Genomic DNA, 72,089 nt, shown 5'->3' on the forward strand with positions numbered 1-72,089 from the left:
CTTGATTCCACAAGTCCTAGCCAACTCCCAAGGGAAAGACTAACTTTAGTGGTATCCAAATCAATTAGCAACTTCTAATTATCAATCAACAAAGGAATTAGATAACTCAAGCGTCACTAATTACTCCACCTAGACCAAGAGGAACAAAATCTACACTAAAATCCAACCAAGTATTTCATCAAATAATTGGAAGGCACTAAAGGAAGCATAGTAAATTGATAACAAAAATAGAATCTAAAAACAATAGAATATAAGAAATCAACAACAACAATCAAAAGAAACACAATTATTATGAATTACCTCAACTTGAATTGAAAGAAAAGAGAAGGAGCAAGAGTAGATCTACAACAAAGTATAGAAGCAACATAAAGAAAATTACAACAAAAGAATAGAAGAAGATGATTGTAACAACAAGAATTGAGAATCAAAAGTAGAAGAAAGCATGAATCTAAATCTAGATCTACGAACTAAACCTAATCCTAATTTCTAATCCTAGAGAGAAGTGAGAGCTTCTCTCTCTAACTAAATCTAATCGTAATGTGTATAATGTGAAGTGAATGGTGTGAATGATGTGTTCCCCTTCAATCCTTGGTCTTTTAAAGCACTTCTGGCGCCAAAGTTGGTTGCAACTGGGCCCCACATCTTCTCAAAAATTGCTGAGCACGTTTTCTATTTAAAAATCACGTGCGGCCACCGACGCGTACGCGCACAGCACGCGTGCGCGTCCCTGAGGTTTTTCGCGATCCACGCATGCGCGTCTGGTGCGCGTGCGCGTGGACGAAGATTTACAAATCTTTTGGCTTTTTCCTGTCTTCTCCACTTTGTATGCTTTCCTCTTCACTCCTTTAATCCATTCCTAGCCCTTTTCTTCCTGAAATCACTTAACAAACAAATCAAGGCATCTAGTAGAATCGAAGGTGAATCAAAATCAATCAATTAAGGACCTAGAAAGCATGTTTTCACATCTAAGCACAAATAAAGAGACAACCATAAAACCATGCTATTTCATTGAATAAATGTGGGTGAAAGGTGATAAAATTTCCTAAATTAGGCACAAGATAAACCCTACAAAGGGGGTTTATCAACCTCCCCACACTTAAACCAAGCATGTCCTCATGCTTAAACCAAGAGAAAGCAAAGGGTATCAACATTTATTTAATGTGAACTAATCTAAATGCAACCTAAACTAATCTCCAAGACATACATGCACAAGTAGGGCTAAGATCATATAACGATTCATGAATCCTACCAATTCAAGCATAAAAATGAAGTTCAAGTAGACTTGCAAGAAGAAAGCTCATGAAAGCCGGGAATCAAAGAATTGAACATCGAACCCTCACCGGAAGTGTTTGCACTCTAGTCACTCAAGTGTGTAGGGTCGATTCTCTCAATTCTCTTCTAATCATGCTTTCTAAGATTTGTTTTTCTTCTAACAATCAACATTTATTCAATGCATGCATACAAGTATCATGAGGTCTTTTCATAAGTTGTAATGGGGCTAGGGTCAAGGTAGGATGCATATATGGTTAAGTGAGCTTGAAATTTGAATCTTTGATAAGCTTAAACTTCCCACCTAACCTATGACATCCTATACAATTTCAAAGCTAACCTAACTACCCATTTTTATCACTTTTTCACATACTCATGCATTTTCCTTTCATTTCACATCACTTGTGCATTGATTCTTATTGACTTTACTTTGGGGCATTTTTGTCCCCTTTTTATTTCTTTTCTTTTCTCTTTTTTTTTATTTTCCTTTTTCTCATTTTTCTTTCTATATATAAGATCATCAATGCATAAGATTTTACATTCATTACATATGAATATGTACCCAATTCCCAATATTTATAATAGAAATACAAAACTACCCTTTTATTCCAACCAATGTTCTCAAATCTCCCCAAACTTGAATAATAAGCACTCTCACTAGCCTAAGCTAATCAAAGATCCAAACAAGGGACTTTTATTATTTTTCGCTTTAGGCTTGAAATGTGCTAAAATAAAGAACAATTGGGTTAAGCATAGGCTCAAAATTGGTTAACAATGGAGAGTAAAAGGTAGGCTATTTAGGTAAGTGAGATAATGAAATAATGGCCTCAATCATATAAGTGCATGAATACACAAAATAATGGATATAAAGAATCAAACAAATCAAAGATTACAATCATAGAAAGAAAATAATGCACACAAGAAGGAAAAATAAGTGGTTATAAGATGTAACCACACAATTAGGCTCAAATCTCACAAGCTTGTGTTCTTAGCTCAAAACCATGTTCCAAAATAAATTCTTTCAAGCAAGTTCAACCAAAAATTTTTCAAATTGGTAGGGTGCCCTAAAACAATTTTCTTGGAAAAAAAATCATCACCCTAACCAAGTAGTCCTAATAAGAAAGAAATGGTAAAAATATGTACAAATTCTAACTAACATGCAACCTATCATGCAATGCGCTTCCTTTAGTGCCTTCCAAGTGTTTGATGAAATGCTTGGTTGGATTTTAGTGTAGATTTTGTTCCTCTTGGTCTAGGTAGAGTAATTAGTGACGCTTGAGTTATCTATTCCTTTGTTGATTGATAATTAGAAGTTGCTAATTGATTTGGATACCACTAAAGCTAGTCTTTCCCTTGGGAGTTGGCTAGGACTTGTGGAATCAAGTTGACTCATCCACTTGACTTTCCTCCATGATTAGAGGTTAACTAAGTGGTAGCAATGGACAATTTATGATCACAATTGAGGAGGATAACTAGGATAGGACTTCTAATTCTCATAACCTTACCAAGAGCTTTTTTAGTTGTTAGTTTATTTTCATTGCCATTTACATTTCATGTCTCTTATTCCAAAAACCCCAAATATAACTCATAACCAATAACAAGACACTTTATTGTAATTCCTAGGGAGAACGACCCGAGGTTCAATACTTCGGTTTATAAATTTAGGGGTTTGTTACTTGTGACAACCAAATTTTTGTATGAAAAGACTATTGTTGGTTTAGAAACTATATTGCAACGAGAATTTATTTGTGAATTCTAAACCGTCAAAAGTCCAATCATCAAAATAGCGCCGTTGCGGGGAAATTGCAATGGTGTTGTGTTATTGGTTATTGTATATATGTGAATAGTGTGAATATGTTTGCTTTTGTTAGCTCTTGCTAGTTTTAGGATTTAGTTTTCTTTGTTTGTTATTTGATTTTATTGTCCTTTTCTCTTGTTATCATGAATTCTCACTTTGGCTATGAGTGTGATTATAATTATGTTGTAGGAAATGAGAGCTACAATGAGAATGTGTATCAAGGATGGGATAACCAAAGGTGGGAGGAGCCACATGCACATGATCAATCTTCATGGCAACAACCTCCACCAATACACTATGAAGAAGAGCCATTCTTTGATGCATATCAATCTAATGGCTATGGTGAACTCCTTTGTGACTTTCAAGAACCACCACCATATGCCTATGAGTCATACCCTCAACATAACCCTCAACCATACTCACAAGCCACTTTTCACCAACCACCTTCATATGACCCTCATCCATATCCACCATTACAACAACCATATGAGCCATATGAACCACATATAGAGCCACCACCATCCCAACATCACCACTTCCAAGAGCCACCCTCTCTATATTATTACCAAGATGAATTCTACTTTCCACCACAACCTCCCATGGAAGAATACTCATGTCCATTGACCCAAGAGCCACATGATCCTAATCATATTATCCAAGAGGAACAAGAGTCACGGGATCGTCTCAAGAAAACATTGGATCAACTTCAAGCAACCATGGAGCGTGTTGTGCAACAAGTGGAAAGAGGGGAAATTATTGAACCACCACAATTCTACCAAGAAGAACCACCTTCCTACTATGAATCCTTCTCCCAAATTGATGAACCCTTCCATCCACCCCAACCTCCAATGGATGACATCCTTGATGTTCTTGTTCAAGGACAAGAGGAGATGAAAAGGGATGTGCAACAATTTACGGCCACCTTGGATGAGGTGGTAAGCCGGTTAGTATCCCAATGCTTGAACACTCAAGGAACTCCCATGACTACATGTGGAGAATCAAATGAAGAGCATAACATGAAGGAGAGATTGGTGGAGAATGAGGAAAGTTGCTTTGTATTAGAACAATTGGAGGAAGCTATAATTGTTGAAGAAGATGAAGAATTGGTTGAAGACTTGGAAGATGCGGAGCCTCCATGGGAACATAGGGTTGAAGAAAACCCCTCCAAGAAGATTGAATTTGAGGATAAGGAGGAATGTGCACAACCTCCACATATCCCTTATGAAGACTTGGATGCGATAGAGCAAGAATTGAGTTCCCTTGGTGGTGAAGATCAAGCATCAAACCTTAGTAGTGAAGAATCCTTTGAGCATGAAGAACCTTCTCCCAACAAGATGGAAAGCAATGTGGAGGTAAATTTTTCTCATCCTCCCATTTATGACTTGAGTAGGAGAAAAGGTTTAGATAAAATTGTTGAACAAAGGATTATAATTGAGAAGTCTTGTGAAGAGGTGGAAATCCTTAGAAAAAGGAGGATGGGAATTGAATACGCTTTATCAAGACCCTTGGAGTTGTCTTTGCCTAGGTTGCCATCCACTCCTTCATTTGAGTGGGTGAAATTAATCTCTATTAGCTTTATTATCCCACTTGAATATGGTTTGCTTGAAACGGATGGCCAACTTAGGGAGCTTTGTGGGATGAAGTGTAAATGAAAAAGGTTTTGTGGTTGGCGTTGCAAATCAAAGCTCATTATGGTTGATGCATCAAACATGAGATATAAAGGTTGGAGTAGTGCTCAAATAGATGGGTCTAAAAGGATTGTTGGGCACTTCATAGAGAATTCACCTTACTCACCACCCGGATGGACTAATAATGATGATTAAGTTCAAGACGGGTGTGAAAATAAAGTGTAGAATCCCGGATCACAAGACGAGGATCGACTTTGGGAGCCCCAAACTTGTGAAGAACTCCATCAACACTTGGTGCAACAAATAAGGAATCTTGGGGCACAATGGATAACCAAGCATTGGTGGATGTTCCAAGATAGCTTCAAGCACAAGACACCTTGAGGGGAGCTCCCCATAAGTCCAACTTAAGGACAATAAACAAAAGTGCTAGGTGGGAGACACCCCACCATGGTAACATCTTTTCATTTTTCCTTTTTGTACATATTGATAATTAGTTTAAATTCATGTTTTTACTAGTTTGTTGAGTTTATTTGGTAGTATCATATGTTAAATAAGGTTTTAGGGTGTTTTGGTAGCTGTTTGGAGGTTTAGAATGCCTGGATTGGTGCAAAAACATAGAAAAATTTTGAAAAACAGAGCACCAGCCACGCGTACGCGCACCTGGCGCGTATGCGCGCATCAAGCATTTTCGACCATCCACGCGGACGCTCCATGTGCACGTACGCGTGGATGCAAAAATTTCACCCCAGCCAAAAATCCGAAAGTTAGGCCTGCACTGTGCAAAAATTGGGCCTAAGGCACAAACCAACCCGCGCGTACGCGTCCATAGAGCTCATTGCGCAATGCGCGCGCACGCACACTGTGCGCGCGCGCGCCGATGGTGCCACCTGCAATTCTGGGCCATTTACCTGAGAGTTGTGCTAACTCTGGGCCAGCACTATACCTTTGGCCCAACCTCACCCACGCGTGCGCGCACCTGGCGCGTACGCGCCCTTCGGCCAAAATGCACATCGGCGCGTAAGCGTGCATGACGCGTCCGCGCCGGTAAAAAAAAAAGAGTTTTTTTTTCTCATCTTACGTTTTCTTTTGTCCATTGCATTCGCATACTTTTATTCTTTGCATTTTCATTTTGTTTTTATAGCCTGTTTTTACTTTATTTTTTTCGAGTTTCTTATTTTAATAATGATGTTGCATTTTCCTACTCAATTGTTGAGACTTTCTTGCATTATTTTGGTGCCTCTTGACTTGTTTGATATTGTTGGGTGATGAAACTTTTTAATCAATGCTTTATCTTGTATGACTCTTGTGTCTTTGTGCATTGATATGACCTCATATTGTCTTTCATGACCCACTCTTTCTTAGTTGAACTTAATGTTCAACGTGCTCTTCATGGTTTGACTCTACTCTTGCATCAAGTATTAGTTGATATGCCCTTTGCATATATTGCTTTCTCACTTTCATGTGTAGCTAACATGTAGTGAGCACCTTCCTCTCATTTGGCATTAGCCTCCGCCTATGTTCTATTTGCTTTGATATCTTTATTATAGGCTTAATTTTCTTTCTTTTTATCTTCCTTTAGGTTGGCCACCAAGAAAGGAGGAAAAGGAAAAGATTCGAAATGGGGCAACGAACAAGTCATCTGCACAACCTTTCGAAGAAGCTCATCAATTTTAGCAACCCATCCACCTTGCTCTTCTTTGCATGCACCGAGGATGGTGCAATCTTCAAGTGTGGGGAGGTCGTTCGAACTATCTCCATGGGTAACAATTTCCTTTTCAACACCAATTTTTTTATTTTCTTCGTTAGATAGTTGTTGCATTGCATGATAGGTTGCATGTTAGTTAGAATTTGTACATATTTTTACCATTTCTTTCTTATTAGGACTACTTGGTTAGGGTGATGATTTCTTTTCCAAGAAAATTGTTTTAGTGCACCCTACCAATTTGAAAAATTTTTGGTTGAACTTGCTTGAAAGAATTTATTTTGGAACATGGTTTTGAGCTAAGAACACAATCTTGTAAGATTTGAGCCTAATGGTGTGGTTACATCTTATAACCACTTATTTTTTCTTCTTGTGTGCATTATTCTCTTTCTATGATTGTAATCTTTGATTTGTTTGATTCTTTATATCCATTATTTTGTGTATTCATGCACTTATATGATTGAGGCCATTATTTCATTATCTCACTTACCCAAATAGCCTTACCTTTTATCATCTATTGTTAGCCAACTTTGAGCCTATGATTAACCCACTTGTTCTTAATTTAGCACATTACAAGCCCTAAAGCGAAAAATAATAAATGTCCTTTATTTGGAACTTTGATTAGCTTAGGCTAGAGTGCTTATTATTCAAGTTTGGGGAGATTTGGGAACATTGGTTGGAATAAAAGGGTAGTTTTATATTTCTATTGTAAATATTGGGAATTGGGTACATACTCATATGTAATGAATGTAAAACCTTATGCATTGATGATCTTGTATATAGAAAGAAAAATGAGAAAAAGGAAAAGAAAAAAAAACAATATGGAAAAGAAAAGAAAAAAATAGAAAAAAAAAAAGAGAAAAAGAAAAGAAATAAAAAGAGGACAAAATGGCCCAAAGTAAAGTCAATAAGAATCAATGCACAAGTGTTGTGAAATGAAAGGAAAATGCATGAGTATGTGAAAAAGTGATAAAAATGGGTAGTTAGGTTAGCTTTGAAATTGTATAGGATGTCATAGGTTATGTGGGAAGTTTAAGCTTATCAAAGATTCAAATTTCAAGCTCACTTAACCATATATGCATCCTACCTTGACTCTAGCCCCATTACAACCTATGAAAAGACCTCATGATACTTGTATGCATGCATTGAATAAATGTTGATTGTTAGAAGAAGAACAAATCTTAGAAAGCATGATTAGAAGAGAATTGAGAGAATCGACCCTACACACTTGAGCGACTAGAGTGCAAACACTTCCGGTGAGGGTTCGATGCTCAATTCCTTGATTCCCGGCTTTCATGAGCTTTCTTCTTGCAAGTCTACTTGAACTTCATTTTTATGCTTGAATTGGTAGGATTCATGAATCGTTATATGATCTTAGCCCTACTTGTGCATGTATGTCTTGGAGATTAGTTTAGGTTGCATTTAGATTAGTTCACATTAAATAAATGTTGATACCCTTTGCTTTCTCTTGGTTTAAGCATGAGGACATGCTTGGTTTAAGTGTGGGGAGGTTGATAAATCCCCTTTGTAGGGTTTATCTTGTGCCTAATTTAGGAGATTTTATCACCTTTCACCCACATTTATTTAATGAAATAGCATGGTTTCATGGTTGTCTCTTTATTTGTGCTTAGATGTGAAAACATGCTTTCTAGGTCCTTAATTGATTGATTTTGATTCACCTTCGATTCCACTAGATGCCTTGATTTGTTTGTTAAGTGATTTACAAATCTTTGGCTTTTTCATGTTTTCTCCACTTTGTATGCTTTCATCTTCACTCCTTTGATCCATTCCTAGCCCTTTTCTTCCTGAAATCACTTAACAAACAAATCAAGGCATCTAGTGGAATCGAAGTTGAATCAAAATCAATCAATTAAGGACCTAGAAAGCATGTTTTCACATCTAAGCACAAATAAAGAGATAACCATGAAACCATGCTATTTCATTGAATAAATATGGGTGAAAGGTGATAAAATCTCCTAAATTAGGCACAAGATAAACCCTACAAAGGGGGTTTATCAATAGGCTTGAATTGTTAATAATGGATTATGATTATTGATGCTTGTGATGATTTTAATGAATTGTGATATTTTTGTTGATTATTGAGATTGAAGTTGAATAATGACAATATTGAGTAGTGATATTGGGTTTGGATGCTTGTTGATATTAATGAATGTTGAGGATTGTGAATTAAAGTTGAGTTGTGATTTATTGAAAATGTGAAGGTGTGTAAGTAGAAATTTTGAGTGGAAATGGTGAAAATGTGTATGGATAGGTTGTGGAATGAATTGAAAGATATGTGAACATCATTTAGATCCATTGGAACTATTCTGGTTGTAGGATAATTGGTTTTGATTGTGAATTTTGGAAGTTTGAGAACTTAGTGAACTTTTCGTTGAAAATTTATTTTTAATGAATTTTGACGGATCATAACTTGAGCCTTTGTTTTTAAAATTGGTTGGAAATTATTTTAAATTAAAGGTTCTCAAGAGCTTTAAAGTAATATAAAGTTTGAGGAAAATGGAGTTTTGTAGGGGAAGTTATGAACATTTAAAGTTTGATGTTTAAAACTGATTTTCTGTAACTTTATGGAATTTTGAAATCTGGAGAGGCATGCGTACACGGGTACCCCCATACGCAGGCGTGCGTCTCTGCCAGGTCTTCATACGTACGCGGCATATGCATGCATACATGGGATGGGCCAAAACTCATGGATGCGTACGCAGCCCAATGCACGATACGTGGGTGATGGTCTCTGTCCAGCACCCCCACGTACGCGACATGTAAGCGCGTACGCGTAATGGTCCAAAATTGAAGTGTGCATGCGCACACTTGGGCGTGTGTACGCACAGACCCTGTTTTGCTGAAAAATTATTTTTTTTCATTTTTAAGGGTTCTCTTACTTTCTAAACTTCTTTAAATTGGTGTTTAAGAGTACTATATAGTAATTAAGCTCTAAAACTAATAGAGAAGAATTAGTGACTTAAATAGGTGAAATTTTACATGAATTTAGAAGATGGAGCCTTAGGTTTCTGGAGTACTGAGGGGGGATTAGTTGAGTGAGATTGTAGAGTACTGTAATAACGATTGATATGATGAATTGTGGAGTTATGGATTTGATGATGTTGAGATGAGTCTAGGACTCAGAGTGGAATGATGACTTTACTGAGTATTGAAAATGAATTTTGAAAACCACTGATATATTGTTTTATGCTGAGATTGTTGAGACTCTATGAGCTTGGCAAGGACGGTTGGTTGATCCCGCTAGTCTAGGTTGCGGCGGCTGCGTAAAGACGGTTGGTTTATCCCGCTTACGTTGAGATGTGAGGTCTATGGCTGAGCATCCCGCTCGCATCCTTTCGGATCACAAGAGTGTGCCCGACACTATATCCATGGGGGGATCCCACCTATATTCATGACCGAAAGGCGACATTCCTATGGAAATGTGTCGGGTTGGCAGTTGAACTGACAATGTGATATCACAGCCAAATAGGACAGGCCTTCATCATATGCATATTCTATATGTTTCCTTGCTTTGCCAACTTGCATTATTTGCCTAATTGTATAACATGCTTAATTGCTTCTTGAATTACTTGATATACATGATTATACTTGTGTTTTACTTGTATTACTATTACTTGCGTTTTCTACTGGGATTGAGTAGGTTTGGAAGGCAGTGGCAATGGGATCGCATGGAGGTTAGGCTGGTGAAGGCTGTGGGACAGCGGTGAACTGATAGTTTAGAAATCCCCTAAGTTAGATGACATGTTTAAGGATTTATTTATCTGTTTTATAAGCTTGAATATTATGATTGATATGAAGTTCTAGAATTGCCTCTAGCATTCCAGAATCTTATATCTTACATTACTGGGCACTGTTACCATATTGAGAACCTCCGGTTGTCATACCATATTCTGTTGTTGTTTTTCAGATGCAGGTCGTAACCCACCTCGGTGAGTTATGTGATGGTGACAGAGCGGATGATCTTTATCCCATTTTGGAGACCTTTGGATATTTTGTTTAGAACTCTCACTTTTGTAATTATATTTTCCTTAGAGGCTAACTTTGAGAGAGATATGTTGTATTCTATTTTAACTTTCAAAACTCTGTATGTCAGTATATAACTAGTCGGCCTAACTCCGCAAGCTGCGGCTGGTACTTTATGACTTTTATACTCATATATATACATATACCTCGTTATCTTGTATCTATATCTTGTGCCTTTTTTCTTTTAACTTCGTGTGAATGTTTTGTGCTTTTGTAACTCTGTTTTTGAGCTTATTTCTTCATCGGGCTTCTAGAATTATTATCTCTTTCTATATATACATATATATTATCGTATAAGCCTTAGAATTGTCATGACCTTTAATTATCCTTTGTTTTATAGCATGAGATAAAGTTTGGGGTAATTAGGGTGTTACAAGAGAAGAGGTTTTCAAGCTTAATTCTATCAAAGAATCTTTTTCAAGATGCATATAAAATTCAATTCAGATTTAAGCTATTTTCCAATGGACTCAAACCCTTGTGATGAAGAACAAAAACCATATTCTTAAGAAAACATCAGTACATGAATCAAGAATAGAAGAGTAAGAACATTATTCCATGGTAATAAACAGAGCTCTTAACCTTAGCAGAGGAGATTAGTTGCTCATGATCAAAAGAAAACATAGAATTATGAATTGTAAAACTGTCGAAGAAGAAGCTCACGTATGTGGCTCCTCTCCTTATGTATGTTAACCTAAAACCTAAAATTCAAAATTCAAAACAGAATCAAATTAAAATAGAATCAAATCTAACTAATTAATATTCTCATTCTCAAGTCAAGCTTTAGATCCTTCTCCTTATAATCCTCAATCAATGCTAGATAACATGGGATTTTTGCTTAATATTCATTCCCTCATTCAAGCTTATAGACTTAGAGATTAGTGATAAAGAGGCCATGGAAGATGGATACTCCATGCGTTGAACGCATTTCAGGCACGTTGGACGTGTCCTTTGGCATGTTGAATGTGAGGCTAGAGATGGTCACTAGAGGTGTCTTAAAAATGGCACGTTGGACATGGCTTCCTTCATGTTGGACACAAGCTTGGATGCACTTCCCTGGGAGCTCCACCATTGGCACGTTGAATGTGCCCCTCCTTGATTTGGATGCATGGCTAGAGTGAGCCATTGGAGGGAGCTTCAAAATGGTACGTTGGACATGCATTCCTCACGTTGGACGCATGGTTGGAGGCAATTGCCTAGAAGCTTCATTAGTGGCACGTTGGACGTGCCACTCTTTGGATTGAATGTGGGCTTGCTCCTACTAGGGGCACATTGGACGTGCCTTCCTTGGGTTGGACATGAGGGAGCTTCCTTAGAAGCACGTTGGACGTGCCTCTCCTTGGGTTCAATGTGGGCTTGCTTTTCGCTACTGGAGAAGGGGTTTAAGTGGCACATTGAACGTGCCATGGCTCATTTTAAACGTGAGCTTATGTGCAAGTCCCTGGGAGTGCTTTAGATTGGCATGTTAAATGTACCACGAGGCACGTTGGACAGAGCAAGAAATTATCATCTTAGGGGGTCTATGTTTGGTCCAGCAACCTTACTGTTTGATCTAGCACCTATTCTGTTTGCTCACTTCTGCTGCCTCTTCTTTGTCCTTGATCTTTGCTAACGTTTCTCCAATTTCTTCTGTAGCAAATGAATTCAAACTAACTCAAAGTAATACTCATTAAATCATGAAATCATTGCTTATCTACCAAGAATTCTTTGCTTATTGAATGAAGTTCTAAAGGAAAAACAACTAAAGATGCGGTTGCATAAAAATACCAAACTTGAGAATTTACTTGTCCTCAAGCAAACAAAGAATCATGCATTCATATTTGAAGAACTGAACCTCACAAATCAAGGGTAACTTATAGTATTTTCAATGGGTTTGGTTAGCCTTTTCATTTGTACAGAATCTAGAACAAAAATCTTAATTCTTGCAAGACTTCCATCCCGATCATATTATAGAATCCTCTCTTATCAATTCCAACCTTGAAGCAAGCTTAACTCTTTATTTTATTTCAAAATATCTTTTATGAAAATGCTTTGCACCTTGAGCCTAGCGGTGACTTTAAATGTTTTGTCTCAAGCTTTGCTCGATACAGAAACACCACAAGCACTTGATTCGAAACCCTTTGAGTTCATATTATCGTTTTAACATTCTAAATTAGTGGTGCTCAGAGCCTTTAGCTTCTCTTTCTTTGGGGGTGCATTTCGATGCATGCACATCATGTTGTATTTTTCTATGTTTTTTTATATAAGAAATAAATGCATAATGATTCATCATGGAGTATTTTTGTGCTTAAATTTAATATTTTTTTGATTGCTTGAGTTGATAAATTTTGCAGAAAATAATAGAAAAAAAAGTAAAAAGCACAAAATTAGCTCAAAAGAAGGAAAAAAGAGTTTTTGACACACTTTGGCATTGATGGCATGGCGTTTTACACGCCAGGGAGAAGGCGTGAAATGCCTTCGAAAAGGAAGTCATGCGTACGCATGCCTCATGCGTATGCACAATAGCTGAAAAGAGTGGATTCATGCGTATGCATGCTACATGCGTACGCGAAGACATGAGAAATTGAAGATTCATGCGTATGCATGTACCATGTGTATGCGTAAAAGCTGGCAGATTGAGGACTCATGCGTATGCATGACACATGCGTACGCGCAAGTGAAGATTTTCGCATTGTCATACGTACGCATGCCTCATGTGTACGTATGACACCCGTGAACAGTAGGTGTTCCACATGCCACAGGAAAATGGGTGTGTCAAACCCACACGCCTTTGAGGCTTATTGAGTGGCGTTTTGCATGCCAAAGCCCGGCGTTACACGCAGGGCCAAGTTTCCAGAAGACTATTTCAAAGATCCCATTTTGAGTTCTAGGAACCAAGAGAATGGGTATTTAACGCCACATATGGCGTGCCACACGCCAATAAAAAAAGCTGGGCGTTCCATACGCCTAAGGTGGCATTACACGCTAAAGAGGCACGCTCAAGGAAAGCTTAGCATTATGCATGCAAAGCATGGTATTCTACAAGGAAAGCGTGGCGTTTCATGTGAATTACGGCCCAACCTCCACAAGCCTTGTTTGCAACCCTCACACGCCCATTCAGAATGCAATTTGGGATCACTAAAGCCTTGAAAAAACGATACAAAGATGAAGATTTACTACAAAAGATTAGATTTTGATTTGTTTTGTTCTTGAATTTAAGTTTGAATTTAATAATTAGGTTTTGTTTTCTTTAGTATAAAAAGGTCCTAAAAACACTTATTCTGACGATCAGACTCTGTCATTTTTCATACCTTGTTTTTGAAGCATGAGTCACTAACCCCTTGTTTAAGGTTAGGAGCTTTGTTCATCCTTTGATGGATTATTAATCTAAATTTTCTATTTTATATGAGATTTATGATTTGATTTAATTTATGATTGAGTTTTCATTCTTCATTCCTAAAGATTTAGAATTGTTAGAAAACATTCTAGCTCCATCTTGGATTCTAAATATTGTTTTGGAGAAAATTGATATTTGAATTAGCTTGAAAACTCTTTTACACTACTTTTTTATTACACTAGGAATAGGTTCAAAGAGTGTGTGATACTTTGTGAGTTTCAATTGTTAGGACTAGCTTGAATACGTGACATATAATTCAACCTAAGGACTATTTTTGAATATTACTTGAAATTGAATCAAAATTGTGCTTCACCTTTTTTTCTTAAGTTAAAGAGAAATTAAATTGTCAAAGAATTGGAATTTAATTATTTATGATTTGTCATGATTAATCTTTGCATACCTCATATAAGTAGACACAAGGATTATTTTTCTAAGGAATGAACATTTCTAACACAAGGATCGTCTTACTTTTTCAACCAATCTTTGTTTGCTTTTGTTAAATTTTCTTTTTTAATGCTATTTATTATTGAAACACTTATTCTTGATTGTTTGACTAGAATAGTTAATTGATCATTGTTTGCTTGATCCATTAATCCTCGTGGGATCGATCCTCACTCACCTGAGGTATTACTTGCCAATGTTTTGTGGTTTATAAAATCCGTATCAAGTTTTTAGCGTCGTTGTCGGGGATTAATTGTGGTTAACAAACTACCAATCAATTGATTACCTAGATTAGACCTTTTTACTTTTGTTTATTTACTATTTTTTGTTGTTTTATTTCCCCCTAGGAATTCTCTTCACTTAGTGAAGGGAGTTCCAATTTGATTCCTTTGTTGTTTGTGTCTATGCAGAATAACAGGAACAAAGAACCTCTTTAATTTGATCCTGAGATTGAAAGAACCCTTTGGCATCAGAGGAAACAAGCTAGAAATCAAAGAGTTGAAGAAAAAATTAAAGAAGTGGTTGAGAAAAATTCTGAGCAAGGCATGGCAGAGAACAACAATGCCAATGTTTCTTCACCTAGGAGGACTCTTGGCTCTTTCACTATCCACAATCCAGGAAGTTGTGGAAGTAGCATTGTGACACTTATTGTCAATTAAAACAATTTTGAGTTGAAGCCTCAGCTTGTTACATTGGTTCAATAAAATTGTTAGTTTAGTGGGAGCCCGCAAGAAGATCCGAATCTATTTATGTCTAATTCCTTGCAAATTTGTGATACTGTCAAAACCAATGGCATGCCGGCTGAGGTTTACCAACTTTTGCTATTTTCTTTTGCTGTGAGAGACCGGGCTAAGCAGTGGTTAGATAATCAGCATAAGGAGATCATAGCCACATGGGAGGACTTGGTCACTAAGTTCCTAGACAAGTTTTCCCACCTCAGAGGTTGACTAAGCTCAAAACTGATGTTCAAACCTTCAGACAGCATGAAGGAGAGTCCCCCTATGAAGCATGGGAGAGGTACAAAGAGATGCTGAGAAAGTGTCCTCCATAAATGTTTGCTGACTGGGTCCAACTTCAGATATTTTATGATGGGATCACCCCCACCTCATGAGTTTCATTGGATAACTCGGCTGGAGACTTTGCATATGAAGAAGACCACTGATGAAGCATTGGAGTTAATTGAGATGATGGCCAATAATCAATACCTCTACTCCTCTGAAAGATCAACGAGGAAAGGAGTCTTGGAGTTAGATGCTTTGGATACCATCTTGGCTCAAAATAAAGTCTTGTCTTAACAAATGAATGCAATTACTCAACACCTAGGGAGAATACAAGTCTCTGCAGTTAGCTCTCAAGAGAATTCCTATGGTGTAAGTAATGGATTTTCTCAAGGTGAACGCATGGAGTATGGATATCATTCCTCGAAGCAAGTACATTTCATAGACAAGCCCCACAATGATCCCTTCTCCAAGACCTATGATCCTGGATGGAGAAACCACCAAAATTTTGGGTGGAAGAATCATAGTCAGAAGTCCAATAATTTCAATAACAACCATTCACAAAACTTCCAGGGCTTTCCAACGATATATAATAGTATACCATTTTCTTTCATTTTCTTTGGCCTTCACGGCGCCAAACTTGAGATACTTCAAGTTTGGCACCACACTCAAGTTTTCAAGAAGAATGCATGCTGGCTTGCTGAAGCCAAACTTGAGAAACCTCAAGTTTGGCACCAGCAATGAGTTTCCAAGGAGTGCATACGGGTAACTTGACACCAAACTTGAGAAATCTCAAGTTTGGCACCAACCAAGAGAACTTGAGGAATGCTTCACGTATCATAAACTCAAGTTTGGCGCCAGCAAGGACACCCCAAAGAGAAGCTTTTGGTTAGGTTGAAGCCAAAGTTGGATCTTCCAAGTTTGGCGCCAACCTTTACAAATTAGATGGTCCCCCATTTATTCAAGACAAGGCCGCACGCAGAGTTACATTAATCTTGATTAAATTTTATTTTCTTTTAAAATAGGAAAATATATTATTTAGTTTTAGGAAATATAATTTACATTAATTAGGATTAGATATAAATGGGAAAAGAATCAGCCCTTCGGGCTTTTCTCTTCTCTTACCTTATTCCATAATTTACAGTTTACCTGAATCTTAGTTTTTTCTCTGAACCATGAGCAACTAAACCTCCACGGTTAAGGTTAGGAGCTCTGTCTATTGTATGGATTGATAATATTACTTTTCTATTTTAATTCATGTACTAATTTATAATTCAAGAATTGTTTTCGTTCTTTATTTTATGAATCTGGGTGGAACGGAAGTATGACCTTGGTTCTACTTGAGTTCTTGTATAACTTGGAAAAGCTCTTTACTTGAACAACAGCTTGAAAATAATTTCTCCTAAACTTCTAATTATCTGGACTTAACGGGATACGTGACATATAATCCTCTTATATTTGGGTAATTAGGGTTTATGTGGTATATAAACTAGAATTGAACTTCACCTCTAATTAGAATTAAGTGACCAAGGAATTGGCGGTTGATGAAGGTTAGAGGAGACTAAAAATGTCTAAGGAATTAGGGTTTAGTCACATATAGTTTTCCATGAATTGAATCTTGCATGATAAAGATAGTTAGTAAGAAAAGTTAACTCGGAAGATAGATATCTCTGAAACCTTAACTGTTTCTCCAAATATTATTCACAACTTGTTTACTGCTTGCTTCTGATTTTTTAAATTACTGTTTAATGCAATTGAACTCTCAAAATACCATTTTCTGTTTGTCTAACTAAGTAAATCACTTAACCATTGTTGCTTAATCCATCAATCCTCGTGGGATCGACCCTCATTCACCTGAGGTACTACTTGGTATGACCCGGTGCACTTGCCGGTTAGTTTGTAGGTTATAAATTCTGCACCATATTTTTGACGCGGTTGCCGGGGATTGATTGTGATTGACAATTACTCGTTGTTTGATTACTTAGATTAGATAATTTTTTTTTCTTTTAATTTGTTTAGTTTTAGTATTATTAATTTTTGTTTTTCATTTTTTCCTTTATTTTTTTGCTTTGCTTTTCGTTTCCCACCCCCTGTCCCCTGTTTTATTTTTACTTCCTTTTACTTTTGAATTTTCTTCAAAACCTTCGTCCGTTTTTTTTTTATTTTCCTTTTTATTTTTATTTTCTTTTATTTTCATTTTGAAAAAAAATTTTGCATCATATATTTATTTTTCTTTAATTCTTGAAATTAAGTTTGGTGTCACCTAGTTATTTTTATTTTTATTTTTATTTTTTTGTTTATTTTATTTTATTTTTTTAATATAAATTTTGAAATTTTCATTTCCATTTTGCTTACAATTTTTGAAAATTTATTGCTTTAATTATTTAGTTGTTTTATTTTATTTCTTTTACATAAGTTACCTCACTGGAAATTCTCTGCACTCTAAAGTAGAGATTCCCATCTTTTCTTATTTTTTTGTTTGTTTATGAGCAGGAACAGGAACAAGAAATCTCTTATAGATTTTGATCCTGAACCTGAGAGAAGTTTGAGGTAGCGCTTTCAACAAGCTAGACTTTACAAGGCTAGTGAAAATCAGAGTGAAACCCTTGAAAGGGAAGCTGCAGAGTTCACCATGGATCATAATCGTGCTGTGAATGCCAATATGGCAAATCTGAATGAAAATGAACAACCTAGAAGAGTGTTGGACTCATACACTGCTCCCAATGCAGATCTTTATGGCAAAAGCATTGTGGTGTCTCCCATAGCTGCAAACAATTTTGAACTGAAGTCACAGTTAGTCACTCTTGTGCAACAAAATTGCCAGTATCATGGACTTTCTCATGAAGACCTGAATTAGTTTATTTCTAATTTCCTACAGATTTGTGATACTGTGAAGACTAACGGACTGAATCCTGAGGTATACAAACTCATGCTCTTTCCATTTTCTGTGAGGGATAGAGCAAAGCTGTTGCTAGATTCTCAACCCAAGGAGAGTCTAGATACTTGGGATAAGGTAGTCACTGGATTTCTGACTAAATTTTTTCCACCACAAAAGCTGACTAAGCTAAGGGTGGATGTTCAAACCTTCAAACAGAAAGATGGTGAGACCCTTTATGAAGCCTGGGAGAGATTCAAGCTACTGACTAGGCAATGCCCTCCGGACATGTTTTCTAAATAGACTCAGCTGGATATCTTTTATGAGGGCTTATGTGAAATGTCTAAAATGTGTTTAGATAATTCTGCAGGTGGTTCATTGCACATGAAGAAGACACCAGAGGAGACTACTGAGCTTATTGAGTTGGTTGCTAACAACCAATATCTCTACTTATCTAACAGGAATCATGTGAACTTTGGGATCCCTCAGAAGAAAGGTGTCATGAAAGTAGAAGCTTTTGATGCTCTTCTTGCTCAGAACAAAATTTTGTCTCAGCAGATGAATTTACTTACTCAACAATTGAGTGGGATGTAGGTTTCAGCTGTCAACACTCTGACTGCACCTCAAGAGGCCCCTTATGACCTGACTGGTTGTTCTATGCAAGGTGATAACTATGGTTATACTCAAACTTCTTCTGAATAGGTCAATTACATGGGGAATGCTCCTAGAAACTCCAATAATGATCCATACTCTAAGATCTATAATCAAGGGTGGAGAAATCACCCAAATTTTGGGTGGAGAGAGCAACCTCAAGGATCGTAGAATTTTAACAATAATTCTCAGGGCAGTTTTCATCAGAACAATTTCAATAACCATCAGTTTCAGTCATCTCAGCAAGTAACTCCTCAGTCTCAGAAGAACACTGATTTGGAAGCACTAATGGCAAGCTTTATACAGGAAACCAAAGCATCAATAAAAAACTTGGGGATGAGTCAATTAGCCACAAAAGTTAATGAAATTGATCAGAGGAACACTAATAGCCTTCCTGGTAACACAATTCCAAATCCAAGAGAAGAATACAAGGCTATCGCCTTGATAAGTAGACAAGTGGTAAGTACGGAAGCACAAGTTAATGAGGAGCCAGTTGAAAAAGAAGCTCTAGAGAAGAAGAAAGAGGAGGTGGAACACGCCCCTCCTAGGCATGCAGATAATTCATTCGCAGTCTCTCTTGACACTCATCCTACATTGCCTAAGGCGCCTGAGTACAAGCCTAAATTGTCATATCCTCAGAGACTTCAAAAGGAGACTAAGGACAAGCAGTTTTCAAAGTTCTTGGAAGTCTTCAGAAAGTTGCAAATCAATATTCCTTTTGCTGAGGTTTTGGAGCAAATGTCTCTCTATGTCAAGTTCATGAAGGAGCTGTTGTCAAAGAAGCCTTTAAAGGGAGATGAGACAGTTGTCCTGACTAAGGAATTTAGTGCCATCATTTAGAATAACTTGCCAAGGAAGATGCCAAATCCAGAGAGCTTTCAAATTCCATGCACCATTGGGGGTACAACCTTTGAGAAAGCGTTATGTGATATGGGAGCAAGCATCAATTTAATGCCCTTATCTGTGATGAAGAAGTTGCAAATCCAATAGGCACAACCCACAAGAATATGGCAGACAAATCTATAAAGCCTGCATATGGATCAGTGGAGAATATTCTGGTCAAAGTGGGTAAGTTCTTTCTCCCAGCAGATTTTGTGATTCTTGACACGGGGGAGGATGAGAATGCCTCTATAATCCTATAAAGACCTTTCCTAGCCACTAGGAGAGCTCTAATTGATGTAGAAGTAGGTGAATTAGTGCTTAGAGTGCATAATGAGCAACTAGTCTTTCATGTCTTCAAAGATATGCATTCAGCAGGTGAAGAGGAGAGGTACATGCAGACTGAGCTTATTAATCCAAACCTTCAAGAACCTCCTGATATTGCACAACAGAATCTACAGCTCAAACCTCCTTTGTTGACAATCAATAAAATTTCTTCTGACATCAAACCTAAGTTTGGTGTCGGGAATGCATCATTCACAAGGAGGAGGCTCCCAAAAAGAAGAAAGTACCCAGGGGATGGAGAAACAAAAAAATTCCCACTGAAGACTTCTCCCCAGGAATGAAGGTGGTATTCACTACATGCCCAATCCTGCCTCATACAGTGAACAGGATCCTGTCTCTTGAGCATATAGAGTTGATCTATGAAAGCACAGGAAAGAAGCTCACAGTGAGGCATGAAGAGCTGAGCCCCTATGATCATCCTCCTTAGAGGATTTGACCGTCAAGCTAGTGACGGTAAAGAAGCGCTTGTCGGGAGGCAACCCAATGTTTTCGTATCCTTAAGTTTGATTTTTTTTATTTTGATTTTTTTTATTTTTAATTTTATTAGTATTGTTTAAGTTTCTACTATTTTTCCTTTGTTTTTCGTATATTTTGGTCATGAAAAGTGATTAGAACAGGAATAGGAGCAATTAAAATGAATTTTTTACACCTGGAGTTTTTCTTTGCTTGAGGACAAGCAAACTTTTAAGTTTGGTGTTGTCGCTTCACTTGTGGCTTTTCTATTTATTTTAATGGCAACTAAAGGAGGCGAATCATCTTCATGGAGGAGCACAGCCTGAAGAATGAGACGGCCACTAGGATAACTGAGGTGATTGAGTTCCTTTCATTCTATATTTCCTCCCGTTCTTATTATGTTATATTCCTATTTTCTGCTATTTTACGTAGTTTCTGCATGATCCTTTGTTATTTCAATTCCTAGGTTCTAGTTTGATTTGATATTTTAATTCTGTTATTTGCTCTTAGTTCAAAAGTTGTCTCATGTATCGTTCAATGAGCTTGAATTCAAAAGAAAAGAAAAGAAGTGATGTATTGCATGAGAAATTGAGTTTATATTTAAGAGTAGTCTTATTTACTTAAATGTGGTGGTATTATTTGTGATTCTGAATGCATGACATGAACCGTGTATATTTGAATTTGAATCAAGGGATGTTGATGTATAAAGAATAGGAATTTAGAGAACTATTATGAATTCTCTGCATTTAGTGAGAGCTTAATCCTTGAAGCAACAGAAAAAGCATATAAAAAATGTTTTTAAAGAGCAAGGTCTAAGGCTCTGAGCATCAATGACTAGGGAGGTCAGACATGATTAAAATCTCAAAGAGTTGTTTCCCTAGTCATATGCTTGTGGTGTGAATGTGTCAAGTAAGCCTTGAGACAGAACACTAAGACTCGAGATCAATTGCAATTAACAGAGTATGCCAAAGGCTTTGAGCACCACTGTCTAGGAGTAATTGAAAGAAAAATCAGAACCTCAAGAGAGTTCTCCAGTTAAGTGCTTGTGGTGTTTTTGTGTCAAGTGAAGCTTAAGACAAAACATTTAAAGTCACGGCTAGGCTCAGGGTGCAAAGCACCAAAGAAAAGAGAATTAAAGGAAATTTGCTACGTTCAAGGATTAATCCGAGTAAAAAGATTAGAGAATTCAAAATATTATCCGGATTCTAATTCCGAATGACAGTGGCATTCCTCTGATTCAAAGGATAGTGAGATGCCAAAAACTATTCAGGATTACAGTGTATAAACCCCACTTTGAGAAGAGACAGGAGCTTAATTGAATACTCACTTCTCATGCAAATTCACATCCTAAGCCTATATTAGTTTGGTTGCATGAGGACAAGCAATAATTCAAGTTTGGTGTTGTGATGCGTGAGCATCTTTTCTATCCTTTTCTAGTGAATTTGCATTTAAATTACTAAGTTTAATCAAGATTTAGTTACTTTTAGCCACTATGAATGCTACCTTGAGTTGTGTGCAATTTCTATTTATTTTAGGTAGCATTCGGATGGATTTGATGGAGTTTTGTAGCAGAAAAGGAAGAAAGCGAATGATGTTGTCAACCCCGACCTCCTTGCACTCAAACAGAAAAAACTTGAGCTATAGAGGTCCAATTGATGTGATTTCAGCGGCATTGGAAAGCTAACTTCTAGGGCTTTCCTAATAGTATACCCTTTTTTCCATTTCGTTTGGCCTTCATGGCACCAAACTTGAGATACTTCAAGTTTGGCGCCACACACAAGTTTTCAAGAAGAATGCATGCTGGCTTGCTGAAGCCAAACTTGAGATACCTCAAGTTTGGCACCAGCTAAGAAGAATTGGAGAATGCATGCTGGCTTGCTGAAGCCAAACTTGAGAAACCTCAAGTTTGGCGCCAGCAATGAGTTTCCAAGGAGTGCATGCGGGTAACTTGACGCCAAACTTGAGAAATCTCAAGTTTGGCGCCAACCAAGAGAACTTGAGGAATGCTTCACGTATCATTCAACGCCAAACTTGAGTTTACTCAAGTTTGGCACCAGCAAGGACACCCCAAAGAGAAGCTTTCGATTAGGTTAAAGCCAAAGTTGGATCCTCCAAGTTTGGCGCCAACCTTTACAAATAAGGTGGTCCCCCATTCATTCAAGACAAGGCTGCACGCAGAGTTACATTAATCTTGATTAAATTTTATTTTATTTTAAAATAGGAAAAGATATTATTTAGTTTTAGAAAATATAATTTACATTAATTAGCATTAGATATAAATGAGAAAAGAATCAGCCCTTCGGGCTCTTCTCTTCTCTTACCTCATTCCGCAATTTACAGTTTACCTGAATCCTAGTTTTCTCTCTGAACCATGAGCAACTAAACCTCCACTGTTAAGGTTAGAAGCTCTGTCTATTGTATGGATTGATAATATTACTTTTCTATTTTAATTCATGTACTGATTTATAATTCAAGAATTATTTTCGTTCTTTATTTTAGAAATCTGAGTGGAATGGAAGTATGTCCTTGGTTCTACTTGAGTTCTTGTATAACTTGGAAAAGCTCTTTACTTGAACAACAGATTGAAAACAATTTTTCCTAAACTTCTAATTATTTGGACTTAACGGGATACGTGACATCTAATCCTCTTATATTTGGGTAATTAGGGTTTCTGTGGTATATAAACTAGAATTGAACTTCACCCTCTAATTGGAATTAAGTGACCAAGGAATTACGGTTGATGAAGGTTAGAGGAGACTAAAAAGGTCTAAGAAATTAGGGTTTAGTCACATATAGTTTGCCATGAATTGAATCTTGCATGATTAAGATAGTTAGTAAGAAAAGTCAATCCGAAAGATAGATATCTCTGAAGCCTTAACTGTTTCTCCATATATTATTCACAACTTGTTTATTGCTTGCTTCTGATTTTCTGAATTACTATTTAATGCAATTGAACTTTCAAAACACCATTTTTTGTTTGTCTAACTAAGTAAATCACTTAACCATTGTTGCTTAATCCATCAATCCTCGTGGGATCGACCCTCATTCACCTGAGGTACTACTTGGTACGACCTGGTGCACTTGCCAGTTAGTTCGTGGGTCATAAATTCCGCACCAGTACACATGCTACATGCATACACGCAAGACATGGGAAATTGAGGATTCATGCGTACGCATGGTGCATTCGTACGCGGAAAACCTGGCAGATTGAGGACTCATCCGTATGCGCAAGTGAAAATTTTCGCATTGTCATGCGTACGCATGCCTCATGCCTATGCATGATACACGTGAATAGTGGGCGTTCCACACGCCACAAGAGAACGAACATGTCAAACCCACATGCCTTCAAGGCTTTAATGAGCAACTTTTCAAGGGGCGTTGCACGCCACACTTGGGCGTGTTGCATGCCAAGATCACCCTTGCTTATTGAGTGGAGTTTTGCACGCCAAAGTCCGGCGTTACACGCGGGGCCAAGTTTTCAGAAGACTATTTTAAAGATCCCATTTTGAGTTCTAGGAACTAAGGGAATGGGCGTTTAATGTCACACATGGCGTGCCACATGCCAATGAGTAAAGCTTGGTGTTCTACACACCCAAAGTTGGCGTTCCACGCCAAGGAAGCATGCTCTAGGAAAGCTTAGGATTATGCATGCAAAGCATGGTATTCTACATTTGAAGCATGGTGTTTCATGTGAATTATGGCCCAACCTCCACAAGCCTTGTTTGCAACCTTCACAAGCCCATTCAGAATACAATTTGGAACCACTAAAGCCTTGAAGAAAAGATACAAAGCTAAAGATTTAATGCAGAAGATTAGATTTTGATTTGTTTTGTTTTAGAATTTAAGTTTGAATTTAATAATTAGGTTTTGTTTTCTTTAGTATAAAAAGGTCCTAAAAACACTTATTCTGACGATCAGACTCTTTGCCGTTTTTCATACCTTGTTTTTGAAGCATGAGTCACTAATCTCCTTGGTTAAGGTTAGGAGCTCTGTTAATCCTTTGATGGATTATTAATCTAAATGTTCTATTTTATATGAGGTTTATGATTTGATTTAATTCATGATTGAATTTTCGTTCTTCATCCCTAAAGATTTAGAATTGTTGAAAAACATTCTACTCCGTCTTGGATTCTAAATATTATTTTGGAAAAAATTGATATTTGAATTAGCTTGAAAACTCTTTCACACTACTTTTTTATTACATTAGGAATAGGTTCAAAGAGTGTGCGACACTTTTGAGTTTCAATTGTTGGGACTAGCTTGAATACGTGACATATAATTCAACCTAAGGACTATTTTTGAATCTTACTTGAAGTTGAATCAGAATTGTGCTTAACCTCTTTTTCTTAAGTAATTGACTAAGGAATTAGCTATTAATTAAGTTAAAGAGAAATTACATTGCCAGGGAATTAGAATTTGATTATTTATGATTTGTCATGATTAATCTTTGCATACCTCATCTAAATAGACACAAGGATTGTTTTCTTAAGGAGTGAACATCTCTGACAACTTAACTATCTTTATCATCTTACTTTCTCAACCAATCTTTGTTTGCTTTTGTTAAATTTTCTGTTTTCATGCTATTTATTATTGAAACACTTATTCTTGATTGTCTGACTAGAATAGTTGATTGATCATTGTTTACTTAATCCATTAATTCTCGTGGGATTAACCCTCACTCACCTGAGGTATTACTTGATATGATCCAGTGTACTTGCTGGTGTTTTATGGTTTATAAATTAGTCATACAAAATATTTATAAATTATTTGCAGTTACTCACTAGACTCCAATGGCATTCATAAATTAAAACGAATAAATTTAAAATAAATCTCCTACCTTAATGTTGAATATTGCAGAAACCATCAAATACGATAGCTCCGTTAACAGTTCAAGCACGCGTTCTGTTCTCTTGGCAGCAACTATGGTGGTTCTGGGCATCTCCAGTGATGGTGGAAGGCCTCAGCATCAGCCAAACAACGGCGGTAATGGTTCAGAATAGAGCCAGAGCAAGGCCAGATCAACAACAACAACAGCTCTAGTAGCAGCAGTGGCGTTCTTGTCAGATTCCAAAAATCAAATTTAGAGGTAGAACTGCGAGCCTCTCCTTTCGATCCTCCAACGATGACGTCTGGCGATGTAGCGGCTCGGCGACAACGACGACTTCCATCGACGGCGAAGAGATGTGGCAGCAGTGGTGGTCTCCACGGTGATGGCGATGGAGTGCAGGGCGGTGGCAATCTGGCTTGACAACGACGGATTCATCCTTCTCCATCACAGTCTCAACTCTTTCTCCCTCTCAAGCTGTTTCTCTCTTCGATCTCCCTCTTTTGCATCACCTTCCTCTCTCGGTGATAGCAACGGCCCAGCAAGCGGCGGCAGTTTCCCCTATACCGCTGGTGACCTCTTCCCTCTCTTTCTTTCTTCTTCTCTACTGTGGGGTTGTGTGTAGTGAAGGTTGTGCGTGTTATGCGAAGGTGAGGGGGTTTAGGGTTTTCAATTTGAAAATTTAGGGTTAGAAATTAGGGATTTTATAAAGGAATAAAGATAGGACAGATATTTTAATAAAATTAGAAGTCAAAATAATAATTTTAAAATTAAATATACATCATTAAAAATATTTTAGAACACTATTTATAAATATAATAAATCATAAATAACTCATTATTTAATTTCCAAAAACTCAGATTATTACAGTCGCTGCTGACTTCTTGATGTTGTTGTTTAATTTCTTCTCTTTTTTTCATCATCTTTTTCCTTTTCTATAAATATTCAAAAAACTAAACAAAAATTTTTATGCACAAAAAATTTGTATGTTTATATCTTAAAAATTTGTTTATTATGTGTAAAAATTTGTATACTATACCAATGAAATACGTATAATGTACAAAGTACTAATGTATGAAGTTACAAACATAAAAAATCAAGAAATTCAAAAAGTGGTTCCTTGGTTGATTAAATTTTATTGAAGTTAAAGTTAGTTTTTTGACTTAGTCTTAGATAAATTTGTATATATATAGACGTCCTTAGTTGTAAATAATACAATAGTTCTTTTTATAACTTAATTCTATCCAGTTTTATTCTATTCCATTTAGTGCACAATTTTATTTTCTTCTTTTATAATTTAAATGCACCATTATTCGTTCATGTAACGTATAAATTTTGGTGTACAGTATAAAAATCTTAATTTATAGTGCAGAAATTTTGATTTGCACTTCAGATATTTTTTAAGAATTACATAATTAGAACATTGACTCACCCAACTCATAAAATACATTTGCAGTAAAAATTTGTGTTATGTGCAAAACTTGTGTATTATGTTTTAAAAATTTATATGCTATGTGCAAAAATATTTGTACTATATTGATAAATTTATGTTGTGCATTATGCTTTAAAAATTTGTGTATTATATTAATAAAATTTTGTATTCTCTAACAAAAAATAAATTTTTATATTCTTCAATAAAAATTTATGTACAGTAAAATAATAATAAAAATAATAATAAAATATACATACATTTTTTTTTCTGTTAAATTTTACACCAATTTAGTTGCACTTAATTGAGTAAATGCCCATAATGATTTCTGAGATTCGGATCGTTACTCAATGTGGTCCCTAAGATTCCAATTGCACCATTGTAATCCTCCAGATATGGCTCCGCGCACCATAATAGTTCCTGGACAGTTTTCCGGTGATGAGTCATCATCAAGACACTGACGTGGCCTCATTTTGCCACGTTGGATGGTGCCAACGGCTAGTTGAGCTGGCACAGTTTCAATTTATACCCAACGTGGTTCCTCCCTCTATATTTAACCTTAAATCTCCAAATGTTCAGTAAGTTAATTTCTTCTTCTTCTTCATCGTTGTTTTCTCATTCTTGTTGTTGCTATTGTTCTTGGAGCTGGAAGTGAATATCCATGATGGGTGGTGGAAGCACTAGAGTTGGAAGCTCTATTAGTTCACTGTGCAGTGGCCATGGGACGAGAACGCAAAGCAGGAGCAGAAGATTCGGGGTGCCGGAATGGTGCGGTTGCGGCTGCCAGCCAGTTCTCAGGTGGTCTGGGACATATTCAAATCCAAATAAACCATTTTTTGGTTGTCCCAATTATAATGTGAGTTATCAGTATTACTTGTGTTTTTATGATTGCTCCTACCTACCTGACTGTTCTTCTCTTGTTCTTCTTCCCTGAAGCTTGAGCATGTTATATGTTTGCTTGATTACAGACAAGTGAAAATAGATGGTGTGGGCAGATATTGGGCAGGATGAACCAGTTGAGAAACCAGAATCTTATGGAGATAATCATGAAGTGAAGATGAACTTTGATTGGAGGCTTGGGAGATTAGAAGAAGATATCTAGAATGAAAAATTAGTTAACCAATTGTTGGTATTAGTTGTGTCTGTATTGATTGTGTTAATTGTTATCCTGTATTGTAAAGCCTGAGTTAAAAGAGTTGGTGGTGTGTACCCTGTATTCATTGAATGAACAATATGTAAAAAAATGATAACATGATTATGGTATTAGAAACTGTTGAATGGTGTTTGTTGATGGAATTTAAACTTGGATAACTCAATTAATTAAAACAGTAATATGCTAACGAAGGCAGTATAAGTGATTGAAAACCAGCCAGCACTGTATTAAGATAATGGTTCAAATATAAAAGATAAGTGTATTAAGATATTAGTTTAACTTAACACAGTTAGTCACATAACACAAAGGGCAGCCAACTAACATGAGCATGTTAAACAAAGTCGCCTCCAAAGGGAGGACTTTACAGCAAAATATAAAGGATTGTTTTTTTCTTGTGTAGTCTTTGTCTAGCAAAAAGTATTAAATTCAACACAGAAAGTCCTATACATATTAAGCTAAAGTCTTCAATTCTTCTTTCTTGGAGCCTTAAATCCTGGAGTTGGAATGAACTTCATGTAATTGACAAGTCTTGTTGTAGTTCCTGAACTAGCACCCTGCATGGGATTCACTGGGACAGAAGTTGTTAGTGGAGAGGATCTTCTCCTTGGTGATAATTTTGAAGGCCTTTTTATTCCATGATCTTAGATAGAAAAAATTTACATTACACATAAATTATGATTTACTTGAATCACAAAAAATTTAAAAAATATTAATAGGTAGTTAACTTTTGAGAATCTTCTACATCAGAAGCAGTTGGCTGAGATATATCTATCTCTACAGGTTGTGCATCAGAAGTGGAAGGTGCAATCTCAGTAGACTGCACAAGAGGATTGTCTTCTCCATCACGTTAGTCACCATCATCTTGAGGCTGCTGAAGTTGCTGCTCAGATACAGGCGTACCTCCTTCATTTTTCTTCTTCTTATCAGCCTCAGCAGCAGTAGCAGCAACTGCAGCAGCTGCAGCAACCGTAGGAGCATCACAAGCTCTCTTCTTCTTACAACCTCTCTTTGTATATCCTTTATCACTATAGAGCATGACCACAATCAAACAGAACATCTCATGAAATCCCAACCTAATCAAACCATAGAACCATAGTAATAGGAAAAAAAAACCATAATTTCAACCACACTTACAACACAAGCATATACAAAAACCATCATGCATTGCAAAAAAAGAATAAAAAAATTTACCTTTACAAATGGCAGAACATCTTGTTTCTAACGCAAGAGGAAACCAACGATGAAGTGAAACTTGATTTTGATGTCTTTTGAGTGCAAGAATTTCAACCTCACCAATAGAACCCTAAGGTAGTGGCATTTATGAAGAGAGGATGAACAATAAGAAGAAAAGAAGACAGAGGGTGGAAGTGGAGAAGACAAGTGAAGGAAGGGTGTGTTTTTTATCAAACCCGTTTCATATTTTTATTTTGAGTCAAACGACGACGTTTTTACTAAATTGGGGCGCCAACCCAAAATGCCAACGTTTTGGCTCTCCAACGTGGCAACTTAATGACACATCAGATTGTCGGTCATGACTCATCACCGAAAAACTGTTCAGGGACTATTATGGTGTCCGGAGTCGTATCTGAAGGATTACAATGGTGCAATTGAAATCTCAGGAATTACATTGGGTAACAACCCGAATCTCAGGGACTATTATGGGGAAGTTACTCGCACTTAATTATAAAAAGACTTATGCAGGAGGTACTTATGCGTTTGTTTCTAAGAACAGGACAGGACAAGGCACTGAAAACAGGACAGGACAAGACACTCATGGACAGAGACACAAAATTTTGTGTTCTTGTATTTTGTTTGATGATAAACTAGAACAAATGATGAAAATTCAATTTATTCTCATTTTTTTCATTTAAAAAATTTGAGATGAAAAATATAACAATAAAAAATATAATTATGAAAAATTAACAAGAATAATGAAAGAAAAAATAAAAAATAAGTTGTGTCTGTTGTTAATGTCTTCATATCCTTTCTATAAGAATAAACACAAAATACACTAATTCAATGTATATATTATCTCTATCCATATCTCTAGACATATTGTGCATGTTTGGGCGCCATTATTTTGTTAAAAAAAGATCTTTTTTTATTTTTTAACGTGTTTGGCAAATTTCTAGTAGTAAAAGTAAAAGCACTAGTAAAACCAGAAAAAGATCTTTTTTGAGAAGCTGTAATTTACATCTTTTTTTAAAAGATCTTTTTCCCTAAAAAAAATATGTTTTTCATGTAATAAATAAACAAAAAAGTACTTTTATATTGTTATACCCAAACATAATTGATTGATAAAAAAGCCTTTTTACATGAGATATCCAAACATAAAATTATTTTTACTTTTCTATAAGATCTTTTAAAAAAAAATAATTCGAAAAAATATCTTTTTTTTAAAAGCTCACCCAAACAAGCCCATTATTTCTGTGTATGTCTCATCTTTCAAATACAATTTTATGTGTCATTGTACCTGTCTCAGGTCCAGTCTATGTAAACAAACGCAGCCGTTGGAACGCTGATGGTCGGTATAGAATTTTATGTATGAATTGGTATTAATGATGAAGTAACGAGAAAACGAGAGCCCTGATGGAGTGAGAGAAGAGAGAGATGTTGTGCATGCCCAGCTGCAGCCGATTCATTTCCTGCTCCCAACACAACCACAGCCTTCGTTTTGGTCTTCACCTTCACAAACAGCCACTCACGTTGAGCTTCATCCACTGTGGGTCCCACCACCATCAAATGGCAACGTCGTCCTTCGACTTCCTCGCCAAGAAGCCTTACACTCCTCCTTCTTGGGCCTCCCACCTCAACCCTTTACCCTCTCATGTCTTCTCTCTTGCCCATGTAACTGAATATTCAAATAATATCATAACACATCTTTGTTTTAATTCTTTCTTCATCTTTGTTTTCTCCCCTTTTACTGTTTTGTTATTATTATCTTCGTCAGCGTCCTACGCCAATTCACAGATGGAACCTCCCCAATTTGCCACCAAATACCGAACTCTGGCTCAAGGTTAGATGCTATTACTATTCATTTCGAAACCCTTGCTTTTTAACTAATGACTGTTTATCTGAGACTGTTTTGATTCATTTCTCGAAATTTTACTTTCATGATTTGTTGTTGTTGTTGTTGTTTCGCATATACATAGCGGGACGACCTTTCAGGAATGCAACTGAGTGGAAACAAGGTCAGGAAATTGGAATTCTTGATGGCAGATGCTGTGTCGCAAGGCGCTGACTGCATAATCACGATTGGAGGCATTCAGAGCAACCACTGCCGCGCCACTGCGGTGGCGGCCAAATACTTAAACCTTGATTGTTATCTTATACTCCGCACTTCTAAGGTTGGAGAATTTATTTTCCTTTTTAATTTAATTTCCTGTTTTTAATATTGGTTATAAAACTAGCACCTTATTTGAACAAATTACCATTTTTGTTGACAATTCTAACTATTAAACATGTAAACTAACTTTATACTTATCAAAGATCAGGGGTACTTCGACAAAACTACCCAAATGAATAGTCGGCTAGGTAGTTTTGCGAATGTTTTGGGTAATTTTATTGAATTAACCTGATTTTTAATGAGTATCAAGTTAGCTTATATCTTTTATTATTAGAATTATATCAACTTAGCTTATATCTTTTATTATTAGAATTGTTCAAGCTTAAATCTTCTATGGTAAAAAACACTAATTTATTCACCTTAATTACATTTTGTTTCCTATTATTGATGGGAATATTTGGTGAAGTGGTGAAACCAATGCACAAAATCATAAATGGTTTAAATTGCAGTTGCGGTTACATAGCATTTCTAGCAATTCTAGAAAATTGCAAGGAAATGTAGCTGATGGCAGATGTTGCTATGATGCTGTTGTGGAGTGTTGCAACAGCATTGGCTTTAGTTGCTGTTCAGACTGTAACTTAAAACTACGAAATCATATAAAATTAGGAAAGAGAAAAAAAAAACTATGGTGATATTTCAAATTAATAGTGAGAAGAAAGAAGGAAAAAAAAAAGTCTTGTCAATTTCAGGCCCTTGTCGACCAAGACCCAGGATTGGTAGGCAATCTCCTGGTTGAGCGTTTGGTAGGAGCACATGTTGAACTTATATCAAAGGAAGAGTATGGAAGAATTGGAAGTGTGGTGAGCACACTCTCAGTTTTTGTTTTGTTCTTTCTTAGTTGTTGTACCAATTCATTCACAAGCTACTTTACTCTTAAAACATATTTCACTGCCTCCCTTATTTCTTGTATGTTAACTCACTTAATTTGGCATGTGTTTGCTGACATTCATATTATGGTTTTTCATGTTCGCACCAAGACAGACATAATGACTTCGAAACCAAGTTTTAAACTTATAATACAACTTCCATGAAGTATGAAAGCTTTCCTTTTGAAGTTTAGCTATTGGCTATTTTTGCTTTGAAATTAGTAAATATCATTATTGAGAAAGCTAAAAGGTGTAAATATTTCTTCAACAGCTATCTTACTTGGTACAAGAATGATCTAGAAATATTTCTCCACCATAATGCAGCAAACGTGTTGCTGCTAATGTTGTGCCACACACTTGGTTTTCATTGTTGTAATATATCTGTAGAACGTCTTGCCGAATGTGTTAATTTTTATCTTTTTCCTCTATTTCCATATGTATTTTGCAATAATTGGTTATTGTAAGCTTCTGTGTTTCCCCAAATTTTGGTTTTAGCTGGATTTTTTCCCCCTGATTTACATGTTATCTGCTCTCATTCTGCAAATTGTTGCTACGGTCATGCGGCATTAATTAATGAACAATAGTTTCCTGTTCTCTGGTTGATTTGATTTGGCATATTTATTATTTAGGAAGCAACATTTTTTGCTGTTTAGTGCCATTTTTTTATGTCAACTGTGTTTTAATACTTTAGTGTAGATATTGCTAAACAATAACATAATATTTACCATCAAACTGTTTCCTAGACACTCACCAATGTTCTAAAAGAGAAGTTGATAAAGGAAGGGAGAAAGCCATATATTATTCCCGTTGGTGGATCAAACTCTTTAGGAACATGGTGAGTGAGACAAAATCACTAATGTAATTTTCTTTTTCCCTTTTACAATTCCCTTGATCCCAATAAGCTCAATGTATTTTAATGTCCAAACATATTAGTTATATTGCATTGCTTTTTGTTTTCTGCATCTGTACGCTGAACATTGACCATGTTTACTGTATCTTAAATGAATTCCCTTGCTTAAATTACCTGTTCATGATTTAATATGTCTAGGTAGGTTGTGAATTTAGTCTCCAAAAGCCAATGCATTATCACCTCCTCCTCCTCCCTCCTTCCCTCCCTCCCCNNAAACCGTTAGGTAACAAAGCTCTCTTACCATTGTCTAAATGGTCTATAACTCTATATCTATTACACCGATAAATTGTTACTTGTCTATTATTTTTAATATAAAGGTATTTTGTAAGAAACTGGCATCTAGATTAAGTAGAAAAATGAAACAGTGATACAAGGGCAAGGGAGACAGAGTGATATCGGTGAGATCACCCAATTTCTCAATATTTGTTATTAGTATTTAGTAAAAGGAAGGTATACCAAAATTATTAGGTATTCGAGAGACCTGATTCTTTCCTAAGTCCTACCATCTGATCTCAACTTTTTCCAGGCCTTTCCCACAACCCTTTATAGTTCTCACCACTCTCACATAACATAATGCTCACTCTCTCGCACATTTTTCAGCTAGGCAAGTTAGTTACCAAATCCCATCCTTGCCTATAGTTCACTCAATTATAGTTAGGTCCCTAATTTCTAATTTGCTTGGTACATAACATATTTCTGTGAAATTGGTGAGTGTCTAAGTGGATTTTAGCTTTGGGCCACATTGACATTGTTTTACAATTTTTGATTTAGATACGTTATTAGTTTATCTTACATTATTATGATTTAATTCTGATTTAGGGGATATATAGAGGCAATTCGGGAAATTGAGCAGCAAATTCAAAGTGAGGCAAATGATATCAAGTTTGATGATATTGTTGTAGCTTGTGGCAGGTTCTAGTCTACTTGATCAGTTTATGTTTTCCTAAGTTACTTTCCATATATTTCTTCTTAATGGATTCTCTTTTAGATTACTTTATTAGCATATTCTAGTATGCATAATGCAACCAAACGAAAATAAATTATCTTTCTTGAAAAGAAGTATGAGTTATGTAGTAAATCAAGATCTAGTGATAAATTTTATGTCCTCTATTGGTTTTCACTTTCATAAATGAGAGTGAGTTTTAAGTCGTAACATTGTACATTTTTAATTGAGATATCATCAATGGTTAGATAAGTTTTTCTTCTATTTAACACCTCATAACATAATTTTCAGTGGAGGCACAATTGCTGGTCTATCATTGGGGTCATCATTGAGTACATTGAAAGCAAGAGTATGTCATCCATCTATGAGATTCAAGTAAATCAGATTATTGGAACCAGCATATATCATTTCTGTGCTCCTCCCTGTAGGTACATGCATTTTCTGTCTGCGATGATCCAGATTACTTCCACAACTTTGTCCAAGGCTTGCTTGATGGACTGAATGCTGGTGTCAACTCAAGAGATATTGTTGACATACAAAACGTGAGTGTTGTGGCAAAATAGAAAGTAAAGACCTATATGCATGCTATTCCTTGGTCTTGCTGCTGCTGCTTGTTCTTGTGCTCTAATCACATTAAAGTCCTATAATCCTCCTATATATCTCTAATAAATTGAACGGTAGCCTTGGAGCAACTGTTAAGTTGTCTCATTTTTACCTAAGGTCACAGATTCAAGCTGTGGACTCGGTCATCACTCTTGCCTTAGGTTAGGCTTTCTACATTACATGTATAATGTGGGATGCTAGTTTTCGGGGCTGCCCTTTTTGTTAAAAAAATCTTAAATTTGTTGTTGCTTGTTATTGGGGAAAAGAATGATGAGACATCTACATAGCAAGCATGCTTGACTTCTCGTAATGTGCACATGTTTTCTGAATACATAGATTTATCATTTGGAATACTTGCTTGATAATCTATGTTCACACTGGTCTTTCGATTGACAATTAGACTTTAATTATATCTACAGGCCAAGGGTCTTGGTTATGCATTGAACACCTCTGAGGAGCTTAATTTTGTAAGAGAAATTGCTGCAGCTACTGGTGTTGTTCTAGACCCGGTATACAGGTATTATAATAACAGTGCTATATTTGGGTTTATTAAAGTGAATGCGATGACCATTTTTTTGGTACGTAGATCAAGGCTCAGTAGTTTTCTCTGCCTTGTTCCCGTAGTTGGCCCAATTAATGAAGCATTATTTGTTTGATTGAAAAATAATATTCTATAAGTAGAACCAATCAACCAGAATGCCATATTTGTACTTCCTCTAGAAATTTCTGGGTTCTGTCATATCAAATTGGTGATGAAGAAAGTGATATTGAAATTGGGAATGGATCGTCTGAATTTCTTTTTCTCTCAATTGTTTTGTAAAGTGTGATTCCTCACCATACTCTTGTTAAGTAGGACCAAGAGAAAATATGTGAGAGAAGATATTGAATGGTAAAAGATCACACTTTACAAAACAATTGCGAGAAAAAAAAAATTGAAAGAATCCATTCCCATTGAAATTCGATGTTAATTTTTTATTTGGGATCATAGCCTTATAGGACTCAGGAGGCTTAAGCCCATCTTCTGATTATAGCTATACACCATCAGAACTATGAAAATGTCTATGAACCATGAATTTATCAAAATTAGTTTCTATGAAAAGTAACTGAATGGTTCTTGTTAAAAAGCGTTGAACACCATCATCGAATCCTGTTGAATAATTATACCTTTTTGGAATCCTTTGGAAATGGAATTGATTCCTTGTTTGGTACATAAAAACTGAGGATTGATTTAATTTATAAATCCCATGGATTTACTTTCCATCAAATCTCAAAACCTCTCATTTTTTTTATAGGATTTTATTAGAACTAGAGTGAGACCCGCGCAATGCGCGGAGAGATAGATTATTTATACTTTATAGTATATTTTAATAATTGTTATATTAAAAATATTTTAGAGAACATATTATAAATATATTTTGAATTTATTTATTTTTAAAAAAGACATAGGTTATTTATATTAGAGTTATACAAAACGGCTCTTTTTTTTGTATATGGAAGTAAAAGTGGTGATATACCTTAACATTGTAATTTTTGGTGTTCTTCAAAAGTGTGGAAGATACACAAATCGGAGGGTCCGATTTCTATACTTCAAAATTTTTAATTTTTTTTAACAGAAATCCTTCGGTCCGATTTTTGTTCTCTCACAAATCCCTTGGTCCGATTTCACAAATCTCTCAGTCCGATTTCTGTATCCTCACAAATCGGACGGTCCGATTTCTGTACTTCTCACAAATCGGACGGTCCGATTTTTGTTTATCTAATTAAACGGTTTCACATTTGAGAATAACACCCATCAACCCACATTTTGAAAAAACATAGTTGCTACTCCAATATCAAAAACAAAATCTGTATACAAAACTGTATTTTCATTTTTTTTTTCATTTTTCGATTTGCATTAATGGCTACACTTTGTCTTTTCTTACGAGTTTTTTGTTTGTAAATAATTAAAAAAATAAATGAATGAGAATGAAAAACATATAAAAATGTTATATTAAATTTAAGAAATTTTTAACAATTAGTATGAGAGATTAAGAAATGAAGAGTAATAAGAGTCTTAATATGTATAAGTTGTAGAATTTGAATATTTGTAACTGAAATTTTTTATAATTATTATTATTATGACACTTTTAATGTATGTTTATTGCATTTAATTAGTACTTGATGTTTCAATTGAATAATAATAAATAAGAGTTTTTTGTTTTAATTTTTTTAAAACATTTTACTAAATAGTGATTGGTTGATTTTCATTTTTTGCCAAGTCATTAGAATTGCTGATGTGGTATCATTAGCAAAGAAAAGATGACTTAAACTCATTGTAGAGATGGTTGGTATCAGTTTTTATATATTATAAATAGAAAATAGATAGATTGAATTGATGTGGTATTTTTAAAATGTAAAAAGTCAATTTTACCCTTTTTGATATTAAAGAGAAGGGTTTGAAAAGGGAGCCTTATCGACACCAGACACCAGGTTACATGCCCAACTGCCTTGGGCTACCCCGTGTGGTGGGTGACAGTCTGGCGGTGTCCAGTGGCACTTAATCAGTGGCGGAAGATTGTGTGATACAAATATATAATTAGAGAGTAACGGATTACACTGTAAAATCTTACCCTCCCCCAATTCAATTCTCATTAGTTTACAATTCAAACATAAAAAATGATTTCCAAATCAATTGAATTCTTATTTTATCAGTTATTTCAAACATGTTATTTGATTTACAATTCAATTCAAATAAAATCAACTCCAGAAAGTTTTGGTTCCAAACATACTTAATATTAAAGAATTGTTTGGTATTGGATTAGATTAGTTTTCATAAACTTATTAGGATGAGAACTTTGGGTGGTATGTCTGAGATCCTAGATTTAAAAATGATTGCCACCATTGTACAAAAATTTGTTTGTTTTCATAAGCTGTTCTGAATTCAACATATTTTATATAATTGATCATATGAAAATTAATCATTTTGAAATAATCAGCTTCTCTCTATAATAAGCTTCAAAATGTTGCTTATGCTTATAAGATGTTTTACAAATTAAAATCATCAACCTATTTTTTTTAAAAAAAAAGATATTTATACTTATTATTGTGAGGATTGGAATAATTATTAGTGTTTCTCATATGGGAGCCACTTGGATAAAGATGTCAAAAACGTCTTTTTTTAAAAGATATTTTTGAAAAATTAAAATTTAACACATATAATCAATTAAACCGTGTTTTTTTTATTGAAATTAGATCGAACAAATCAGTTTAGCCAAAAAATTAATAAATTAAATTTTGAACAAGTAAAAATTAATATTTTTTATAAAAAATGACTACAATATCTCTATTATAAAAAAACTAAAATACCCATATATATATATATATATTGAAAATTCTAAATCCTTATCATATGTTGGATTCACCATTTTTCGGTCAAATTAATTTGTCTGGCCTAATTTTAACAAAAATAATACAATTTAATCTATTATGTGTTAAATTTTAATTATTAAAAAATATTTAAAAAAAAAAAACGTTTTAGATGTCTTTATCCGTCGGAAAGGCTCCCTTCTCATATTTGCTCTCTTTTGGTCTCACAATTTTATAAAAACTAGTATTTTTACCCGTAATATTATTACGGGAATATAAGTCTTTTAAAATTACGTAAGTTCTGGTATTATAGATTATGACACGAAAAATTTATAATATTAAACTATTTTTATAAAATGGTATTAAGGGAGAAAAGTTCTCGTCGGCTAAAAAGACCAGAATCTTAAACAAAATTAAATAATAAATTTTTTAGTTATTATTTTCAAATGAAAGAGTTTAATTTTTTTACTTAATTTTAACATTCGTTATCTAAAATTTAAAAGAATTTAACGTGTATATTTTTATATTTGATTAGGTATTAAGTTTGTTGCACAAATAGAAATAATTAATTTTTATACTTGCTATTTAAAAATAATATTTTTTCTATATATATAAAAATATAATTAGATATTAACATAAAAAAATTTATATTGATAGTTATAATTTTTTAATTTTGAAGAAAAAGATTTGATTTCAATTGCAATGAGAGAGTGACATGTGGCACATTTTGGCCTTAAAATTAGTAATATATAATAGATGATTCCAAAATGGTTATTGGGGCAAGGTCGAACTTGGTTCTTAGAAGTTCCTTATGCATACTTTTAACCACTGAACTTAAGAAAACCGTTTTTGTATTTATTGAGTTATTGCGACACGGAGTGCCCGGTAAGGTGCTAGTTATTAAAATCCATTTTCACTATAATGCTCACGAGACCATTCACGAATTCATTTAGGGTTTAGTTGTGAGTTAGAGTTTTGGAGGGAAAGGGAGAACAAGGTTAGATATGTAGTGTTAAAGTTTGAACTTTTACACTACAAACCTTTTCATCTCCTCCCCTTCAAAATCTCAACTCACAAACAAAGGGGAGGAATGAAAGGTTTTAGCTTGTTACAAAACATGAATGTTCAAGGTACCAAGTTTGCTGCTATTTATTCAACACTTCATTTCTTATTTCCTTGGCCTGTACCTTAATATCAGTAGTACAAATTCCAAACATATGGAGAAAATAAAAATCTAAACAGAAATGTAAACCTAGTCAGATAACATACATTCAATGTTGCATATTTTACTTAAAACTTCTTATTTGGTTGTTGTGACTTGTAACACTTTCAGTGGGAAGGCTGCATATGGATTGCTGAAAGATATGTCTGAAAATTCAAAGAAATGGGAAGGGAGGAAGATCCTCTTCATTCACACAGGCGGCCTCCTTGGATTGTACGACAAGGTCGATCAGATGGCTTCTTTGGTGGGCAATTGGCGTCGAATGGATGTTGCTGAATCTGTTCCTAGGCAGGATGGTATTGGGAAAATGTTTTAGAAAAAGGAAAATTAGAAAGACTAGGATTGCTTTCATTATTGTTTTGTAATAACTGTATTGCGCACGCTGAAAGCTGCCGTACGATATAATAACGTTCTCCAAAACAGTGTCAATGTTACCAATGATCATGATTCTTGTAATCATGGGTGCTGTTCTTTAGATTGGAGTTTGGAATGTATCACTTAAATGCCTCAATATAGCAATGTATTGTTTCTGTTTTGTTTGTAACATTCAGCAGATTTGGGGACTAATTTGATCTTCAGGATTACATTCCCATCCCCTCCTTAATACATGACAATATTAAAGATTAATATTCAAAATAGTTCTTAAAAGATTAAGCTCAAGTTCTCAAAAGATAAGATATTTTAAAGTAGTTTTTTAAAGTTATAATTATGTTAGATTAATCTTTTCGTTAGTTAAATGATTTATAGTATAAATTATTTTAAAATATGTTATCATCAAATAGAAAAATCAATTTAATTTACTATTATATATTTTAGAGACTAATTCAAGGTATTTCATTTTTCAAGGCTCAATTGATATAGAATGTTTTATAGATCATTTAGATCATTATCCTCAAGTATTACACTCTTGCACCCCTCTATTTCCTAAACATACCCTTTTTTTAAAATAAAATACAGTACCTTCCCCCGAGAGAGAAAGATTCTATAATGCTCTCCGTCTATTTCTATAACAAGCCCTTTCCCCTCTATAAAAAGTAGGAAATGTTTATGGTGGAAGAGAGTAAATACTATATTCGGTTTTTATCTACTTTTTTTTAATCATAAGGCGATTTCTATAATTCTATGTATTAAAAAAAATATTTTAGTTTCTAACAAAATTATTTTGAAACAATAAGATTCTTTTGTTAAAAAAATCGTTAAATAGTAACAAAAATTAATATTGTAGGGTTTTTATTGTAATTTGTGAGAATCTAAAATTCTACAAAATTTTTTTCTACAATAAGACCAACTATTATCATTATTATCATTGTCTTTTTCGTCACCATTATAATTTCTACTTCTATCTATTCTTAATATATAAAAGTAGATACATAAGTTTATTCACATTACTTTTAAAACATCTTTTTCTTTCTACTAATGTCATGTCAGCAACATCGCTTACTTGACAAAATATTAGAACCAACTACTCAATTTTTGCCAAATCAACTATTATTTTCAAATCAGCAAAAAAAAAAAAATACAAAAAATTGTAATCAAATTTCTAACCTACAAAGACATTGATTCCACATCCATATATTTATTATATCTCACCGTTATAAACAATACAATAAATTTATAACTCCAATAATTAATTTATTAATTTCTATAAATAACTCATTAAATATAATAAACATTCATATTACAAATGTAATAATAATATTATTAATCATAATAAATTTTACGTTACAAATATTCAAATTCCATACTATTTAAACTACTTATATAAGTCTCTTATTACTATTCCTTCAAATGATATCAAATTTAGCACAAAAAATTTATTTTTAAACTACACATCTCAAACTTACTCAATGCAGCATCATTCTTTGGACAATATTACCAAACAAAAAGACAATTAGTTTATCAAAGTTCGCGTGATTCATCTATGGGAAACATTAACACCCACAAATGAAGAAGAGTCTCTTTGCTTAAAAAAGATTATATTAGATGAAAAGGTACAAAACAAACATATTTATTATATTTTTAAATTGAATTTACGAAAAAATACTTTAATTATTTTTGTTTTTTATACTTTTTATATTATTTTATAATACTTTATATATAATTGTATTTTAATATCGTTAAAATTATACTTCTTTTAATATGCTATTCATTATTCTTTTTTAACTAATTATGAACTATGATTTACTAACACGCCAGGGAAGGAAAAGTCTATACTATACAAATTTAAAAATAGAAGATACAAATAATTTGTATAGGCCAATTAAAGGTATAATGAAAGCAAACTTTTTACTCACAATTGTTTCGAAAGAAATTAAAGATCCAGTTTTTGAACATTTTCCAAGATTATTTTGAATTTGCATCACTTGAGACATTGTCTGACAGAGTGGGTTAAAGAAAAATACTAACAAGTAATTTCATTTTATACTATTTCAATTATTCTTATTAAAAATAACTTATTAAAAATAAAATCTACACATTTTTGTTCTTTTTATTGTAGATGTCATTGGAAAAGTACATCAAGAGATTAAGAAGAAAGAAAACCATACAAATTCAAGACACATCTTCGGAAGAAAAACATATATACAAAGATGGAACAAACAACATAATAGAAAGTGCATACAACTCAACAATTCATAAAGAGCATGCCTTCACAAGAACCTCGACAGAAAGAAAAAAGCAACAATTCTAACAATAACCAATAAAGAAAAAGGAGGACGAGCGCCACATAAGAAGACTAAATCCATCCACTAAAACAAATACAAAAATCAAACTACCAAATAAAAATGTCACTTTGTAAAACTTTAACATCCAAATCTTTTGTACTACAAATTATTTTAAACAAAACACCTTCCAAATTTAACTTTAGTTTACACATATTTAATTTAATTCTACAAAATATAGTCATTTTTAATATTTATTATATACTATCATTAATTTACCGTCCGCGCATAGCGCGGGTCTCATTCTAGTTGTTTTAATTACGCAATCATATCTTATCGTTATTATTATCTCCTCTACCACTGTCAACATCGACAGCAACACCATCAACATCACCATTCTCTTCTCTCATATTTTTTGCGATACTATTTTTCATTTTTAAAAGATTTTCGTATTGTAATTATTTTTTTCTTGTGATATCACTTTTGACAATGGTTCTTCTCTATTTAACCACCACAAGTAAAAGAATTTTTAAAAATAAACTTATTAGTAGTTTGTAGAAGATTTGAAATCCAACAAATTACAAATAAAATTTCTACAAAATTAATTTATGTTATTATTTAATGGATTTTTAACAGAGAAGGATTATTCTAAAGTAATTTTATTAGAGGTCGCAATGTCTTTTTTTAAAGATAAAAATGATCTTTTCATTTGAAAAAATAAACAGCAACTGAATTGGGGCTCATTTTTTTCGATATGCATATTGTATGTGTTATGCCTTGTTATGGAGATTCGAGGTGCTAGACCTGAATGTGATGGCGTCCGATTTACTTAATATTATATATTTTTTGAATGTGTCAATAGAAATTGTACCAACCAATTTGTTTTATATATGTATGTGTAACTCGTACCGAGTTGGCATATCTCTCTTTTTCTTCTTCTTCTCCTTCTTCTTCCCTCAGCCCTCTAGAACTATGCTTTTCGTTAGTGCTTAAAAAAAATACAATAAAATTTACGTTCATATGAGAAAAAAATGGATGATAGAGTCATATTAAAAGTATATTATTTTGGTCAAATTTCGTTACAAATATCTAAAGGAGTGAAATTTATTTGTGAAAATTCATTAGATATTGTTTTCATTCACAATCTCATTTGAAGAACTAAAAGGTGTTTTTGTGAGAAGATAAATTCTGAAATGTTATGGTGAATATCATGTATTTTATACAGATATCTGGTGCACAAAATTGTGATTGCAACGGCGCCAAAAACTTGGTACGCACGTTCATAATCTCAATTCTTCTTCACAACTCCGCACAACTAACCAGCAAGTTCACTGGGTCGTCCAAGTAATAAACCTTACGTGAGTAAGGGTCGATCCCACAGAGATTGTCGGCTTGAAGCAAGCTATGGTCATTCTTATAAATCTCAGTCAAGCAGATTCAAATGGTTATGAGGTTTTGATAATTAAAATATAAATAAAATATAAAATAAGATAGAGATACTTATGTAATTCATTGGTGAGAATTTCAGATAAGCGTATGGAGATGCTTATTGCTTCTGAACCTCTGCTTTCCTATTGCTTTCATCCAATCAGGCATACTCCTTTCCATGGCAAGCTGTATGTTGGGGGATCACCGTTGTCAATGGCTACCGTCCGTCCTCTCAGTGAAAATGGTCCAAATGCGCTGTCACCGCACGGCTAATCATCTGTCGATTCTCGATCATGTTGGAATAGGATCCATTGATCCTTTTGCGTCTGTCACTACGCCCAACACTCACGAGTTTGAAGCTCGTCATAGTCATCCCTTCCCAAATCCTACTCGGAATACCACAGACAAGGTTTGGACTTTCTAGATCTCAGGAATGGCCGGCAATAATTCTAGCCTATACCATGAATACTCTGATCGTGAACCAGGAGGCTAAGAGATACACACTCAAGCTATTGCAGATAGAACGGAAGTAGTTGTCAGGCACACGTTCATAGGTGAGAATGATGATGAGTGTCACGGATCATCACATTCAACAGGTTGAAGTGCGAGTGAATATCTTGGAATAAGAATAATCTTGAATTGAATAGAAAAATAATAGTGCTTTGCATTAATTCATGAATAACAGCAGAACTCCACACCTTAATCTATGGGGTGTAGAAACTCCACCGTAGAAAATACATAAGTGAAAGGTCTAGGCATGGCCGTGAGGCCAGCCTCTCAAACGTGTACAATGGTCAAAAGATGTACAAAAAACATAAAATAAATCTCTAAAAGTAGTTTATATACTAGACTAGTAACCTAGGGTTACAGAAATGAGTAAATGATGCAGAAATCCACTTCCGGGCCCACTTGGTGTGTGCTTGGGCTGAGCATCGAAGCTTTCACATGTAGAAACTTTTCTTGGAGTTAAACGCCAGCTTTGGTGCCAGTTTGGGCGTTTAACTCCAGCTTGTAACTCAGTTCTGGCATTTAACGCCAGAATAGGGCAGGAAGTTGGCGTTTAAACGCCAGTTTGCGTCGTCAAAACTTGAGAAAAGTATGGACTATTATATATTGTTGGAAAGCCCTGGATGTCTACTTTCCAACGCAATTGAGAGCACGCCAATTGGGTTTCTGTAACTCCAGAAAATCCATCTCGAGTGCAGGGAGGTCAGAATCCAACAGCATCTGTAGTCCTTTTTCAGCCTCTGAATCAGATTTTTGCTCAGGTCCCTCAATTTTAGCCAGAAAATATCTGAAATCACAGAAAAACACACAAACTCATAGTAAAGTCCAGAAATGTGATTTTTATTTAAAAACTAATAAAAATATACTAAAAATGAGCTAAATCATACTAAAAACTACCTAAAAACAATGCCAAAAAGCTTATAAATTATCCGCTCATCACAATACCAAACTTAAATTGTTGCTTGTCCCCAAGCAACTAAAAATCAAATAGGATAAAAAGAAGAGAATATACTATAAATTCTAAAATATCAATGAGACTTAGCTCCAATTAGATGAGCGGGACTTGTAGCTTTTTGCCTCTGAACAGTTTTGGCATCTCACTTTATCCTTTGAAGTTCAGAATGATTGGCATCTATAGGAACTCAGAATTTAGATAGTGTTATTGATTCTCCTAGTTTAGTATGTTGATTCTTGAACACAGCTACTTTATGAGTTTTGGTCGTGGCCCTAAGCACTTTGTTTTCCAGTATTACCACCAGATACATAAATGCCACAGACACATAACTGGGTGAACCTTTTCAGATTGTGACTCAGCTTTGCTAGAGTCCCCAATTAGAGGTGTCCAGGGTTCTTAAGCACACTCTTTTTGCTTTGGATCACGACTTTAACCGCTCAGTCTCAAGCTCTTCACTTGACACCTTCACGCCACAAGCACATGGTTAGGGACAGCTTGGTTTAGCCGCTTAGGCCAAGATTTTATTCCTTTAGGCCCTCCTATCCATTAATGTTCAAAGCCTTGGATCCTTTTTACCCCTGCCTTTTAGTTTAAAGGGTTATTGGCTTTTTGCTCTTGCCTTTTGGTTTAAAGAGCTCTTGGCTTTTTCTGCTTGCTTTTTCTTTTTCTTTCTTTCTTTCTTTTTTCTTTTATTTTCGCCATTTTTTTTCGTAAGCCTTGTTTTTTACTACTTTTTCTTACTTCAAGAATCAATTTTATGATTTTTCAGATTATCAGTAACATTTCTCCTTTTTCATTATTCTTTCAAGAGCCAACTATTTTAACATTCATAAACAACAAATTCAAAAGACATATGCACTGTTCAAGCATTCATTCAGAAAACAAAAAGTATTGTCACCACATCAAAATAATTAAACTAATTTCAAGGATGAATTCGAAATCATGTACTTCTTGTTCTTTTGCGGTTAAAACATTTTTCATTTAAGACAGGTGATGGATTCATAGGACATTCATAGCTTTAAGGCATAGAAACTTAAACACTAACGATCATGTAATAAAGACACAAACATGAATACAACATAAAGCATAGAGAACGAAAATAGAAAAAATAAATAGACAAGGAGATTAAGGAACGGGTCCACCTTAGTGAGGGTGGCGTCTTCCTCCTCTTGAAGAACCAATGGTGCTCTTGAGCTCCTTTATGTCTCTTCCTTGCCTTTGTTGCTCCTCCCTCATAGCTCTTTGATCTTCTCTAATCTCATGGAGAATGATAGAGTGCTCTTGGTGCTCCACCTTTAGTTGTCCCATGTTGGAACTTAATTCTCCAAAGCAAGGCTTTTCCAACACCAACTTAAAACTTTGCTCGTCCTGGAGAAAAAATAAACAAAACAGAAGAATAGAGTAGAAGAAGAAGAAAATAGATGGAGATGGAGGGAGAAGAGCAATTCGGCCAAGTGAGGGCTAAAGGTGTATGAGTAGTGTGTGGGATAAGTGGAATGATGGGGGTATTTATAGGGCTTCCAATTAGTGGGGGGGAAATATTAGTGGGTGAGGGTTGGTGGAAGTTATGATGGTTTTGGGGAAGAGGTATGGATGTGATTTGTTGAGGGTTTATAGGGAAGAGTGTGATGGAAAGTGTAAAAAAAAGAGAGAAGAAGGCGGGGTAGGTGAAGATGTTGTGGGACCCACTGGTCCTGAGAGGCAAGGGAATTCAAATTCCTTGCCCCCTTATGGGTTTTGAACGCCCATCTCATGCTCCATAGCTGGCGTTTAATGCCAGCTTGCTGCTCGACTCAAGGCGTTGAACGCCCAGGAGGGACCTCCTTTCTGTCATTCAATGCTAGGTCTTCTGTCTCTGTTGGGAGTTGAACGCCCACTCTTGCCTTCTTGTCTGGCGTTCAATGCCAGCAAGACATGTACTCCAGGGTATTCTGTTTCTGCTTCTGAACGTTTCTGTCTGTGTTCTGACTAATGCACATGATCATGATCCTAAAGAAAATAATCAAGAAAAACATAAATAATAACTATGGTTGGGTTGCCTCCCAACAAGTGCTTCTTTAACATCACTAGATTGACGGTTAGCTCCTTATAGAGAATGATATGGGATCAGAATTTCACCCCTTACAGTGAACTTTCTTCCTATCTTCTCATGGATGAGTTCTACATGCTCTAGAGACAGGATGCGACTCACTGTATATGGTATGACTGGTTTCTTGGAGAAGACAACTCTCGTGCCAGATGAGAGGCCTTTAGTGGGGATCTTTTTGTCCCTGCAGCCTTTAAATACTTTCTTCTTAGTACCATTGGTCTCAGTGCTTATTGATGGCTGCCCAACACCAAACATAGAATTAGTGTCTGGGGGCTTCATAAAGCTTTGCACTGAGAGAGATGGTTGGAACACTAAGTGTTGCACATTTATCTCTTTTTTCTCAGAAGGAGAGTTGGGGTGAGGCATCTTGAACAAGATGTGCTCCTCCCCTAGTTGTAAAATCAGTTCTCCCTTTGCTACTTCAATGATAGCATTGGCAGTGTGATAAACCACTATTTTATGATTTATCTTGTGTTTAATTGAGTGGTTTTTATCAATTCTTCACCCACTTATTCATATAATTTGCATGGTTTTACAATTCCTTTCTTATTCTGTGATATATGTGAAAACATGTTTCCTAGGCCTTAAAAATGTTAATTTTAATTATCCTTTATTACCATTCGATGCCGTGATCTGTGTGTTAAGTGTTTTCAGGCTTTATAGGGCAGGAATGGCTTAGAGGACAAAAAGGAAACATGCAAAAGTGGAAGGAACACGCGAAAATGAAGTTTTGAAGGAAATGGTAGCGATGCGCGCGCATGGATGACACGGACGCGTGACTGTATATGGTATGACTGTATATGGTATGACACGTACGTATTGCTCGTGTTTCTTCCTATCTTCTCATTCATTCAATCATTCATTCAATATACACAATTTGAGGTTTTAGATGTAGTTTTCTAGAGAGAGAGGCTCTCTCCTCTCTCTAGGTTTTAGGATTTAGGATTTCTCTTAGTTTTAGGATTGTTTCTTCTCAATTCCAGGTTCAATGTTCCTTTAATTTATGTTCTCTTCTAATTTTAATTATTCTATTACTTTGGTTTGTTTATTTTCTCAATATTGGTTTATGAACTCCATGTTAATTTCATTTTCTATTTAATACAATTTGAGGTATTTCAGATTTATGATTGCTTTCTTTAACTTATGTTATTAATGCCTTTAATTTAATTTAGATTTCTCTCCCTTTGCTTGGGTTGAGTAATTGGTGACACATAAGTTATCAAACTCAGCTGTTGATTGAAAATTAGAATTTGCTGATTGATTTGGATTTCTCTAAAGCTAGTCTTTCCATAGGAGTTGACCAGGACTTGAGGAATCAAATTGATTAGTCCACTTGACTTTTCTTTATTTAGTAAGGGTTAACTAAGTGGGAGCAATAAACAATTCTCATCACACTTGATAAGAATAACTAGGATGGGATTTCCAGTTCTTATACCTTGCAATGGTTTTCATGATAATTAATTTACTTTAGTGTTAATTTATTTCCTTGTTCCATATTTCAAAAACCCAACAATATACCTTTTTCCATAACCAATAATAAATCATACTTTCCTGCAATTCCTTGAGAGACGACCCGAGGTTTAAATACTTCGGTTATCAATTTTATTGGGTTTGCTTTAGTGACAAATAAGTTTTTGTAAGAAAGGATTTTTTGCTGGTTTAGAAACTATACTTACAACGTGATTATTTTTATAAAATTTTTTACTGGCCGAAATCCGCTCGTCACAGTGGCTTGGAAAGGTCTTCCAAGGATGATGGACTCATCCTCATCTTTCCCAGTATCTAAGATTATGAAGTTTGCAAGGATGTAAAGGTTTTCAACCTTCACTAAGACATCCTCTACTAAGCCATATACTTTTGTCATTGATTTGTCTGCCATCTCCAGTGAGATATTTGCAGCTTGTACCTCAAAGATGCCCAACTTCTCCATCACAGTGAGTGGCATAAGATTTATACTTGACCCTAAGTCACACAGAGCCTTCTCAAAGGTCATGGTGCCTATGGTGCAAGGAATTAAGAAGCATCCGGGATTCGGAAGCTTTTGAGGCAGCTTCTGCTATAACTTGGCATTTAGCTTCATGAGAACTCCTAGCTACTGAACAACTTGCTCTTCCCTAGTTTCCTCATCCTCATCAGAGGATGAGTATTCATTAGAACTCATGAATTACAAGAGTTCTTGCAAGGGGACCTCTATGGTCTCTACATGAGCCTTGGCTTCTTTTAATTCTTGGATAGGGACTTCATCAGTGGGTGTTGAATATTCAGTAGGAACACCATTACTGGTGTTCAAATCCACCTCTTGTGGCCTTTTGGGCGTTGAACACTCAATGGGGACATCTTCACTAGCGTTTAACGCCAGCTTCTCTGCCAATTTGGGCGTTGAACTCCCAGGAGGGACCTCCTTCCTGTCGTGCAACGCCATTAAAGGTGTAACATTGGGTGTTGAATGCCTAATAAGGACTTCCTTACTGGCGTTCAACGCCAAGAATGGCATATCATTGGGCATTTAACGCCCATTAGGGATCTCATCATTGGCATTCAACGCCAGATTACTCCCTTCAGATTCAATCTCAGCTTCAATAGTGATGGCCTTGCACTCTTCTCTTGGGTTTACTTTAGTGTTACTAGGAACAGTGTTAGGAGGAGTCTCAGGGATTCTCTTGCTCAGTTGACCAATTTGTACCTCTAAATTTCTGATGGAGGACCTTGTTTCAGTTATGAAAATATGAGTGATCTTAGAGAGGTTGGAGACTCTAGTGACTAAGTCAGAAAGACTTTGCTTAGGAGTCTCCACGTGTTCCTGAGAAGATGGGAATGGTGGCCTGTTGTTGAACCCATTCTGGGTTCTTCCACCATGATTATTATTGAAGCCTTGCTAAAGCTTCTATTGATCCTTCCATGAAAGGTTAGGATGATTCCTCCATGAGGGGTTGTAGGTGTTTCTATAAGGTTCTCTCATGTAATTCACCTCCGCCATCATGGGTTGTTCAGGATCATAAGCTTCTCTTTCAAAGGAAGTTTCTTGAGTATTGCCAGTTGCAGCTTGCATTCTAGTCAAATGCTGAGAGATCATGTTGACCTACTGGATCAAGATCTTGTTTTGAGCCAATATGGCATTCAAAATGTCTACTTCCAGAACTCCTTTCTTCTGAGCTACCCCATTATTTACTGGGTTTCTTTCAGAAGTGTACATGAATTGGTTGTTTGCAACTATCTCAATGGGTTCTCTTGCTTCTGCAGGCATTTTCTTCAAGTAGAGTGATCCACCTGTAGAGCTGTCCAATGATATTTTAGACATCTCAGAGAGGCCATCATAGAAGATGCCTAGGATAGACCATTCTAAGAGCATGTCAGAAGGACATCTCCTGATCAGTTGCTTGTATCTTTCCCAAGCTTCATAGAGGGATTCACCTTCTTTTTGTTTGAAGGATTGAACTTCCACTCTGATTTTACTCATCTTCTAAGGTGGAAAGAACTTGTCCAAGAAAGCATTAACCAGTTTTTCCCTAGAGTCAAGGCTTTCTTTAGGTTGAGAGTCCAACCATATCCTAGCTCTGTCTCTAACCACAAAGGGAAAGATCATAAGTCTGTAGACCTCAAGATCCACTCCATTGGTCTTAACAGTGTCACAAATTTGCAAGAATTCAGATAAGAATTGATTTGGATCTTCCAGTGGAAGTCTATGAAACTTGCAATTCTGTTGCATTAGAGAGACTAATTGAAGCTTAAGCTCGAAGTTGTTTGCTCTAATGGCAAGTATGGAGATACTTCTTCCATAGAAATCAGAAGTTGGTATGGTGTATTCACCAAGAACCTTTCTTGCATCTCATTCATTATTAGGCTCGGCTACCATGTTTTCAGCTTCTTGTTCGAAAAGCTCTGTGAGGTTTCTTCTGGAGTGTTGTGCTTTAGCTTGTTGTAAATGCCTCCTTAGAGTCTTCTCAGGTTCAGGTTCAAGATTTAAGAGAGGTTCTTTATCTCTGTTCCTGCTCAAAAACAAGAAAAAGAAAACAAGAAAGAAGAAGCATAGGAGCTCTATGTTTAAGAATAGAGGACTCCCTGTGAGATGTGAAGAAGAAAGAAGAATGAAGATAGAGAAAAGAGAAGAAGATTTCGAATCAAAGGGCAGAAGAATTCGAAAATTAAAAGTAAAAAGAGAAAATATTTTTTTATTTTATTTATTAATTAAATTCAAAAATTAAAGCTAATTAACTAAAAAGATTTGAAAATTAAATACTAAATTTTGAAAAAGAATAGAGAGAAATAGAGAAGATATTTTCAAAAATTAGAAGATAGAAAAATTAGTTAGGAAAAGATTTGAAAGATTTGAAAAGAAGATAAGATAGAAGATTAGAAAAAATTTGAATTTAAAATTAGAAAAGATAAGATAGAAATTGAAAAGATTTGAAAAAGATTTTATTTTAAAAATTGAATTTAGGAAAGATAAGATAAGAATTTGAAAAGATTTGAAAAAGATAAGGTTTGAAATTTGATTTTTGAAAAAGATTTGACTTTGAATTTTTAAATTTTAAATTTTAAATTTTAAATTTTAAATTTTGAAGTTGAATTTTAATATTTGAATTTGAAATAAGGTAAGATAAGATTTTTGAATTTTAAAGAAAGATAAAAAGATAAGATAGTAATTTGAAAAAGATAAAAACAACTAAATGATACCAAACATAAAATTTTTAGATCTAAAGACACTAAGTTTCAAAAATTATAAAGAAAAATACCTAAAGACGCCAAACTTAAAAATTTTAAAGATCAAAACAAGAAGAAAAACAAGAACAACTTGAAGACCAAGAAGAACACCAAGAACAAAACTCGAAAAATTCAAAGCAATTAAAGAACATGCAATGGACACCAAACTTAAGATTTAACACTAAACCCAAGCAAAAGACACTATTTTTGAAAATTTTTGGAAAAAGACTCAAGAAAGTTCGAACTCTAACAAGAACAAGAACAAAAGACTCAAACAAAAGATAAAGATTATAAAGAAAACAAAGATTTTTGAAAAAATTTTTATTTTTTCGAAAAAGAAAAACAAGAGACTCAAACAAAATTAAAAAGCACCTAATCTAAGCAACAAAATCATCCGTTAGTTTGTTTAAACTCAAACAATCTCCAACAACGGCGCCAAAAACTTGGTGCACGGATTTCCACATTCCGTACAACTGAACCAGCAAGTACACTGGGTCGTCCAAGTAATACCTGAGGTGAGTCAGGGTCGATCCCACGAGGATTGTCAGCTTTGATCAAACAGTGGTTATCTTGTAAATCTTAGTCAGACGGATAAAAAAGTTGTGTAGTTGTTTAAACACATAAAAGTAAAATAAAGATAACGTTACTCAGTGGTTGTGAATCTAATGGTAAGAAGATGGTTAAGGCTTCAAAGATGCTTTGTTCTTCTGGATCAATCCTTTCTTACTGTCTACTCCAACTGTGAATGATTTCTTCTATAGCAGGTTGTATGTGATGAACGCCCGTTTGACCGGCCGCCAATCTTCCTCTAGGCTGAACACCAGGATTAGTGCGCATCCAGTCTGAATTAGGGTGAAGCTCCTACAGTTCATCCCCTTGGGGATCCTACACAAAATGCCACAGACAAGGTCGAATCTTCCGAATCAGAGAATGCTATGCCTTGATTCTAGCCTTTACCACAAAGACCCTAATCTCCCCATACCTCAGCTGAACTGATGTCTCGAGAAGTCCCCAATGAAGTCGTCGATTAGCCGTCTAAAAGACGTATGCTCAAGCTAGTGGTTCATTGATATCCGATGAAAGACGCTCGCTGAACCCATGTAGAATAGAGATAACTTTTGACGGTTCAACTCATTCATAAGGTTGAACAACGAAGATACATATTACGAGAGAATCAAACATGAATTAAAATAGAACAGTAGTGCTTTTATTAATCCATAAAACTCAGGAGAGCTCCTAACCTTAACCTAGGAGGTTTAGTGACTCATGCTGATAGAAGAAATACAAAATGAAACATAAAAGTGGGGAAGAGTCAAGAAAAGTCCCCTAACAATGGTGAACTCTTGTCTATATATACTAATCTAATGACTAAGGATTACAGAAATAAGATAAACTAAGTTGATAGTGCAAAAATCCACTTCTAGGTCCCACTTGGTGAGTGTTTGGGCTAAGCTTTAGTGTCTCCCACGTGCTAGGAGGCTTCTTGGGCGTTGAACGCCTGCTTGGGATACCTTTGTGGGCATTGGACGCCAGCTGCTCCCTTTTGGGCGTCCAACGCCAGGAAGGGGGTATGTGGCTGGCGTTGAACGCCAGTTTTGGGCCTTCATCTCCAAAGACAAGTATAAACTATCATATATTACTGGAAAGCCCTGGATGTTAGCTTTCCATACCTGTTGAGAACGCTCCATTTGGATATCTGTAACTCCAGAGATGCTTGTTTGAATGCATGAAGGTCAGATCCTGACAACATCTGCTATGCTTTCCTTGCCTCTAAATCAGGTTTTGTCAAACTCTCATATTTCAGCCAGAAAATACCTAAAAGCACCATAAAACACAACAACTCATAATAGAATCCAAAAATGTGAATTTTACACTAAAACCTATGAAAATATAATAAAACTTAAACAAAACATGCTAAAAACTATATGAAAATTATGCCAAAAAGCGTATAAAATATCCGTTCATCAATTGGTCACGCGTATGCATCATCCATGTGTACGCGTCGAGACCAACTTCTCAAATCTTCAAATTCTTATGTTCCTTCCACTTTTGCATGCTTCCTTTCCATCCTCTAAGCCATTCCTGCCCTATAACCCTTAGATCACTCAACGAACACATCACGGCATCAAATGGTAATAAGATAGAATTAAAAATTAGTAATTTTAAGGCCTAGAAAACATGTTTTCAATCATAGCACAAAATTAGGAAGGAATCTTAAAAACATGCAATTTACATGAATAAGTGTGAGAATAGTTGACAAAATCCACTTAATTCAATTCAAAATAAACCATAAAATAGTGGTTTATCAGGCACACTAAAGCAAGTCATACAAATACATATGATGAATGTCTAGCCTTAGTGCATGTCATGAGCTCATGTGTCGGTTGTTTGCCCGCTCCCGACATTAACCGGTCACAAGTCTCGGATATGATTTTCCAACAGGTGTGTAATATAATTTTAAACTGCTCTACTGTGGTAGCTCTACTCTACTGTGGTAGATATTTGAGGCCTGGAAAAGAGACTGCTCTAATGTGGCAGTTCTGCTTTTCTATGGCAGATATCAAACAAACATTGCTCTGCTCTTCTGTGACAAGCATATATGTTCTTCTATGGCATATTTTTAATCGATACTTTATCTTTTCTCAAAAGAATTATTTCTGACTGCTTCCTCGCAGTAGATAACTAACATATAATTCTCAAAATATCTAGCATTAACATTGAAATCTGTTTCAATTCCTTTACAACTTAAAAGTCACTTAAATCATATGAAAACCAATATGTTCCAAGCTTAGGTTCATTACTTCTAAGCTAAACAAATTTGGTGTTCCATCCTTCGTCAAACATCAAACAGAAATCAAGCATGTAACATTAAAATTCATCTTTTAACTCACGAACCAAGTTTGTCACCAAAATAGCATTGATAGTCTAACTTCCACTCTGTTTTTAAATAAACAAACAAACTTAGAATCACACAAACTTTATGTTCACGCGTCCGTCTTGGACTAAGATTTATAACAAGCTAAAATCATAATTTTCAAAATTTTCTAACTTCAGTAATAAAGGAAAAACCGTGATTGCATTGTAGCTTTAAAAATCAGAAAAACATCAGTAGTGTACAATTTTCAAAATTTCATATAAAATTCAAATTAAATCCAATAACTCTCAAATTTAATATGGTTCAAATAGACTTATCTAGGTTTCTTTTTCAATTAGTTCCAGCTCAATACCATTTTTAATGAGGAAGTTATCTAGCTTGGAATTTGGGTAATCTTTTGCAAGATTCTGTGGACAGACCCTTTTCCAAGTTCCATGAATCACTCATTAAAATTAGGACAGCCCTGAAATTTAATCCACACATACTAGACATACCCAACTCTCACTTCCAATTGATTGCAACTTATTATCCTTACAGGTAATCAATTAATTGGTTTATTATGAATCTCAATTAATCCTCGGCAATGGCGCCAAAAACTTGATGGACTTTTTTCAAACTTAGCAAGTGTACCAAATCGTATCAAGTAATACTACGGTGAGTAGGTTATCATTTTCACGAGGATTAATAGACTAAGAAAACAGTGATTAACTTATTAATCTAGTTAGACAATTGAGAATTAGGTTTTAAGGTATTCAGTATCAAAAACAGAGAATTAAATGAAAGCTATTTGAAAATGGTTCAGAAAATAATATGAATAAAGGTGCTAAGGTTTTCGAGATGTTTAAACTTCAGGGCAAATGCTTTTCACTATGTACTTTGATTATGCAAAGATGTATCCATGGTAAATCATAGTTAATCAAACCAGAATCCCTTGGTAGTTCAATTTCTCTTAACAAATTGTCCATTCCATGATCAATTGATTATGATAAGAGATGAGACACATTTAATGATTCAAAATCACACAATTCCTAAGAAATAAACCTAGTTGATTTTATGTCACTTATCAAACCAGTTTTAAAACTCAAAGAATTAGGAGAAGAGGTTTTCAAGCTTAATTCCAATAACCAACTTTTCGAAGGTGATAATGTAATTCAATTCAGATTTGAATTATTTTTCAATACATTCAAATTCTTGTGATGAAGAATGAAAACTTATTTCTTAAGAAAATATCAATGCATTAATCAAAAGTAAAAAAGCTATAACATTAATCCATTAGAATCAACAGAGCTACTAACCTTAACTGAGGAGATTAGTGACTCATAGTGCTTGGAAAACAAAAACTATCAATTGAAACGGCTGCCAGAAGAGAGCTCACGTGTGTATCTCTCACTCCTTGAAATGCTAACCCTAAACTTAAAATTCAGAATTCAAACTCAATCAAATAAAACAGAATCAAATCTAATCTAATTAATGCTTCTCATATAGTTTTCCCTCTCAAGTCAAGCAATCAAGGAAGAGATGACCCCAAGTCACATTGGCAAGAATAAATATTATATGTCTAAATGGAATTAACCCTAAAACGTAACTTCTAACGTTTTCAAATCCCGTAATTCGCATTACCTATTACTTTTATTTTGTCTATGATAATCCATTAATGTTCTTAAATACATAAACTATTAGTGTTAAGTTGGCTATACTTAATACCATGAGGTATCCAATGGTAGACTAACAACGTTAATTAACAGACAGTCATGCATATAAAACTTAAACTATTGTCACTAGGACAAGTCACAAGGCATGACAAACACTCAGAGTATACAATAAAGCATAGTTATTCCACTTCCAAGGCTCTACAGGAAGGACTGCTCTGATACCATAATGTAATGTCCCTTCCAGCAAAATACCTTGCTTAAGTCATGGTATTTCTACTAGAAAGAACATTACGTAATCTTTTCTAATAATAATTACTTAATACTGAGCCTTTATGTCGATATCACATTCTAATTTAAAGAAATTCCAGAAAATTTTGTCTTTATTTATTAAAATCATATATCAAAGATCTCCAAGTAATAATAATTACATAAATACTAATAATAATAAATGTTATACAAGTGAAATCAAATGAAACTCATATACAACACCTACCCCTCTATATAAAATGGAATCTTATGCAACAAGTGTGAGGAGACTCTATGAAAACAACTTGATTTCATATACAAGTTTCATTATTCATCTGTAGTTTCATACTGAGTCCTCAAGCCTATGACACTGAAAGGGGTTAAAATTTTGTGCTGAGAACTAACCACAAGTTCTCAATAGAGGTTGAGAATGTCATGAAAGTAAATAATAAAACGCAAATAGTTAATTTAGTCCAGCAATATTTACCTTCATTAATTCCATAAAACTCTTTAAAGTTACATTAGCGGCCTCCTCCTTCCCCTCTTTGGCGCATCTCTTCCTCTCTCATTCGATCTCTCTCGCTTGCTCTCTTCAACTCCCTCCTCTGTTTTCTTCCTTTTCTTCATGTGTGTATTGCGTTTGTGTGGTGGGTGTTTGCTCTTGAAGGAGTGGTGATAATAGAGTGAGCATGGCCTAGTAAATGATAAACAAGTGTGGGGTACGTATGTGTAAGTGATTGGTCAGCGGGTAATGTGTTAAATAATAATGGTACATATAAAATAAGAAATTTAGGATTAAGGTTAAAATAAAATATATACAAGTAACTTAGAAATTTTACAAAATATTCAAGATACAAGAATAACTTAGTATTTAAATATAATACTGTAGAAATTACTTTCGAAACATATATAATTTTATTTCTCAATATATCAATGAGGTTAAATAATTATTTTTAATTTAAATTATAAAATAAACATATTGATCACATTTTATAAGGTACAATTTGAACCCAAATTATCAATTACGTAAATTAAATCATATAACCTTTTATTATTTTTCCATCACCGAAATTAAAATTTCAATTATATTAAATAACCAATTATAATAAAATTATCTTAAAATCCTAATTGATATAAAATCAACTTATCTTTTAACTAATTTAATTATTTTTAATAAAATAATTTTTAGAAATATAAAGTTAAAAGTTAATGAAATAAACTATAATTTATTCATATTTAGATTTTCAAAAATATAGAATATTACACAGAAAGGTTATATTTGTTTCAATAATGAACATAAAAAACATTGTTTATTTAATTGTAATTTTTTGCCTTTTTTAGATGGATGTATTTGCAGTCCTTGTTTTTCCACCATGTGGGCAGATTTATAAGAATGGAAAAGCAGAGAGGTTTCTCGAATGGACTAGGATTTGGTCGATAAACGGGACTTGGAGATCTTGTATAAAGAATTGGGATACAAAGATTACATTGCCAGCTTTGAAGCTGGGTTGCACCGTATTGAAGGAGGAGATGCTGAGATCAACGACCTGCTCAATAACAAGCTTCAAAATAAGAGATCTGTTGAATTTTACATTTTCTTTGAGCATACTATGGAGGAGAATGATGGAGCAGGGATTGATGTAGAGGAAGTTGGTGATCTTGAGGAGTGTCAATGATGAGGGATACGAGAGTGCCAATGATCAATTGTACAAACCTCCACCAAAGGGTGTTGAAAGGTTGGAAAATTCACGACGGAGCACTGATTGCGTGCGAAACAGTGCAATGGTTGAAGATGAGGAAGAAGAAGGCGGAAATTATTAAATTAGACTTCCAAAAGGCATATGATCGGGTAAAATGGAACTTTGTGGATATAGTGCTGCAAAAGATGGGATTTGGTTGGAGATGGAGAGAATGGGTTAGGGAGTGTATCGGCACAGCGTCCATGGCAATTCTGATAAATGGTTCCCCATCAAAATCGTTCAAGATGGAGAGAGGCTTGAGACAAGGTGACCCACTGTCTCCGTTCTTATTTGTTCTGGTAGTGAATGTCCTACACAGGATGGTAGGAGAGGCAGTGAGGAACAGACGAATCTCGCCGCTGCTGGTTGGTAAGGAAAACATAGAGTTGTCACATCTCCAGTTTGCAGATGACACTATATTATTCTGCCCACCGGAGGAGGAGACCATCAGAAACTATGTCAGATTGTTAAGATGCTTTGAGATAATGTCGGGGTTAACAATTAACTTTGATAAATCCAGTTTAATCCCAATCAATTGTGAACAGCATTGGACTGACAACATGTGCAGCTTATTGGGATGTAAAGAGGCGAACCTTCCAGTCAGATATCTTGGTATTCCTCTAGGTGCAAACCCGAGGCTGGTCAAGACTTGGAAACCGATAATCGACAAGGTTGAGGAAAAGCTCAGTTTGTGGAAGGCTAAGGTGCTGAATAAAGCGGGTAAGCTAGTCCTTATAAAGTCTGTGTTGAATAGCTTGCCAATGTACTACCTGAGCCTATACAAGATGCCGAAGGCCGTGGCAGAAAAGTTGATATCATTACAGAGAAGATTCTTATGGAGCAAGGAGGAAGGTAGGAGTGGTATAGCACTAGTTAAGTGGGAAGTGATTCAGGCCCCTAAAAAGGAGGGTGGTTTGGGGGTAGGTGATGCAGTGATTAGAAACTCTGCTCTACTCTTTAAGTGGTGGTGGCGCTTTTCAAAGGAGGAGTGCCCTTTATGGAAGAAGGTTGTATGCTCCTGCTACGACTTAAATCCAAATATGATGTTATCAACCCAGCCACTGCCTACTAGAGGGGGTCCATGGAAGGACATATGTCAGTTGCAGCTCAAGGATAGTAATGTAAGGGATAAGATTATTATTGGGTTGTCCATGGAGGTGGGTGATGGAAGGAGGACTCTGTTCTGGGAAGATGTCTGGCTTCAAGGCGGTTCACTCAAGTTGAGGTTTTCGAGACTCTTCTCTGTTTCAAACCAGCAAGGATCTGTCATAGGGGATTGTGGGTTTTGGGATGGGTTAGAATGGGTTTGGAACTTCCAGTGGAGGCGAGGCCTATATCAATGGGAGTTGGAATTATTGGATAGCTTGCATGAGTCTTTAAGGCCAATTAAACTAGCAAGTGATAAGCAAGACAGAGTTGTATGGAAGTTTGGCAAGGAAGGAATTTTTTCAACTAACTCTTTTGTGCAGATGGTGCAATCAGATACTCTCTCGGAGGATATCACCAGCTTCAGCTTTCCCAGAACCATATGGAATGGTTTGGCGCCACCACGAGTGGAGTTATTTATTTGGTTTGTTCTGATAGGAAGAGTAAATACTAAAGAAAGACTACATAGGTTTGGAATACTTAGTCATGGAGACAACATATATGTGTTATGTAAAAAAGATGTTGAACATATTCACCACTTGTTCCTAGGTTGTGAGTTTACTTGGCAGGTATGGTGTCGATGGCTTTCTGATTTCGGGAGAGAGTGGTCTATTCCGGGCTCATTAAAAGAACATTTTGAGAGCTGGACAGGAGTCGCAAACAGAAAGGAGGAGCGGAATAGGTGGATGTTGTGCTTCTTTGCGGTTATTTGGAATGTATGGCTTGAGAGGAACAGGCGGATTTTTAATTCCAAAGAAAGTAATTCAGAAGAGGTGTTTGAAAAATCCATGACTAGCTATGGAGAGTGGAGTAGTTAGTTTGAAACCTTGTTGTTGTTGATGGCAATGCCGGAGATAACAACAGGGATAGTTTAATTACTTTTACTTTATCTCCTTTATTTTTATGACTACAGTTTGGTTGTCTACGGCTCCACTGTATTGTGTTGAGCTCTCTTGTTCAAAAAAAAAAAGGGTGTTGAAGATGAAGATTACAAGCATCAGGATAGTGATCAGAATAGATGATAATTGTGTTAAAGTAAATTCAGGTTCATCCAATTAGATAGCTAATCATGTAAAAAACTTGTAGTGTCACATATACATTGCAGTAACACTTGGAGGCAAAAACGGTGCTTTATCCCCTTTCCTTCCCACTGACACATGCACCGCACCAAGCTGAGCAATCTGTCGCCCCTCCTCTTCGCCGACTAAAATTAGCCTTCGTTGCTGCTCATGCTTTCCAATCTCATGCTTTCCAATCATTCATCTGTCTGCCATGCAATTAGGGTTAGGTTTAGAGATTTCATTATCATTACATATGAAATCAACAATGTTTCTCTCCTTCCATAAGCGCTTACGTTTTGTTTAGTGAGCGAGTAGTGCTAGGGAGCCAATGGCTTACAATGGGCTAAATCTTTGGTTTATGAATAAATTGAACATCACCTGTACTATGCAAAATAACCATCCGGATACCAAGGATAATAAACATCTCATGTTATAAAAAGCTAATTTTGGGTTTACCAAGGTTTGAACTCTTAACCTTCCGGATCTAGAACTCTAATACCATGTCCTGAAACCACTCTTCCCAAAAGCGTAACCTGACAGGACAATGTAACATTAATAATCATATCTCTAATACTTTCTAAACCTTCATTGTACATCTTGTACGCTTAGGTCATTGGCTCCCTATACTTTCTCTTAGTGAGCTCATCAAAATGTCATTTAACAGCGCTCACTAAGGACTAACGGTATCCGACAAATGCCAACTCCAGGGACTAATTTGGTACTTTTGATTGCTTAGTAACTAATTTGTCTGATGCGAAATTTTTCATTGACTAAATAGTAAACTGACTCTACTCAAAAAAAAAAAAAACAAAAAAAAAACAAAAAAACAAAAAAAAACAAAAAACAAAACTGCATTCACTATCTAATTCAATTTGAACGAATTAATATTTGAAGTGAACCTCTAATCCAATCCATATCCATTCGCACAAAAGACGTTGCAATTCCTGACAAAGAAAAAGACAATGCAGCCCCTAACCATGATTGCAGAGTGGGTAATTAAATATCAGGTTGTTCTTGTAAGATAGGCTAGGTAATGACAAAAGGTGCATGTGAAATTGGTTAGACTCATTAGTCCCTGATCACCAAATAAGAACGATGTTGTTCAATATAAATAGTCAAAAGAAAGCAATTAAATCAACTTTGCTGTAACAGGCTAACAGCCAACTACCATATTCATATCTCAACGACAAAGATACACATCAAACTTTCATAATAAGCAGTTTTCTAGACTCAGCCACAGACGTGTCCTATCTAGAATGAAACAAACTAAAAGGCCAAAGTCCAGAGAACACCAATATAGATGAATATCAATCATGCAATTAAATAACTTGCACAGAACTAACGCAAGTACGCAACCCTTTTGAAGGTTTGGATAAAATAAATTAAAAATAAATCAAAATCGAACGGGATGCATTTGTCACATTACAAGAAAACAAAACATGGCCAATAAACCTAGTCCTCCATATTTTGTTGGATACGAAAACTTTCCTATGAGCCTATCCTTTATATCCAAGGAAATATAAGCCAAAACACTAGTTTTAAGAGCTGGGAAGATTTTCCTTGAATAACCGCGGAAGAATTTCATGAGCACCTATGTCCAAACCATCCGGATCCCTGAGAAATAAATAGCCAACACAAATTAGATTTTTCAATTTAAAAGGTTATATTATATAACCAAAAGCAAACTTTCAGGGCGCACTGCAAAGTTCCCATACTAATAATTCTAAGAAGAAATTAGATGAATAGAACCAGCCTAGCAAGTTCCCTGATCAAGTATGTGTTTGGATTCTTCGAAAAGGCAATAAACAAAATTTAGGTAATAAATCTTAAAGCATAACGCTATGATGAAAGCAAAACCAATTTATGTTATTTATCAGGAATCACTTGGAAGATTCTCAATGAGAAGCTTCCACAATTATTCAACATTTTTGACCAATACAGTTACCATTCAAAAAATAGGTACATTGGATGATCTTCCTTCTACAAGATTTGAAAAGTTAATTGATACTTCTCTACTTCATGCACATTGAAAGGTTAACAAAATTTATACTTCCTTTGGAGATGTAAGAAAGTGAATGGACTAGAAGGGGGGAAATGTGCAGAAGGGGTAAAAAATTTCAAATTTTGTTTTCTTTGGTACATAAATATTTTAATAGCTAATTAGCAAATGCTCCAGAAAATTGAATGCATATAGTGAATGAAGGTTAAAATACATTCCATCATTTGCATGTAAGAGAGTGGAGGAAGAGAAACCTGCACAAAGTCTGTCCCTTTTCATTGGAACTTGGAATAAACCAGAGCTTTCGTAGAGAAGGTGTCTCAAATTGAACAAAGAAGCCATCATTTTGCGCATGTTTCCACTTCCTTGATCCTTGGCCTTTCCAGACCTGCTCACATAGTGACACATAATGTCATTAGCGGATCCATATTCAGACCCCAGTATTCTAATTGAAAAGAAAGCAATCATAATCACAAAAATTAATCAAACAAATTGAACTCAGTTTGGGATGATTTGTTGAAGAGGAATATTGGCCACATGAATTCCCTAAATGCTCAAAATAATATAATAAGATGGCAGTGACATGAATGCACCCCAGGCCACTAGTAAAAGGTCCGCATAGTCCGGGATTTTATCCGGACCTTGAACTTGAAAGACCACAAGCGTTTTCTTTTCTGTTTTTCTTTTTCCGTTTATTTTAATGACATTTAAGGGAAACATTCATTAAGTTGAAACAAGTTGATTACATTCTCTAATGACCAGATTTTTTATATCTCTTGGACGCACTTCCAACTAAATAAAACAAACATGAAAACAAGCTAAGAGGGCCTATTTGGTTGGCTCCTCTCGTTGTATGACTAAATTGAAGAATGAAGTCTGCTCGCTATCTCTTTGCAATCAATCACCAATTCCACTTGCCAAAATGTTACGACTATCTGGTGTTGTGTTTTCATTCATTGAATTGAAAAATTATTCATAGCATGCTAGGAATATGAACATGACTAAGGTCCAGCGCAAACACATCCAATAAAGAGGCACCTGTATACTAAGGAAAACTAGCAAAAGCATTTTAAAAGAACATTTGGATGTAAATATTCTTTCCGAAAACTTAATTTTTAACAGAACATGATGGCATAGTTTAGTCTATGTAACTGGCCCCACTAAGAACGAAAGGATGTCCACTCTGTAGTTGCATTAATTGCACACTCAGCAATTTAAGCACTTAGATTGGAAGAATCAAATGAGAAGAAACATGAGGAAGGAAAGGCAAGCATAAAATTAGTCCACAACCAAAATACTTTTTGTCTCAACCAACACGAGCAGTTTAAAGTTGGCCACATGCCCAAATAAATTATTTCCCTGAGATATCATTTCTATCTCAAATGTGATCTCCCTAAAAAGTAGGATATTTGATTCCAATAAAATTTTCCAATTAACAATAATTTATTAGCGTGTTACTTTTTCTGCCAAAGATAATTCACCCCCACCACATTTAGCGCCTTACTAAATCAAAATTTACCTGTGGATAAGCAATGATGCTTTTAGGAGTCACTAAGCAGGCTGCTTTGGAGAAAGACTCCTCAGCATACTGTCTAAGATACAAAAAGCAATTGCCATGAGTATGTGGTGATTCAAATGCCTGGCAAGTCACGTAAGACAAGAGTGAGATTAAAATCCTGAATATCATACTGAGAAATTTATTAAGTTCCTTTTAATGATCACTTGCCAATAAAAAGTGTATGCATCACATTAAGCCTATAGTCTATCAAAGAATACAACCAATAAATGAAAGCGAACCACCACAAAACCAAGTCAATCCATAATAGAAACTCAATAAGATTCATAAAGATATATACCTTGTCAATATTCACAATTGGGGCATATTTATCTGTCTGTGTCTTTTCCTTATCAAGAAGAAAGTAAACTCTAGCATCCAGTTTAGAGGTCTCATGCCATGATTTTACAGCAGTTTCCATGGTCTCAACAAGGAATGCAAACATGTCCTTCCAGCACTCTTCAGATCCATATTTTCCAGACTGCATGGGAAATATCTCAATTCTCATTTGGGGAATTTAAAATTATGCAGATGTGTATGGGAAATAAATTTAGCCACGTTATAAATATCAATATCATGGAATCGATATTAAAGCAAACAATACAGAACATCTCAGAAGAGAGAAGAAAAACTACCGATCAATAGAATAAATGTGAGAATTAGAATTCTCATTGGAATTGAAATTATTAACTTTTGTTTGTTCCAAAACATGGAAAAGAATTCAATTCTTGAATGAATTCTGATTCTTAGCTTTCCACAGAAGCTCTAAAACTTTCAAGTGGAATTAATAGCTATGTCTACACATAAAACTAGAGCATAAAAAGGATGAAGAAAGTGAAGTTTTAGCCATGGAAGAAGATAATAAGGACAGGTGGAAGAGTTACTTTAGCTAAGTCTCAATGAATGACAGAGACTCTCAATGGCTAAACGCTAGGGAAAGGAACCTAAAGTTATACCCTATAGTTTCTGGAATTTAGTGAGGAGGATGGATAAGCAGTGGAACACTGACGTATTGGATTGTCTAAGAGAAACATAGGGATTGGGTTGCACCAACGGTCAACATCTAGTCTCTATCTTTTAGGTTGAACTTAGATGTGCATATTGAATATCCAGGAATGAGCGCCAAGGTGCATGCCTGTTGTATATGATATCATGATATGGTCATTCTTAGAAAAGCAAGAGAGAAATTAAATTGGAAATTAGTGCCGTAGAAAAATATTTGAAGCACCTACTTTTTGTTAAAAGAGAAGTAAAATGGAGTATACAATATACAAGTTTAGCAAATGGTGCACTAATTCTATCTTAGAGATGAAAATTTGAAGACTGTATCAAACACAAATCAAACAGCTTAACTATCTTGAGTCTATCTACAAAATGATGAGGACATAACATAGAGAATTCAAGGTAGGCCTTTGAAATGGAGGAGTACTTTGGGTTGGTTTGTTATAGAAAATACCGTTCAATGTCGAGGAAAAATTTTAAAGCAGATCTACGATGTTGCGTGGGATTCAATTTCTGACACTAAAAAGCCAAAAGGTGAAATTCTTGCAGGGTAAGAATGTTATGTTGGATAAGTAGCAGTGTTTTTAAATTGTGGCCACGGCAGCACCATGGCATTATGGCATGGCGGTGTTTAGGCTAACGCCATCTTAAGTGTGTGGTGTTGTGGAAATGGCATTGGACAAATGACGGCCAGATTGGCGGTGGCGCCGTTGTGGTCCAATACAGATACGGCGGAGATGGCATGTCTTTTTGGAATTTCTTTTAAATTAGAGGGTCTTTTGGTCATTTTAATAACCCTAAGCCTAACATTTGTAAGACAAACTCCTCTCTACTCTCTGTTGGGATGCTGACAGCATCACCACCAACAGCATTGTCACCGTTCTGCAGAGGAAGTCCACGATGACGAAGCAATAGAACGTGACAGAGTCACAGAACATTGACAATGATGGAGCCATGGCCTGCAGAGGAAGACAACAATGTTGAACGTTGTTCCTGAATCTGCTTCTCTATGCTGCTTCCTTTTTCTCTTTATATTTTGACCCTCAAGATTTTGTTTATCCATTCTAAACCCTTTTCTCTATTCTAAGCCCTCTATCATTTTTTCTGTTCTAAACACTCAAATTACTTCTGCTGCAGCTTAGCTATATTAATATTTTGTCAATTTGTTATTAGTTTTAATCTTTAATATTGATTATTATAATATCGATAAATAGTTTTACATTATGATAATAAAGTATTAGTAGTTAGTGGTTTAGATATTATTTTTATCTTCTAGTAGTTTTATTTATATTTTCTAGATTATTTTAGTATTTATTTGCATACAGTTTATATATCTTTTTAATGTATCCGACATTTGCCAAAATAGTATCAGCTATAACCTCATGCCGGTATTTTACGCTTCCACCATGAGTAGCCATCAGCCATAAAAAACTATGATTAGTAGACGCATTAAATAAGATGCATTTAAAAAATAATGCAACATAGAAAGATGGGGTGGCATCTATGCCTAGTGAGGCAAGCTTGGTTTTTTGTGGTTTCAAGGAATTTTGTTAATACTTTTCAGTGTTATTATGGTGTTTCAATCTTCAGGCTGTTTACAGATTTTAGCAATCTTGGATTACTTGGTTTGGCTATCAGACTGGGTTAAACTTAGCTACACTCATATTCTTAAGCTTGAATTAACAATAGAAGCTGGTCCAAAAGATCAGTTTTTTCCTCTTCAGTGCATTTGACATTTGTCTCATTATCTTCTCTCCTCTTCCCACCTGCCCCCTAAACCCCAACCTTAGAAACAAAACAGATGTTCCTTTTTCGTTGTCCTTCCCTCATACCTTTTCTAAATCATATAAATTGATTAATGTAATAGACACACTAACAAACCACAGGACAATTGAAAACTCATACTAATAGTACAAGATTACATGGATACTAACCAATTCAGGTTTCAATGCTTGTAAATGTTTGGCCATGTCGACATTAGATCTCATGTTCTCCACTTCTTGAGCTCGCTTACCTTCCCTTACTAGTTGGTTTATCCTCTTTATCTTTTTTGTTACTTCTTGACTTTGCGGGTTATACTGCAAAGCTATCTCAAAGGCAGCCAATGCCTACAAATATGTAAAGAAGCAGAAGTATTGGTAACAACCAAAAAAAATGCTTTGGTTTATGAAATGGTAAGGGAAAAGGCAATCATAAGCTTACATCATCATATCGCTTCATGGCTTCTAATATACTCCCCTTCCTGAAATATCCCTGCATGTAGCATAGCTCGCAAACTTGTTACAATTTTACAAGGGTCAGACACTCTTAACATTAAGAAGATTAGCTAAAAGTTTACCTTTTCCCATTCTGGTTTTAATTTTATTGTCATCTCAGCATCATCAAGAGCTTTGTTGAGCTTATCCAATTGCAGCAATGCTGCAGCACGATTACTGGCAGACAATGTAAGACAACACATCGGACACAATATTTATGCATTAAGTTTGACGTAAAATAATAAGAAAGAAGAGAACAGTATCTTCTACATATAGTCATATACATTTATAGAATGGCATATATTAGTAATTATCCCGAGCTATGTGCAATCTAGCAATAGGTATGAGCTGAAGCTAAAATTCGCTGTTTGCGCCGCTAAAAGCACATCCAAACATCTAATGAAGGTCAAGCATGAAAAAGGATATTGGAGACTAGACCCATATTTTATGTCCCCATTTCAGGATGTACAGAAAAAGTCTTGCCACCTTTACAACCAAAAGAGTCTCTGTATGTACTATCTGGATTTCTGACATACTAACAATCAAAAATGGGCCAACATCACTAGTCACACAACTGAGATGCACAGGGCAATGACTTAACCAACACAAAGGTCTCGCCTAACAGCTGCCAAAAGTGGAATTCAGAAACTCAGGTCACAAACTAACAGAATCACTTCAACCAAAAGTTCATAACTTACAACAATCGAAGAAACACAACTAACATAAGGGGCAGCCCTGTGCACAAGCATCTGCATTAACACAGGGTCAGGAAAGAGCCACACCCAAAGGGTGTAACATACGGGATACAGCCCAAAATTACATTGGCTGCTTCCACGGGATTGAACCCGTGACCTGAAGGGCTCACGCAGAAACAAAAAAACACTAAATTAAATACAGAAAGAGAAGACGGAGAGAGAGAGAGAGGGAGGCAGAATTTGAAATCCCAACGATTGAAATAAAAATTAAACAAATAAAAAAGGCATCATTTTGAGAAATTAAGTAACAAAAAGTAGAGACTGTAGTAATAAGAGAAGGGAGGGGAGGACCTATAAAGAGTAGGGTTTGAAGGGTCTTGCTTAATGGCTTGAGTGTAGAGTGCGGCAGCTTTGAGGTACTTGCCTGACTTGAAGAACTCGTTGCCCTGATCCTTCAGAGACATCTCCGAACTCGATCCGCCTTCTCTTTCCGCCATTAGTGGATGGATGAACCCTTTCAACCTTTTTCACTCACTCACGCACTGTCTGCTGCCCCCAATGCTTTGCGATTTTCCTTCCTTTTTTTTCCTTTCCCTTTTCAATTTTTTTTCTCTTATTTTTCCCACCTACTTTTAACTCAAAATCAAAATTGCAATCCAGACTGCAAACATCGCTATGGGGTTTTACTAAGATGTTTGTTCCTTCCAGTTCCAGACACCTCCTCTTGGTTCTTTTTTGGTGTATATATCGTAGCAAGAATTCTTTGATTTTTTTATTTTTTTGTTTCTTTTTAGGTACACGATGACAAGATCTGTCTTAGACTCTTAGATGATGCTGATTCGATTTAGGGTTTAAAGTTTGGGAGCCACTCACATAGCATAATGATTAAATCTAGTTTAATACGGTCGGTTTTTTACCAAAATCAACGACTCGGATCGGTTTATATAAATTAAACCAGATCATGCTTAAATTTTTTTTTTATTCGAAAATCCAATCTCTTTTTTTTTGCTCCTCTCACTCTCATTATGCTCGAGCTCTTATCTCTCTCACTGGGATTTGGTTAGCTGTCACTCAAACTCTCTCCTGCTCTCGTCTCCAATCTCTCTTATTGTCTTCGGTCTTGCACTCAAGTTCGTCGTCACTCTCTGGGTCGTCAGTCGCCACTGTCTCGAACTCAGTCACGCTCATCATCGCTGGCGACAGAAGCAGTAGATCCCATAACTGGTCGTCTTTATTGCTCCCTCACCTTCTATGTAATTTTATTTCTTTTTCGAATTTCTTTGTTTTCCGAAGGACTGAGACTTTGATATTTCTATGTTTTCAAAAGGACATTGATATTTTTGGCGGTGTTCAAAGCATAGGTCCCTCTAATTTTCTTATAATTAGTCTATAGTCAATACATTATCAAAGTCACATTTTTATACTATATGATTTTTTTAAGATATGTTACTTGTTCGTCTGCTCGAACGTCAAGTGGGTCGGGTTGAACTGGTACTGCAGCAAAGCCTTGAAGGGGTTAGGGCCTGGGCGCGAAATGGGATGATGGTTGGATCCCGGAAGAGGTCGCTTGCTTGGATCGATGGAGTGACGATGTGGTGGGGCCACCTGCAAGGACTCTGATACTCAAGTCAGTATACGTACAAAAAGCAGCGATTTAAGGTTAGAATAGGTGACGTACCTCTGGGGAGGGGTAGGTCCCTCCCCTTTTATAGTCCGTACTCGGGTAGTGTTCTGAGAGTTACCTGAAACTGTAGGTCGATCTCGGACGAGATCTTCTGTGCTAGTCGGAGCTGACGTGTCCGGCTAGTGGATGGCGGCCGGAGCTGCCGTGTCCGACTTGTTGGACTTGGTGGCGGTGCTGATCCTTCGTCTCCGGAGGGTGGTGGTACCTGCAAGGGACTCCGATGCTTAAGTTAGCAATGGTATTAAGCAGGTTTTTAGTAGAATCAGAGTATGAGTTATACCTGGGTGCTCCAGTGTATTTATAATGGTGTGGAGTGACCTTTTTAGATAAGATAAGTTAGTTATCTTATCTTATCTTATCTTATCTTCGAGTGAGGTCATCTTATCTTCAAGGGAACTGCCCTTATCTCTGTAGGCTCGGGCTGCCTTTGGATTTGGCCCTTATCTTATCTTATCTTATCTTATTTGGACCCTTTATTGGGCTTTCCTGGCAATTTGGCCGAGCTCTTTAAGAAGAGGTCGGATAGTTTGACCTGAAGAGGTCGGTCGCCTTGTCGCTAAACATCCCGAGTCGAACAGCTCGACCCAGGGTATGAACAGTGCCCCTGCTCGAGATTGGTCTTTCTTTTGAGGTCGAGTCTTAATTTTAGGACTTCGATCCTTCTCTGATGAAGCCGAACTTGAGCATTTTGTCGACTTTATCTTTGTAGAGTCCTCCTTTGAATGCGGAACGTTTCCTTTTTGAATTTTTATTCTTTTGAAAACGCGCGTCTCTTGCTTTGGGAATACGCGAGGATTTTAATAACCTCATTAATTCTTTTAATGCTCTGTTTCTTTGTTCATTTTGAACTTTTTCACAAAAATGGTTTCTCTTCTCTATTTCTTTACCGTAACTTCCCTTTTCTTTTTCACCTTCTGTTTTCGTCTGAAATTTGCATTTTCGCGTCTCTCCTTGTGACGTTGTTTGGTGATTTGTTGGTGCTTTCTTTGTTCTGAAAGGCGATTCCGGATTAAAGCTTTCTCCTTTTTCCAGGTTGGTTCTTCTTTCTGCTTCTTTACTTCTTTTGCTTTGCCTTCAGTTCCTAGTAAAGTTTTGGTTTTGCTTGAATGCATGTTGGAAAGCTTGAACCTTTTTGCGTCGTCGTGCTCGCTTGTTGCTGTGCTGCATGTTTTTCTGGTTTTTATGAACCTTCTCTTGTTTCCTGATAGTTGATGCTTCTAGGGCTTTGCATGTTTTGCTGCCTTTTTATTTGATTTTGTAGCTTCCTAGGGTAATGGCTTCATTTGATTCTTTTGAAAAAATGTTGCGTCTTTGATGCCCTCCGCTTGGCGTGTTTTGTTGTTTGCTTTCTGATTGAACTACTATTTTTGTTGCTCTTTTGATGACTTTGTTTTGACTTTATCTCTTTCTTCTCGGGATGTTGCCTTTTGGAAAAGGGCTTTTCTTTGCTGAGAGTTTTGTTGGGATGTTAGTCTTGTAGATTTTTTCTGAGTCCTTACTCTGTCACTGCCTCCAAAGGATGCCCCGGGACCTTGTCTTGGGGTTTTCCTTTTACTTGTTTGTATGCTTGAGTCATGCTCTGCTATGAGTTGATTTTGACTTTGCCCGAGATGTTTTGGTTGATAATCTATTTTCTTCTTTCTTGCTGTAGGACTAGTTGACCTCATGTCTTCTCACAAAAATATTGTTGAGACATCTTCCCAAGTCCCTGAGGGCATGGCTGATTGGGTGGATTCTATGGTTCTTCTGTGTGTTTTGTTGGTTGACTCCGAATTTTGTCAGCAGCTTAGGCAATTTCATAGGATTTGTAGTAATGGTAGTGATGAAAAGAATTATGAGCTTGTATCTTCCAATTCTGAAGAAAGGGTTTGTTTTTCTACCCGAATTGTTGGAGAACACCCCTTTTTCTATGCATACAACTTCTTTTTTAGTCAAATGAATATTACTCTTCCTTTTACCCTCTTTGAGACCAACCTATTGTGGTCTTGTAACATAGCTCCATCCCAGCTTCACCCCAACTCCAGGGGTTTTATAAAAATCTTTCAGTTGCTGTGTCACGAACTAGGTATCCCTGCTTCGCAATCCCTCTTCTTTTATCTCTTTGTTTTGACAAAGCCTGGGGTGGTTAAGAAGAAGGCCGCCTGGGTTTCTTTCCGAGCTTCCCAGGGAAAGAAGGTTTTTTTTATGTTTGATGAATCTTTTAGTGACTTTAAGAATTACTTTTTCAGGGTCCGAGCTGTTGAAGGAGCTCGGCCCTTTTTTCTGGATGAGAATGATGAGCCTGCCTTTCCTTTAGAATGGTAAAAGAATGTAGTGGTGTCTAAATATACGTGGGAGATGTTAGATGAGGCTGAGCAAGCCTTTGTGACTGTGCTGGAAAAAAACTGGGGGCAGCCTCCCCATCTTGATACAAAGAAATTCCTAAGAAATCCCTCTCTCCTCCGAGCTGAGCTGGATAGTGGTCGATTTCTCTTTTGTTTTTTTTTTTTTTGCTTATTTTGTCAAGTTTATTTCTTTTCTTTTCTTGATTCATAACTTGGTTTCTCACTGTGATGTTTGTTTGTAGAGATGATTAAAAATAATGACTCTATGAAGGCCTTCAAGAAGGCGAGGAAAGCTACGGCGGCTCAAAACATCTCGGCCAAGGTGGCTGGGGAGGGGTCCTCACAGGTTCTGTCAAAGCCATCTGTTCCGAGCTCTCCTGGACCGAGGAGGATGATCCCTACTCCTCGGGTTCGCTTG

At 35.7% G+C, this 72,089-nt stretch overlaps 2 protein-coding genes and 2 long non-coding RNA genes across 7 annotated transcripts; 2 read left to right on the forward strand and 2 right to left on the reverse strand.

Moving 5' to 3' along the window:
- LOC107625328 (bifunctional D-cysteine desulfhydrase/1-aminocyclopropane-1-carboxylate deaminase, mitochondrial) lies at positions 30,367-39,644 on the forward strand. The gene is made up of 10 exons (XM_016327948.2): positions 30,367-30,710; positions 30,814-30,879; positions 31,016-31,210; positions 31,899-32,009; positions 32,819-32,910; positions 33,805-33,897; positions 34,220-34,277; positions 34,357-34,470; positions 34,951-35,048; positions 39,210-39,644. The coding sequence occupies exons 1-10, from the start codon at positions 30,474-30,476 to the stop codon at positions 39,412-39,414; spliced, it is 1,269 nt and encodes a 422-aa protein (XP_016183434.1). The 5' UTR covers positions 30,367-30,473; the 3' UTR covers positions 39,415-39,644.
- Positions 38,076-39,098, forward strand: LOC110268854. Its single transcript, XR_002357452.1, has 2 exons — positions 38,076-38,120; positions 38,633-39,098. It is a non-coding gene; the product is annotated as an uncharacterized LOC110268854 (long non-coding RNA).
- LOC107625329 lies at positions 52,945-57,162 on the reverse strand. 2 transcript variants are annotated; one of them, XR_002357454.1, is made up of 3 exons: positions 56,699-57,162; positions 55,609-55,720; positions 52,945-53,253 (listed from the first exon to the last, which is right to left on the reverse strand). It is a non-coding gene; the product is annotated as an uncharacterized LOC107625329 (long non-coding RNA). The 2 variants fall into 2 exon arrangements; XR_002357453.1 differs by lacking the exons at positions 52,945-53,253; positions 55,609-55,720 and adding an exon at positions 56,417-56,581 and having other exon boundaries at positions 56,699-57,145.
- On the reverse strand, positions 61,301-68,506 carry LOC107625330 (stress-induced-phosphoprotein 1). 3 transcript variants are annotated; one of them, XM_016327952.2, is made up of 8 exons: positions 68,015-68,506; positions 67,052-67,145; positions 66,916-66,966; positions 66,648-66,821; positions 64,013-64,192; positions 63,676-63,744; positions 62,411-62,544; positions 61,301-61,771 (listed from the first exon to the last, which is right to left on the reverse strand). In XM_016327952.2, exons 1-8 carry the CDS (start codon positions 68,158-68,160, stop codon positions 61,696-61,698), a joined length of 924 nt encoding a protein of 307 aa, XP_016183438.1. In that variant the 5' UTR covers positions 68,161-68,506; the 3' UTR covers positions 61,301-61,695. The 3 variants fall into 3 exon arrangements, with proteins under 3 accessions (XP_016183438.1, XP_016183437.1, XP_020971508.1); XM_016327951.2 differs by having other exon boundaries at positions 63,676-63,795; positions 68,015-68,503; XM_021115849.1 differs by lacking the exon at positions 63,676-63,744 and having other exon boundaries at positions 68,015-68,505.

This window comes from Arachis ipaensis, chromosome B02, assembly GCF_000816755.2.
Source record: "Arachis ipaensis cultivar K30076 chromosome B02, Araip1.1, whole genome shotgun sequence".
Classification (NCBI taxonomy): Eukaryota; Viridiplantae; Streptophyta; class Magnoliopsida; order Fabales; family Fabaceae; genus Arachis; species Arachis ipaensis.

Bases quoted from the DNA above. Each gene is read 5' to 3' on its own strand.
- LOC107625330 (XM_016327951.2), bottom strand. From the start codon at position 68,160: ATGGCGGAAAGAGAAGGCGGATCGAGTTCGGAGATGTCTCTGAAGGAT. The intron at 66,967-67,051 runs GTAAACTTTTAG...TGCTACATGCAG, and splicing joins TAAAACCAGAATGGGAAAAG to GGATATTTCAGGAAGGGGAG. The intron at 66,822-66,915 runs GTAAGCTTATGA...ACATATTTGTAG, and splicing joins CCATGAAGCGATATGATGAT to GCATTGGCTGCCTTTGAGAT.
- LOC107625328 (XM_016327948.2), top strand. From the start codon at position 30,474: ATGTTGTGCATGCCCAGCTGCAGCCGATTCATTTCCTGCTCCCAACAC. The intron at 30,880-31,015 runs GTTAGATGCTAT...GCATATACATAG, and splicing joins ATACCGAACTCTGGCTCAAG to CGGGACGACCTTTCAGGAAT. The intron at 33,898-34,219 runs GTTCTAGTCTAC...CATAATTTTCAG, and splicing joins ATTGTTGTAGCTTGTGGCAG to TGGAGGCACAATTGCTGGTC.